Raw genomic sequence first — 55,205 nt, forward strand, 5'->3', positions numbered from 1 at the left:
GTCAGTGCTAAAACCACAACAGTCCCAGGCAAACTCAAACAGCCCAGGTCACCCTGGGTTGTGCCCTTGGACAGAGGGATTCAGAGCATTTCCTGAAGGGAATGTGCAGGGTTAAGGAGACCAGTAGGGCTGGGTCAGCTTCAGGGGGTACTCAGCCCAAGCATAACCACTCTGTCAGGAGCCAGAGAGGGCAGCTATGGGAGAGGCCACCAGACAGAACCTGAGGCCTTGGGGAGAGGATGGCTATCCTGACCGTACCCCCCACCCCAGGCCTCCTGCTCAGTTTCTCCCCCTGGCTAGAGCCAACCAGAAGTCAGAGGGCTTGGGACCCCAGATGAAGGCCAGCTTCCCAGGGCACAGAGCAGGGGGAGGGATGAAGAGTGAATCTGGTGCCTTTTTGTCTCTGAGATGCTTGCCTGAAATGATATACTGCTTGGCGTGGGTTGAGCTCTGGTAGTGCCATGCAGGCGTTACCATCACCAGCTCCTGTGTCTTGGCCAGAGAGCCTCCAAGGCCTGCACTCTGTGGGGTGGACCTGCTGCTCACCCCTCACTGCCATCCCACAGCCAATGCTTGATGCAACCTCAGATTTTTGCTCATCCCGCACAGACCCACACCCTCTCCTGGCCAAGCAGAGCAGAGACCCAGCTTTCTCTGGGTGCAATGGCACCAGAGGTACATCGGGTACAAGGCTGGCATCCCTGGTCAAATCCAGTCTTCACAGGACAATCTGAAATTCTTTCTAATCAGAATTCAAGCATCAGCTATGAAACAATTTTTGCAGTAAGGTGTTTTGCCAAAAGCCCGCTTTGGTTTCAATGTTTGTTGGATCTGCTGGCAAAATAACCACTCGTTTCACACAACTGAACAGATTTAATTAATTTTTTAATAGAAGATTATTAATTTATATAACTTCAATATACAGTCATTAGAAGGGGAAAACGTATGAGAGACATAACAGAGTATAAATCACCAGATTGGGCTGACACCTACATCCAGATTCAAACAGCAGCTGGGAAGTCCCGCGTAACAGCAATCTGGAGTCCCAACTGGGAGGGATCCTGGGCGGTGCGTCCACCCCACAGGTGAGACTTCAAATTGCAGTTCTCGGGACTTCCGTTTATAATCCCAGGTCGCAAACTGTTATCATCAGTTTGCGCGCAAAAACGCAGCTTTGATTCAATCATAACAATGCTGTTGGTTTCAACGTGTGAGTCACAAGATTTTCTAGACCTGGGGGGACTGGCCAGGTCCCCAGGGCTCAAGAAGTTCTAAGACCCACTCCCTTTCTTATCGTAAGTGCTGCTTGACTTGTTTATAACAATTGTGTGTAAGCAGGCACGCAGTCCAGGCAGGGTCACAGGTTGGTCAGAGGCCTACTTCTGCCTCTGAAGCCTGAACAAGACTACTTTACTAGTTTTCCCAACATAGGGCCATGTTGTTGTTTAAATAATGACTATATATGCAAAAAAAAAGAGCGTTTGTAGTGGGGGCAGGGGGAGGTGGCATAAAACGTTGACAGTGATCAACCCTTAAAAATTTTTTTATTCTGTATTTCCTAAAATGGATATGTATTTCTTCCAAAGAATGAAGTTATAAAGATTTATAATTAGCCCTATTTTTTAAGAAATTAACTTACAATTATAAAAGAATACACAAGTTCAGCCTTGCGGCAGACCTCCTCCTCAGTACCTGCAGGAGAGAGAAGGTGAAAAAAGTTCTCCAAGGAACTCCTCAGGAAGGTCACCTCTGTGCAGCCCCAGCCTGTGCTGAAAGGGTGGTCTTCTCTTGCCTCAGACCTGGGGTGAGGTGGGGGTGGAGTGGAACCATCTGGCAGCCAAAACTTGAGCTGCACAACCCTCCCTCTTTCCCATGCCCTAGCCAAGCTTGAGGCCTTCCTCCCCCAGGCCCTCCCTCTGTGGAAGGATTTCTGCCTCACTTTCCCACCCAGCTCACCATTTTTGGCTGTCCTTGAACCCTGGCCCTTGGCCAGTCTCTCAGACTCTCCCTAGCCATGGGCTTTTTGTACCCCACTCATCCCCCATCCACCTACCCCAGCTCCCAGGAGGGAGGGGGTGGAGGGCTGGAGGGTGGCTTCCTGCCCCACAACCAGGTCTGGTCTCATGCTTTGCTGCTCCTTGTTCTCCCCATCTCAAGTCTGAGCCGAGGCCCAGCTGTCCTGAGTCAGGGTACTCCATCTAGGTATGACATCTAAGGTCTGGCCCAGGCTCCCTGAACCTCATCTGCTGTGGGGACCACTCAAGGTGCCCTTAGAATCTTGTGCCTGCCCCCAGATGCAGTGATCCAATACAGGGCTCCCAGATGCAAGCACCAGTACCCTGCATCCCCAGCTCCCTGGACCCTCCCGAGGCTTGGGAAGCACTGTATTCCACAGCTCTGGGCAGGGCTGGGTCTCTGGACAAAAGGAGTCAATATCGAGGTCTGCCTGGCATTTCTGCTCCCAGAGGGGTACAAAGAGATAAGGAAGAACAGGTCATCATCCCAGGTTGCCCAGTGGCCACAGCCCAGCTGGGGCAGTTGGAAACGGGGGGCAAGGCCCCTGATGGGAGTCCTTGGGAGCTAGTAACAGCCCAGCCAGAACTCCTGCAGGAGTTAGAGAGTGGCCTTCACCATACCACGACCCTGTAACACTCCCTATGCCCCAGCAGAAATGTCAAAGGGAAAACAGCTGAACAGGGCTTATATCAGCCTTCAGGAGATAGCAGGCACCTTCTTTGTCTTCCAGAACAGCCATGGGACTCAGCTGTACTGTGTATGGGGTGCAGGAGAGATCTTTGGGTTGTTTGGGAGAAACTAGATCAATGAGCAAATCTTCTGACTATAAAAGTTGGCTTGAGGTTGGAAAAAATGTGCAGGTGAAGAAGCCATGTCTGTGGCTGCAGTTTGCAATCCCAGTGTGAGGTCCCACCCTGCTGGCCAGAGGGGTCAAGGTCACTCCTAACAAGTGGGGTCAGAGCTAGCCAGGGTGATCAGTCTGGGCACTAGACACCTAGCACCCACTGGGAGTAAGCTCAGAGCCCTGTTCCACCACGCCCTGTGGGCTTCTGGCTCCAGCTCCTCAGGCTCACCCTTCTGGAAGCACAGGTATGGGGCCAGGCTGGGGAAGGTGTCTATGCATGGTCCCACATCCTCCCTCCTCTGAGAGGGACCAAGCCTTGGTCTCCAGATCCAGACCAGCCCCCCACTTCCTGGCTTTGTGACTTTGGTCAGATTGCTTAATTTCATCAAACCTCAGGGGACTCCTGGGCTGCAACCAGACAGGTCCCAGACACAAGGCGAGAGCAGGAAGGGGCTCCAGCCAGCAAGACCTTATGGGCTGGGGCCACCAGCTGCCTAATTGCTCCCCTGGGCCTCAGATCCCAGTTCCGACAGGTTGAAGGAATCAGGACTCTACTTGGTTGCAAATGATAGAAGTCACTTCAGAGTGCCTCAAGTGAAGATGGTAATTTATTGAGCTCTGATACTGAGAAGCCTAGCGATAGATCCTGGCTTCAGGCCCGGGTGAACCCAGGGCTCCAAAAATGTTTATCTTTCTCCATTTTAGGGATTTGCTTTGCTCTGGATTCTTCACTCTCAGACAGCCTCTACCCACCCAACCCCAAAGGTGACAAGAAGGTCCCCGGCATCACCACTCTACCCTCTAGCCAGCTGTGCCACTGGGCAAGGGACAAGCTCATCTTTTCTGCTGATTTTCCCATGTCCATAAGCAGATTGACAAGGGCCCAGCATGGGCCACACACTAATCCCTGAACCAATGCCAGGGCCAGGGATATCTAGTGGTTATGTAGCCAGGCCCAGGCCACTGTTCTCCCAAAGGTCTCTCAGGGGCTGGTCCCCAAGGCAGGGCAGCAGTTGCAGATACCTCCACAGGGGTCCTAGCATTCATGCTCCTCTGCACCAGAGAGCTGTGAATCCCCGAGGAGGATAGGGGGCAGATGTGGACCCTGCTAGGACCTCAGGGTTCCTGCTGTCTTGGTGCTAGAAGAGGGCCTAAGAATATCATCCTATCCCCACCGCAGTTACAGAGGGTAGAGGCCCTGGGGCAGAACAGCCTGATCTCCCAACTCAAGCTCTAGCCCTCAGCCATGGGACCTTTGCACATACCAGTACCTCCCTTTTCAAGTCTGTTAACTTCCTCTGGCAACTGCCCTGACTCTATACTGACCTGCACCAGCCCCACCCTCAGGCCCAGCCAAGTTCCAGGCAGCCTGGAACCCTCCCCATCAGCCAGGTCTGTCCCTCCTCCCTATATCCCACTTGGAACCATCCGGCTCTCTGTGACACTAGACTAAGTGTCTGCTGCCCACCACTTTTTAAGTGCCACGAGGGCCCAAGCTGGATCTATTTTCACTCACCATTAGGTCCCTAGTACCAGGACAGGCATGAAGCCGGCTGCTTAGGAAAGAGGGAACGAGTGAGTGAAAGTTGACAGTGCACTGTGGAGGTTGAGAAGCAAATGCGGCAGCTCCTGAACCAGCTCTGCTGTTTCCTAGCAGGATTACTCAACCAACCCGCTCCTTACTGTCGCTGAGCCTCAGTTTTCTCAAAGGTCCAATGTGTGCAATAAACGCCTACTCCTGCCAGGGCCTGCAGAGCCTTGTGAAGCTAGAGACGGATTACATTAGGAAAAATGCTCTAGAGAAGACGTAAAAAGCTTCGTTTTTTCTCTAACACAACTGAAGAGTATCTGTTTAGAATTTCAGGACTTTTTTTTTTAAGTAAAATAAAAAACACCAGATGGCTTCGAAGTACGCAAATGTTGGGCCAGTTCTCGTGACCTTCCTCGTGAGACCCAGCCCAAAGTACAGGGGGAAGGGGAGGGGGCAGCCGGTAACCAGGCGGGGGAACGCAGGCCTCTGTGACTCACGGCGGGGCCAGATTAGGGCTCCTGAGATTAGGCCGGCGGAGCGCAGGCCAGCTGCGCGGAGAAGTCAACCAGCGCCCCTCTGGGAGGAGGCGGCTTCCTGGGTTCCCCCAGCTTTGCTCAAAACTTGGGGAATCCCGGCCTCCGACTTCCGGCTCTGCAATAAATCCCAGGTTCGAGTTCTGACACCGCCTCGGCTGCCCAATTTTGGCAAAGTCCCTTTCCATCTCTGGGCCTACCTTGTGCTGCGTCTTTGGTGCCCTGAGAGGAGTCTGGCACACAGAGGGGTGCACACCCGGAACACGTGTTATTATGCCCGACATTGTACTCTGTGACTTACACAGACTGCCTTAAACAACATTACGACCCGGGAGGTAGGTTCCATTGTTATCCCTATTCTACAGACAGGAAGGCTGAAGCGCAGAGCGATTCAGTCCCCTGCCCAAGGTCCCACGTCTACTCACTGGTTGAGTCTGGGTCTGAACTCAGGAAGCGTGCTGCCCCCACCGGCCCGTTTCCAGAATCTAACGCCGGACGCCCACGTGCTACAGCCGGGACTTGCGCCTGGGAGCCGCCCCTAGCCCGCTGCCCAGACTCCTGGGGGCCAAGTGCCCGCCGTTGTCACGACAACCGGGGGCCAATGGGAAGCGGGCAGGCGGGAGGAGGCCACGCCTCGACCCCGCCCCTGGAGGAGGGCTCTGAGCTATAAGGGCCAGAGGCCGAGCGGCGGGAGCTAGAGTCCAGGAGCGCGAGGTGCGCACGGGGCTGTGCAGTGTCAGCTGAGAGTAGAGGCCCAGAGCTGGGAAGGGTGTGAGGAGCGGCCAAGATGTGTGGTGAGTGCAGCGCCCACCTGCGGCCCCCTCCGTGGCGGCCGCGGGTTCCGGCGCCCCGGCCTCTCAGAGCCTGGGCCCAAGAGCCGGGCCCTGGGGACTGGAGACGGCGCGAGATGGGGGCGTCGATTTGCCCTGGTCCCCGACAGAGGGGCTTTCACGGACTGGGCCTGCTTCCCCTTGCCCCGGCCGCCGAGTGGGTGTCCCAAGGAGGGGTGAAGGGGAGGGTGCTCAACCCCGTTCTCGAACGCACAGAGGGGAGGGAGTTGGTCCTCTCCTAGGCCTGGACCCTCGAAACACAGAGGTGTGTCCGCACCCCATGTCCAGTGAGGAAAGCGCCCCCAAGTCGCCCACAAGGCGGCCAGGCGCAAGCTAGCGCGCATCCCGGGCGCGGGGTGCCCAACGCGGCTCTTAGCCCATCGTGAACACCGATGAGAGGCGACCACACCTGCACCGTCCCCGTGGTGTCGAGAGCAGCCCCTCGTGCGCTCGGGAAGGGCCTGTGCGTCCTCTTCGCGTCCCAAAATGAACTTCTTGTCCCTAGAAGGGTTGATTCCGGATTGCCGCCTCTTCGCTGGAAAGAGCTCTCGGCGAGGCGCGGGGAAGAAGCAGCACCTACCGCCGAGCTTCGGGCGGAATCTGGGAGAGGGAGCCCTGGACTGGGAGCGGGGTCGGGCCCCGGCGTCTCGAATACCGCGGTGACTGGGCGCGGTCCCTCAAGGCTGCGGGACGGTGGGGAGGGCGGCCCGGCCCTGCGCGCACATCTGCAATTCCTTACTCTCCTTGCTGGACCGCCTCCGCTGGCTGGGGAGAGGGCCGAGAACTTCTGCTGGGACAAAAGGTCACTGTGCATTTTTTTTTTTTTTTTTCCTTGAGTGGGATTCAGTTTCCCATTCCAGCCTCCTGTGGCTGGAGGACCTGGTGGAACTTTTGAAGCCATGAAAGGCCTCTGTCTGACCGTGCTCAGGGCTGCTGGGGTCGGGTGTGCCAGCAGTGAGCCGTGGGCCAAGGTCTGTACAGGCCTTGTTTCTGAGGCCAGGCGCTCCTGAAAAAGTGAAAAAGGACAGACTGACCAAGGAGCAGGCAGCTGACTTTTGGGGTGCAGCCTTCCCCAGGCCAAGCAGACATCAATTTAAATTCCTGAACCCTCAGCAAAAATGTCAGTACTCCTGAGTGTCATTGGTAATGTACATATAGGGCTGCCGGTAGGCATTCCTGGGGAGAGAGATAAGGCAAAGGTGGCAATTTTGCCAAGAAGCTTTGGGTTCCAAACTCCTTAGTGTGGCATTCAAGGCCCTTGGCCACCTGGTGGTCTTAGAGCCAGACTGGTGCACCAAGACCCTCCCACTGGGTCTGCCCCTCCAGCATGAGCAGCTTCCCTCCCTCCTCCTCTCAGATGCCCTCCGCCCCTACCACCACCCTAGCCATCCTGCTTCCTATGTATACCCACCTTTCTCTGTTGTCCTTCTGAGCCTGGGGGCGCTCAGACTCTCAATTCTGAGTTTGTTCCGCTTTCTTAAAGGGCTGCTGTGTTTTTGGCCCCTAGGGAAAGGATGAGCTTTGGTTTGTAACTACCTGTGTCCTCCCAACAGGGCTCCCTGCTGGCACACCCCACCCTCCAGTCCTCAGTGAAGTCTGGGAGTCTTGTGGAATTCCTGCATGGGAAAGTTATTTCCTTTTCAAGTAGCCAAGAGAAAGTCTCAGCTGGGTGCTAATGTGCCTTTAACATCTTTCTGACACTTGCTGGAGCACCCCTTGCACGGAGGAAGCTGTCCTGGGCTCAGAGCTCAGAGCAGCAGATGGCTAAAATTGAACCCATTGGTGTAGTTTGTTTGTGGGTTTTTTTTTTTTTTTTTTTGGATTATGATCTGTGTATATATGGCAAGTGATACTAGTTTTCCTTTATGTTTGTTTTCTTTTGTAATGAATTTATTTAAGTTTTAAAAACTTTGGTCAGTTTTATAGAAAAATATTAAAGAAATGATTGTGCTTTTGGTACAAGGATAGTACAAAAATTGTGAAGGTGCTCCTGGAATAAACCACTTACCTCTTCACTTTACATTTGGGGAAATTGAGGCCCAGAGAGGTCTGTGCATACCTTTGTCTGAGCAGTTGTTTTAGGTCTTTTCTCTGGACTGGCTGTAGCCCTGCTGGGCTTGAAGCCACCTCAGAGCTCAGATCTCTGGGGCTGGTTCCGCAGTGGTCAGCAGGGGTTGAGCTAAAGGCCTTTCCTTATCAGTTCCTGATGACCGGGCTCACAGTGCCTCCTGCTCTCCCTTGTCTTTGCTGCTTCTCCCACAGGAAGCTGGACCCAGTTCTAGTTGATCCTCCACACACTAAGCAGATCACCCTCAAAGTTTTAATGAACTGAGAGTTTATCTGAAGCAACACATAGGTACTCATGGGTGGTTTTGTTGACATCTGGGAATTGCTGGCATTTTGCTGACTTTCTGCTGATGAAAATGTTACTATATTCCCTCTCCCTCCCTACTTTCCCCACTCTAGAGAATAACTGCTCCTGGAGAGGCCCTGTTTTCCAGGCCCTGGGGCTCTGTGGGCATGGTCCTCCCCTCAGAGAAGGGGCAGGTAGTTGGAGGGGCAGTCCAGAGGCTGACCAGGGATAGAGTAACGCATGAGGTAAATGTTGCCATAGAGGGAAGACCTAGGGCACGAGCTGCAGCCTGGCAGCCCCATATCAAACCGGCAGCCAGACACCTTTCTGTTTGGTGCACAGAATTTAAACTTTTTTTTTTTTTTAAATTATTGTAGTTACCAAATAACACAATTGGGAGATTTCACATTAAATAGGTAGGATTTTGACTTCTCTTGAAAAAATCGAAGATGAGCAACTCTGAGTCCATGTTTCTGAATAGTTTACAGTGATCCCTGGGATGACAGGTGCAAGCTCCCCATTTCTCCCACCCTGACCCAGCTGCCCCACTCACTGATGGTACCTGATGGCCCCCATGCAGTCTGAGGTTGGGACCCCAGCACAGTGGAAGCAGAGACACTGACTTTCCCCAGAAGAGAGAGAGGGACCTGGGACAGTGTCACAGGCCTGATTTCAAGTATGAGCTCTACAGAGAGAAGAGGGTGATAGGTGTGCCAGGCTGAGGGCACAGCATATGGAAGGGCATGGCGGCATGCGTGCTTGGGGATGTGACAAAAAGGATTGCATGTCCCGTCTATGAATTCTTAAATCTTCCCTGTCCTTCATTACTACACTTAGTCATCTATGAGGTGGGAAAAAAAGACTTGAAGAAGAAAAAATTCTTAGTTTTTGTTGAAGGTAAAGCCCTTGCCTTGAATTCATCATCTTTTGTATTAGCTCCTCTGACTGCTGTAACAAATTGCCACGAACTTGCTGATTTAAAACAACATAAATCTATTTTCTCACAGTTCTGAAGACTAGTTGTCCAACAATCAGTTTTACTGGGCCAAAATGGAGGTGCCAACAGGGCCCCACTTCCTCCAGAAGCTCTAGGGGAGAATCTGTTCCTTGACTCTTCCAGCTTCTGGTGGTTGCTGGCATTCTTTGGCTTGTGGCTACTCATTCCAGTCTCCTCTTCCATGGTAACATCACTTTCTCCTCTTCCATATTAAATCTCCTTCTGCTTCCCTTTTATAAGGACACTTGTGATTTCATTTAGGGCCCATCTGTATAATTTAGAATAATCTCCCATATCAAGATCCTTAACTTAATCACATCTATAAAGACGCTTTTCCATTTACAGATAGATTCTAGGAGTTAAGACCTAATATTTTTGAGGACGATTATTCATCCTGCTACAGTTGGGTTCTTGCTTTCAGATGCCTTCTGCAAGAATAGTCCAGTGTTGCCAATCCCAGATGGCTACAAGAATGTTGACCAGAGGGCTACCAGCATCTGCACCACACACACCCAACTCCTCTGGTCCCAGTCAGAAGGTGAATGTAGGCATCAGTTAAATACCCCTTCCTTCACTGGCATCATGCCACACACCCAGATGGACCAAATAGTGTTCATACTTTCTCTAAAAGTCAGTTCCCATGTCATATAAATATCTTGCATCTTGCTTTCCATGTGTGTACATGATACCCTTCCCACTCATCTCTTCTCTGCAAGAAACAGGCATGGTTTTATTCCCCAGAATCAAGAGGGGCCAGGACACACACCCGCACCCACACACAGTGTGTTTACTGCACAGCAGTCTTTCAGGAGAACTTGTCAAATGCTTACGGGGACTCGCTTGCCTCTCGTCTTAGGTGAGGAAACAGCAATCCAGGGAGATTACTTGGCTCGGGAAAGCTCATCCTTTTGTCCCAAACTTCTTTTGGCTCTCAGAACCCTGTCATATTTGACACTCCCTTCCTCCTTATAACAGTTCAGTTCATGGATGGATGCCTCAGAAGAGACTGGACTGGAGTTGATGGGGCACAGACTCTGGGGTCAGGACGCCTAGCTTGTTGCCTCTCCAAGCCATAGGAGCCTTGAGAAACAGAGCCCCCTACACAGTAGTGTGCAGATAAATGTTTAACAACCGGCTCTTTGGTTTGCCAGTTTCTATGGTGTGAATGCTCTCACGGTGGCTAATTTCAGGTCACCAGCATGAGGTCCTTGCGCATGGAGTTGGGAAGAGATGCACACAGTTGGCTCTTCGGAGCCAGTCTTAGCAGCTCTTTAACACCCCTGCCCCTACTTATGGGACTTTTATGGCACTCTCTGGAGGGCTGCAGAGAGGCCAGCTGGGCGGCCAGCCAGGCAGGGGCTCAGCATGGCCTCCACCCTCCTCCACATCCTCCTTCTCCCCCCGCCGCATCATCATGCCATTTCCCCATCAGTCTTATTCATCAGGGGTTTCCCGAGTTCTGAGAAACCTTCTGGACATTTTGTGATATAAGATTAGTAAATAGTGCTTTTAAATTGAGGAGTTATTTTTATATTTAGCAAAATTTGCTTATAAAGGAGTAGTAACTTGAGGTTACAAACACTCTTGGGAGAAAGTTCTGAAGATTCATTAGGTGCAAAGCCAAGTAATTTAATCTAGTCATCTGCCTCTTTTTAATTTTCAAAGGAAATATTTCACTGGAAAAAAAAAGTCTGGCTTTTTCATAGCTGAATTTGGCAGTTTGAACTTCTTTTTTTTTTCTTGAAAGTTTTTTTTAAGTACAATTAAGAGTATTTGTATGTTGCTTCCCCTTTGTTTTGGTGAAGCCCTAACGGGACAGGGACACCAGGAATTTTCTATTAAAAAGAAAAATGCCTTGCCCACATTTACTGCAGGAAGCAGAGTCCCCTGTTATCTCAGGGATTAGAGTGTTGTGGTAACTTGAACCCTTGGAGTCCCAAGGAGGCCTGAAACAGGGTAAGGCTGTCCCCAGAAGAGCCAACCCCCTCCTGACCCTGAGCCAGGCCTGGGGACTCCTCTGCCTTTGTGAGAGGACCCAGCTGAGCGATCTCCACCTTTACTCTTACTTCTGTGAGGAAGCAACAGAAATTGTCCTTCCCACTTCATGAATAAAGTGGCCTTCCCCAGTCTGCACAAGGGAGGCCTGGACATCCAGAGAGGCCACAGCCTCCTTTTGCAGCCCTTGCTCCTGGCCCAGTGGCCTCCCTTTCCTCGGGGCCTCACCTGGAAGGGTATACTGCCCGCCTCCCCTGGCATGCCACACACACACTCAGGAATTTTATGAGGCATAAATCCAACTGGCCATGTCTTCCAATTTGGGACTTAGAATATTACCTAATCTCTAGTAGACTCACGGACTAAGGAGGTCAACCTCTTCAATTCTGAGAAGCATTGGATGGTGGTGGAAAGAGTGACCTTGGTCTGGAGAGGGTCCCATCCTGGCTGGGTGGTGACATAGCTCCAGTGGAGTGAGCCTTACTCTGTATGAGGTACAGGTGGTATCTCTGCCTGGGACTGTTCACCCTCAGTCACAGTGAGGACAATGTCTTTCATTGGGAAGCTGATTCTTGGAAAGATGGAGAAGTTTTCCAAAACGATAGCCACAGAATCATAATGTGGACCCTAGCCCACCCACTGTAAACTTAGACCTTCTTCCCTCATCCTCTAGGCCCCAAACAATCCCTCCCCCCATCCAATACCCCGAGCACCCCAGGGGTTGTAGAGAAGGTTCCAGGAGTTCAGTGATCCTAGTTCTGGCTGGGAATCCAGAAACATTGCCCCTCCATCTTGTCATTGTCATTATCTGTCACTTGAAGGTCGAAGCTCCCCTACCTGCATGGATGGACCTCTGTGGTGCATTTGGTCCTGAGTTCCTACATGATCTCTCAAGCCATATTTGGAGGGAACATTAGAATTCCCAGACCCCCCCAAGGTGGGCTGGGTTAAGGAGCCACAGTCCCTTCTTAAAGGGCTCGTGTCCATCCTGCATCACATCTACAGTCTCTTCTGGAGTCCCTCTGAATTTATCTGGATTTTTCTACCTTTGGAACCTTTTCTCACTCACTTTTCCCATCAGTTTTAAGAGTGGGACCCTGAAAAGCTGTTTCGAAGCTCTGGATGCTAGGATGGCAGTGTAGGCAAGGGGTATACGCTGAGCTGCAGTGGTTGGGCCAAGGCAGCCTCTGCCCCAGGGCTGGGCATCTCTCCAACCAGCTTGGAGGTATTTCGCCATCCCTCTTGGTCAAGGGAGGTGTGTAGTGGGAGCCAGCCTTGCTGTGGTTGCCTCTGCCCTGTGAGGAGGGGCCTAGATGGGAAGAGAAAGGTGGAGTTAGAAGCAGGAATGTCCCGGGGAAGGAGTGACCTCCCAGGGGTCAGGGAAGGGTGTATCAACATGGCCTGGACCTCACCAGGGGAGCTCTGAGTGTGTCCATCAGAGGCCAGATGGGCATCTCCCCACGGGCCAGGCCCCCTCTGCAAGCTATTTCTCATCCCTTGGAGTAGGATTCTAAGACAGGTCTTATGCTAATTTGGGGGGCAGCAGTGATGAGCCCCCTGCAATCAGGTGGACCTGGTTGTGATTTACTCAACTCTTTGGACCTGGAGCCAGAGATGCCCTGTCTGTCCATGGGAACCACAGCCTGGATATAGGCATTGTGAGGATTAGACAAGATGAGGTTATGAAAGTATTGGCACATGGAAAGACTTCATGAGTGGTGATAGTGGTGGTTGTGATTTACTTTGCAATCCCACCCAGTGGAGTTCCGGGATCCTTCCCCAGGACCTGGTTCATTTATCTAGAAGGCTCTCCACTCTATTCCTAGGGTCCTCACAGTGCATGATGGTTGGGGGTGGGTAATGCTGGGGCATATACGCCTTTGTGCTTGAGTGTCTTAGGGTTACCTTTAGAGCAGTGCCTCACTGCCCTGGTGAAAGGAGCTAACACTCAGGGACACCAGACTCAGCACTACCCACCTCTCTTGCCTTTCTGTCCCTCGTGCTTACACTTGGGGGTTCTCTCTGCTTGTCCGTGGTTGAGGGTGGCTGTCTCCAGCCCAGCTCAAAGGTCACCTTCTCTGATCAACGCCCCCCACCAAATCCATTCATTTATTCATGTATTCATTCATTCAAAAAGTAGTTACTGAGCACCTATAATGTACCAGGCTCTGTGCTGGGTTCTGGGAATACAGCAAGGAATAAGACAGATAAACAAGACACGTGTGGTCTCCATCCTCATGAAGGTTACAATCCAGTGGGGAGTCAGACAACAGACAAGAAGGGAAGTGCTATATAGGAAATAAACAGGGCCATGTAACTTTTTAAAAATCGGGAGAGGAGAAGGCCTGTGGGTGAGCTGTCGGCCACCTTTGCAGAGAGCCGGTCCAGGAGCCTTCTGCCCCTTTCCCACCTCTCAGCTCTCAGCCTCTCTGCCTGCAAGTCTCCTGAGGGGTCGGGTGGTCCCTGTGCATCATGTTCTCTCATGACTCGCCTTGCAAGGCCCCCTGACTGGTCTATCTTGGCACTTCGCAGCACGCAACACAGTGATGAAGCCCCTGTGGGCCAGAGAAATGTTTATGGGATGATTTACATCTTAATCAATCTGTAACCAGATCACACATTTGGTTTAATCATCATTTCCCCAAGTAGAAAGCCAAAAATAAATACCAGTAAACTGGTACTATTTTCCTTGTGGTTTTATTTAATGATAATTTCTCAAGGGCTTCCTCTGTGCTGTATACATACCTGCATTTGTGCTGCATGCTCCCCAGGAGGAGGAAGCTCTTTGCCTGCTCCATTTTCACAGATACAGACACTTACTATGCAGCAGGCACTGTTCCTCTTGCTTTACAAAGACTCCCATGAATTCTCACAACAACCCTAGGAAGTAGGTGCTGCCATCACCACGCTCCACTGGGAGTTCAGTGACTTGCTCCAGGCCACGCAGAAGCAAGGAGTGGGCTGGGATTTGAAATGGATATTTGGCGAAGGTGGTAGGCCATAGCTGCCACCCTCTGTGCTTCTTGCTGTTACAGACTAGTGAGCAGGCGAGGGAGGAGGAACCCAGGCGGGGTGACCCTGACCCTGTCTTTTTACGCACTGGACCGTGTGCTCAGACTGCTTTCTGCCTTCTCATGGCTGTTGTCCCTCCAGGTGAGCAGAGCTGGGGAGCCACGGTGAAGTTGATTGGGCTAGCTGACAATCCTGTACCCACCACTCTCTAATTCATAGAGCGGTACATGGTAACATACTACATACAGGCACATGGCAAAATATCCTGACTGTACAAAAGGGACACATGCAGTGGGAGAGGAGTTTCTGCCTTCTGTCCAGCACGCTCGTCAGTGGCAACCACTGCTCCTTGGGTCTTCCAGGAACACGCTATGTGTCTCCCTGCCCCACCTTGGGTAATTTACAGATGTTCTGCAGGCCACTTTTTTCCCTTGACACATCTTGGAGATGTAGCCTGTTTTCCAAGAGAACACACAGCTTCACCTTGTTCTCTGTATAGGGCTGCCTGCATGTGGCCCTACAGTGGCCACGTGTGGCCGTGCCACCACTTACCTGGGCCCTGCCAGGCATCAGGCTGTCCCCAGTCTTCAGCTATCACAGACAGCGCTGAGCAACTATCCTAATGCATGCACAGTTGAATCTCTGCACAAATATCTGTTGGAGACATTCCTAGAAGTGCAGAAGCTTTGTGCAACAGATGTGTACATTTTAATTTGAGAGATTGCCAAATTGCCTTCCAAAGAGAGTGTACAAATTTAAACTCTCACTTGTTGTCAAACTGGTGGATCTTTACTGATTTCATAGGTAAAAAATGGATTCTCACTGCAGCTTTTATTGCAGATGAATGGGATTCCAGAAGGGAATTCTGATATGAATAGCAAACAAAATTCCTGGGAAAGCAGCTTTATTCTATTCCATTATTTTTTTAAATAATAAGAGCACAGTATAGGTGCTGCTTTATTCACTTTCATGTGGTGGTGTGCAGGGAGAATTCAGCCAAGAGAGAGGAGAGAGACAGTGCTTAAAAGAATTTACTGAAAAGAGGTTGGTATGCAAGAGATTTCATGTTAAAAATTAGATTTATGCCTTCTTGCACAAAGACCTTGAAAACCACTTCTTGGCAGCCCCTCTCACCACAGTAATCAACCAAACGGTGCTTGAGTGGCTGCCAAGCCTCCCAGCTGGGTGTGGACACAGCTGGTGGTCCTGATGGCAAGGACCCTTTAGCCGTTCCAGCCAGTTCCAGCCCACCAGGGGCTCTGGCAGCAGCACCTCCCACCAAGGGGGCTGTTCTGGGTCTCAGAGCCAGAGATGCATAAGTGCCTGACGTGAGTTCAGAAGTGAAGTTTGTCTATGGTGTTAGGGAGTGTTCTAATCTCATACTTTTACATGTACCAGTCCAATTTTCCCAGCACCAATTATTGAAGAGGCTGTCCTTTCTCCACTGTACATTCCTGCCTCCTTTATCAAAGATAAGGTGACCATATGTGCGTGGGTTTATCTCTGGGCTTTCTATCCTGTTCCATTGATCTATATTTCTGTTTTTGTGCCAGTACCATACTATCTTGATTACTGTAGCTTTGTAGTATAGTCTGAAGTCAGGGAGCCTGATTCCTCCAGCTCCATTTTTCGTTCTCAAGGTTGCTTTGGCTATTCAGGGTCTTTTGTGTTTCCAACTATCAAACTCTTAGAGGAGAACATAGGCAGAACACTCTATGACATAAATCACAGCAAAATCCTTTTTGACCCACTTCCTAGAGAAATGGAAATAAAACAAAAATAAACAAATGGTACCTAATGAAACTTCAAAGCTTTTGCACAGCAAAGAAAACCATAAACAAGACCAAAAGACAACCCTCAGAATGGGAGAAAATATTTGCAAATGAAGCAACTGACAAAGGATTAATCGCCAAAATTTATAAGCAGCTCATGCAGCTCAATAACAAAAAAACAAACAACCCAATCCAAAAATGGGCAGAAGACCTAAATAGACATTTCTCCAAAGAAGATATACAGACTGCCAACAAACACATGAAAGAATGCTCAACATCATTAATCATCAGAGAAATGCAAATCAAAACTACAATGAGATATCATCTCACACCAGTCAGAATGGCCATCATCAAAAAATCTAGAAACAATAAATGCTGGAGAGGGTGTGGAGAAAAGGGAACACTCTTGCACTGCTGGTGGGAATGTGAATAGGTACAGCCACTATGGAGAACAGTATGGAGGTTCCTTAAAAAACTACAAATAGAACTACCATATGACCCAGCAATCCCACTACTGGGCATATACCCTGAGAAAACCATAATTCAAAAAGAGTCATGTACCAAAATGTTCATTGTAGCTTTATTTACAATAGCCTGGAGATGGAAACAACCTAAGTGCCCATCATCGGATGAATGGATAAAAAAGATGTGGCACATATATACAATGGAATATTACTCAGCCATAAAAACAAACAAAATTGAGCTATTTGTAATGAGGTGGGTAGACCTAGAGTCTGTCATACAGAGTGAAGTAAGTCAGAAGGAGAAAGACAAATACCGTATGCTAACACATATATATGGAATTTAAGAAAAAAACTGTCATGAAGAACCTAGGGGTAAGACAGGAATAAAGACACAGACCTACTGGAGAACGGACTTGAGGATATGGGGAGCGGGAAGGGTAAGCTGTGACAAAGCGAGAGAGTGGCATGGACATATATACACTACCAAACGTAATGTAGATAGCTAGTGGGAAGCAGCTGCATAGCACAGGGAGATCAGCTCAGTGCTTTGTGACCGCCTGGAGGGGTGGGATAGGGAGGGTGGGAGGGAGGGAGACGCAAGAGATATGGGAACATATGTATATGTATAACTGATTCACTTTGTTATAAAGCAGAAACTAACACACCATTGTAAAGCAATTATACTCCAATAAAGATGTAAAAAATAAATAAATAAAAAATAAAAAAATAAACATAGAAGTGAAGTTTGGCCCAGAGAACGGGGAATTGCAGGGGAGAATCGGCAAACATACCGCGCTCTTGTAAAAGAATTTCGGATTTGAAAGAGTTGGTGTTTTTCCATTCAAAACATTTAAAATAATTTATGCATATATTTGTTTGATGACCACCTCTCATTCTGACTATAAGGATCATGTATGTTTTATTTTCCTTGATATTTGTAAGACATAACAGAGTGAATGCCATGTAGGAAAAAGGCTCTAGATATTTTCAAAAGAATGAATAAGAGGATGAATTCTTGCCAAACAAATAAATAAAAAGAAGTTGAAGAACACAGTAGATTGTATATAAAACTGTGTATTATTTTTTTAAGGCATAAAGCCAACAAAGAAGACAAGGCCACTGAACAAAATAGAATAAAAAAATATATATCTTTTATTCCATGCTTATGGGAGAAAAATAGACAATAATTTGACTTTTGGAAATATACATTGTCTCCACCCAGCCCCCCCCCCCCCCCACCAAAAGAAAAACAAGAGTTGGTGTATGGGCCTTTGTGTCATCTGCAATGCCTGTTAGCTCCCCTTTGTGAGGGTGCAGGTATAATTCTAGAATAATTCCCAAGGTGCCAGGAGAGTTTTGCAGTTTAAAAGACTACAAAAATGGTTTGTGAGTTGCTCCATCCTTCATATAGCCACCTCCCATAGCTATGTGCTCTTTACATTGACTGGAATTTGACCATATCCCTCCAGGGAACTTCCTGATTTTTTGCAGAAAAATTAATGTTATAGAAAGTTTTACCTAAGCATAGATTATGGTGATGGCTACACAGCTCTGTGAATATACTCAAAAACCATTGCATTGTACACTTTAAATGGGATAATATTATGGTATGTGACTTGTATCCCAATGAAGCTGTTAAAAAATTTACATTAAAAAGTAGCTGTCTTTTTTTTTATATATATGTAAGGTGACAAAAATACATCCTCTGACCAGAAGTGTTTAGGTTTGAAGCGTAGGGTAAATTGTGAGCTCTTGAAGCACAGATGCTAAGCTGGGGAAGCGCTTCTCACCTGACCTAGAAGACAAAAATAGCTGACTGCCAAAATTATCCTTGGCCATTTTTAAAAGAAAACATCTGTAACTGCTCAGAAACCACAGTGTGCGTGTTTTTAAATATAAACCCTGACCCTTAATACTTGTGTGCAAATATATCCTGTGTACAGTAGCATACAGTACCTAAGAATGCAAAATATAATTTTTAGCACTGTATAATCTCATCGCCTATTTTTTGACTGTGTCTAGATTAATTTTAGCAAGTTAAATTTCTATGATGTGACCCTACTTACTGCTTAGGAGTATAATATTTGCTTTAATCATTTAATTTAAATCATTTAGGTTAATCATTCATTCAAAAATACTATATTGACTTGAATATAACCTAGAGTCATTACAGATATTACAGAGATATGACATGTGGTTTGCTGTATAATCACGATCATCCCTTAGTTATCTGCAGGCAGGTTGCCCTCTCCAAGGTTTATATCTGGCAAATATTTTTCCCAGTTTTATTGAGATATAATTGATGTATAACATTGTATAAATTTAAGATATACAACATAATGATTTGTATATGTATATATGTATTGGTATATGTTACATATGTATGTGTATATGTATATACATATTGCAAAATGATTACCCCAATAAGATTAGTTAACATTCATCACCTCACGTAGTTAAAAGTTTTTCACTGTGATGAGAACTTTTAAGATCTACTCTCTTAGCAACTTTCAAATATACAATAGAATATTAACTATAGCCACCGTGCTGTACATTACATCACCAGAATTTATCTTATAACTGGAAGTTTGTACCTTTTGACCACCTTCACCTAATTCGCTCACCTCTCATCCCCCATCTCTGGCAACCACCAATCTGATTTCTTTATCTATGAGTTAGTTTTTTGGTTAGATTCTATATAAAAGTGAGATCATACAGTATTTGTCTTTCTCTGTCTGACTTATTTCACTTAGCGTATTGCCCTCAAGATTCGTCCATGTTGTCACAAACATCAGGATTTCCTCCTTTTTTATGGCTGGATGATATTCCATTAATATTACATATATAGGGCTTCCCTGGTGGCTCAGTGGTTAAGAATCTGCCTGCCAATGCAGGGCACATGGGTTTGAGCCCTGGTCCAGGAAGATCCCACATGCTGTGGAGCAACTAAGCCCATGTGCCACAACTACTGAGCCTGCGCTCCAGAGCCCACGTGCTACAACTACTGAAGCCTGTGCGCCTAGAGCCCGTGCTCCACAACAAGAGAAGCCACTGCAATGAGAAGCCTGCAACCAAGAGTAGCCCGCACTCGCTACAACTAGAGAAAGCCCACGCACATCAACAAAGACCCAATGCAGCCAAAAATAAATAAATAAAATTAATTAATTAATAAAAATAATACTACATATATATTCCATGGCTACTTTATCCATTCATCCATCAGTGGACACTTAAGTTGTTTCCATGTCTTGGCTATTGTAAATAATGCTGCAATGAACATGGGAGTGCAGGTACAGGTATCTGGAAATTTTAAAATTTTGCTGACCTTTCTGTCATACCAGAAAAATGTTGAGAAAATTTAAAAATAATAAAATTTAAAAATTAAAATTGAGAAAATAAACCTTCTTTTAACCCTATTCATCCCCGAGGCAGTGCTGCCCAGAGGTTAGTATCATTTAAGTCCTAAAATCAGGTCTCTTTGGTTCCACTCCTGACTCTGGCCCAGTTCCAGAAGGTAAGGGGAGGGTAATGGCAGGTCCAACCTCTAAGACTGCTTCAAGCTTTGATTGATACCTGTGTAGCAGTGCTTAGCCCAGTGCCTGGCATATAGTGAGTTCTCAATAAGATGAGTTCCTTTTCACGATCCATATTGTTGCTTCCCTGCTTAATACAGATTCATGGTCATTCTATCCACATACATTTATTGAACAAGGACCATGTGCCAAGACGCCTGTGACCTTGTTAGGGGATGTAGATGTCTCAGGATGTAAGAGCAGGTGAACACTTCTGGCCAGGGCCTGGACAAGCCTGCCCTGGGAGGTGGGGTTGGAGCTGAACTTTGAGAAGGGAGGTTTTCCTGTGTAGGGCAAAAGGACAGAGGGGTAATGGGATGGGACACTCACAGAGCAGGATAGAGACAGACCAAGGGTCTGTAGTCTCAAGCAGGGAAGTGGAGGAGTTTGGAAAGAACCAACATGATGACTGTTTCTTCCTATTTGGGAAAATATTATTTTAATATATGAATGCAGAAAATAAAGCCAAACAAAATCTTCTAGGCTGGTGGGCCTCCCTTGAAGATAAGGATTCTCTACGAGGCCAAGAGATGATTTTATGCTTGCTGTCGTAAAAGTAGTGCTTATTGATGGTAATACTCCAAGCAGTAGGGCCAAGTGGAAAGTGGAGCAAAGGCCCCAGCCCCTGTTCCTACCTGTCACAGGAGGCTGGGGTGACCTCCTTTTGACTCTTCTCAGGTGTGTTCTGTGCAAACCAAGGAGTACACATAGCGGGGACTTCCAGATGGCCCTAGGTGGTTGTTTTGTTTTGCTGATCTTTTCTGTTATAAATGTTGCCACAATGAAAGGCGTCTTCTTCGAGTATGTCCATAGGAGAAATTCTCCACAGTGGAATGGCAAGGCCATGGTGTGTGAGTGTGTTCTTCACATGCTTTGTGAGTCCTTTTGTCACTGCAGGAGGGCTGCATACAATGTCCTTCTAGAAGCAGGAAGGGAGTTCTGCTCTTCTTCCATTATGTCTGGGGAAGGCCACACCTTCCTCTGCAGGCAGCCTGGAAGCCCTTCAGCGATGCGCCTCCACTGGTATCTGTTTCCCCAGAAGTGTTTTCTTCTAAACACGAACCAAGTGTTTTATAAACATATGGTTTTCCCTCTTTTAACAGGAATCTTCGCCTACATGAACTACAGAGTCCCCCGGACAAGGAAGGAGATTTTTGAAACCCTCATCAAGGGACTGCAGCGGCTTGAGTATAGAGGCTATGACTCAGCAGGTAGGCTTTGCAGGCTGCTGCCATATAAACATAATACTTGTTCATTAAACAAATTTGAAAATTTCTATAGAAAAGTAGAAAGAAAAAACAAAGGTAAAAAAATATCCATCACAAGCACCCCCCATCAATATCTGTGTCCCTCCTGTGGTTGTCTGGGGTCTGGGGATGGTAGAGGTGTCATGCAGATATTTATTGTTTTATCTAATTATAATTATGCAATTCTGTAATTTTGTGTTCTTCTTCTTGCACTTACATTGTTTTTTTCCATTATCCTAAACACTTCCTAACATAATCTTTCTAAGTGGCTGCACAGTCCTCCACTGGATGCCTATCTCAGAGTTTACTCCTTCATCCACATAACAGGTGGATATTTAGTCTGTTTCCCATTTTTAATTAAGCAGCCTTAGGAGAAAAAGGAGAGCCAGATAATTATATATTCCTATAAATTCTTAATAGAAAGCAAGTCAGATGAAAGATTGCAGGAACACTAGTGCAATGGAAACGCCAGCTAAAGTAGCAGAATGCAAAGTGCACAAATGTCCTTAAATGAGCCCACTGCCTTTGGTGGCAGACGTGGTGGCACCTCTCCTGCAGGCAAACTCCGAGAATTACCCTGGTTAGAAGCCGGGGTGAGGCAGCCACAGCCTGGGTTCTAGGCACATGTTCCCTGATTGCTGGTTAGCACTGTCACAGTCACAGCCTCCTCTTTCCAAGTCAATATCCTAACACTGTCTAGTTCTCTTCTGGGTAGCAAGCCTGGGGAATAAGAACTAATAAATCCACAGTTCTGTATAGCCCTCACCCAGGGTCATTCCCTGTAATGAAGCATGGGAGACAAAACTTAAATTCCAGTACAAAAAATCATGTTTATGTTACAGGTGTGGCAATCGATGGAAATAATAACGAAGTCAAAGAAAGACATATCCAGCTAGTCAAGAAAAGAGGAAATGTCAAGGCTCTTGATGAAGAACTTTACAGTATGTGAAAGACATTCCAAGTCAGAGTAATAATCGCAGCCTGGATCACTTTAAAATCTTTAATTCCAACAGCATTGGAGACTAAAAATATTAACCTACCCAAGCATGGAAAAATAGGAGGGTTAAGTCCATGTTGCAAAACTGTTTCCCAGAATGTGGGATGGTTTATTTCAGGTGATGGTGCGCTGAGAGTTTTTTTTCCAATATTTAGTACTTATGTATTTTAATGTTTCTGGCAAATGATACTGCTTTTCCATTTATGGTAGGGACCTGTAATTTTCTTTTTAAAGTAAGTTTATTTCAGTTAAGTGAGTTAGATTACTGATAAGTACTAACTAAAGCAAGGGTCTGGCAGAATTCTCCAGAATGGGGCCTTTGTGGTTGATGGTGGGATGTACTTTTGGTGTAGCTGATGTGTCTTCATGTAATGAAGTCACCTCATGTAACAGTACCATGTCAATGCTTAAAGTGCGGCAAACTTATTTTTCCTTCATCTAGAACAGGACAGCATGGACTTAAAAGTGGAGTTTGAGACCCACTTTGGCATTGCCCACACACGCTGGGCCACCCACGGGGTTCCCAATGCTGTCAACAGCCACCCACAGCGCTCAGACAAAGGCAACGGTATGTAGTATAGCCTTGCTCCCCTGTCCTAGTGGTTGTGCCTGGCCCTGACCTGTGCCAGGGTTGATCCACACCCACCACCAACTGGCTTCTCAGCATCCCTGTCTTCCCCGAGTATCCAAACTGTTGGCACTGGGCCCTAGAAAGGAGGCAAATTCAACCTGGACCCTGGTAGTGCTGACCCTGCAGGCATCCACAGGAAAACAGTGGCACTTCCCATGAATGCCTTTGGCTCTGGGGACCCAGCCTGAGTGGGACTTGGTGGTGTAAAGGGTTGAAGGCCTGGGCACTGCTCCTCAGTTAGGGACCAGAGTGTTCCAGAGGGCTGGGCACTTGAGGAAAGATTGGGGTTCCTTCCTCGTCCAGCTATACCCATCCCTGCCCCTGAAGAGAGTGGTCCTGAGCCAGGGCAGGTGGCAGTGCTGATCTTGTTTAACATCTGAGGTGCCTGCTCCAATCCTGGTCCCTGTAACGACGGCCACCCAGTTCTCCCAATTCCCCCCCTCACCATGTCAGCCCCAGCTCATGGGTCCACATCACTTGCCTGAGCCCCCAGGACAATTCTTTATGTGGTGGTTCTCTTAAATGATGTCCCAGTCTCCTCTCATGGGGGAAGGACTGGTAGGTCTGGAGCTCCCACTGGTAGCTCTCAGGGACTCTGTGGTCAGCACCCAGGGGTGTCAGGCCTCTGGCAGTAGGACACATGGGCATATGAGATGGAGACTGGGCCTTCTAGTGGGTCTCCACTCTGGGTTGGGCCTGGTCAGGTCAGAAGCACCCATGACCCACACCTGGGCATGATGCGAGAGGGTGTCTGGTGGAGAGAGTGATTTCTGGAGTCAGCTGGGATCCTTCACCCCAAGCCGACTCCAGAATGTGGCATAATGCAGGTTCTTGCCAAGCCTCATATTAGAGTAAGAGTAGCTGTAGGGTATTTACTATTAGCTAAACACTTGACACGCCTCACTGCCATTAATTGTCTTGGAAGTCAGGCCACAGGAGAGAGCAGCACCTCCCTGGTCAGTGTCCTTTGCCCCTGTGGACACTGCAGTGCCTGGAGGCAGCTCACCCTGCCCAATTTGGAAAGGAAAGCCTCCCGGAGAGAACAGGAGGGCCCCATGCACCTCTCTCATCAGAGCAGCCAGAGATAGCACAGGGACCAGGCTATACATACACCTACATGGTCAGAGACTTGGGTAGTGAGGTTTCTTTGCTGGGGACCATTCCTTGCATCTGGTCCATGCCCTGAGCCATGAGACGCCCCACTACAGGATCAGGCACCCTGCACCCAGGAGGGGGACAATAGACCCCACGGTGCTGAGGACCTACGATATACATCCAGCCAAACCCCAAGCCAGATGCAGAGGCTGGTCCCTGGAGCAACAGTGTTGGCTGAGGTAACACACTGTACCGAGACCATGTGCCCTGAAATGTCGCCACCTCAACCTCAGCCTCCTGCCCACTGAGATGATAGGGTGAACCCCCGCTTCACTGCAGACAATGATTCTGTGTCCCCAAAGCAGCTAGGCTCCAAGGAGATTGCCCCCACACCCAAATTTGGAAATGCCTGCCGTGACTCAGGATGAGTAATTGAAAATAAAACATGGGAAATAAGAAAAGATTTGTAAAATTTCTCCAACGACTTATCAGTGATATCTGAAGAGCATACTTTTTTTTTTTGCGGCACGCGGGCCTCTCACTGTTGTAGCCCCTCCCGCTGTGGAGCACAGGCTCCGGACCCGCAGGCCCAGCAGCCATGGCCCACAGGCCCAGCTGCTCCGCGGCATGTGGGATCTTCCCGGACCAGGGCACGAACCCGCATCCCCTGCATCGGCAGGCGGACTCTCAACCACTGTGCCACCAGGGAAGCCCAGAGCATACTTTTAAGGAAGACTTATACCCAGCAACTACACTGCATATGAAAATTACACAAAGAAGTTTTCACAAAGAAAACACAGATTCTAGGAAACAAATTAATGATGAGAAGTTAAGACAATAGGCTGAGATGAAAGAAAATGTGACAGGGTTAAGAAAATAATGTGAAGAAATAAAGTCACAATAGATATGAAAACAATGGAGAACGGGATGGTTGTGAAGACAGTTAATAGATAATGAAGGGTTAATCATCCCTTTTGACATAAATACCAAAGCCTATTTCATGCTACTGTAGGCCACAAGTCAGAGCTCAGTGCGTGGCCAGGTTGGTGGATGCTTTTTATCAAAAGAGAAATGTGTTATTTCCTTGGGTTTAAATTGCAGTCATGGCAGATGTCAGCTCTAATCCCTGTAAATGCAGTTTGCTTAACACAAATGTCTGTATGAGCAGAGTTTGTAGGTTTCAAGCTGTCAAATTGTCTTTCTTCACATCTGACTTGAACTTCATTTCTTCATAGCATTTCTCTCTTGACTAAACTTTTCTTCCAGAATTCGTGGTCATCCATAATGGGATCATTACAAATTACAAAGACCTGAGGAAATTTCTGGTAAGATACTTCCCCTGGGTAACATCTAAGTCAAGTGGTATTGGTCTTTCCCAGAAACTTTCCAACCAGCTCATTTCCCTCCAGAAAAAAAGGCAGAAGCTGATTGAGGTCCACTCTTGGCCACGTCACCACATTAGACCCAAAACTCATCCCCAGCTCAGGCTCCTCCCCAGATCTTGCTGGAGGAGAGAGCAGGGCATTCTCATTTACCTCAAAGACCGTTGCAGAGTCAGAGCAGAATCAAAAGAACATGAACTTCTTTTTATTAAAGTATCTGCACGGAATAACATACCAACTCATACACCAAATGGAATGTGGGGTGGGAATGCAGGCGGCGAGAGTTTCAGGTATGAAGAGGTTGTGGTATTGGTTGGGAGGTGGGTGGATTTGACTCAATGTATTTGATCATTCTGATTGCTGTTATTTTGCAATGTCCAGATTAATGGCAAGGACAAGCTTCTGAGGCGGGATGATCTCAGGGAAGACTACAATGACTCAGCTGTGTTAGGCTGTGGGATTCAGGCAAACATTTCTCATCCCTTCCCCGTTTTCCTTGTTCTTGCCTTAAGTCACTCCAAGGACAAATCATAAGGGAGGAGAGGGAGCTGGCCAGGCCAGCATTGCACAACAACCATTATCTGACACTCTGTCCAACCAAATATTCCAGGAAAGCAAAGGCTATGAGTTTGAGTCAGAAACAGATACAGAGACCATCGCCAAGCTGATTAAATATGTGTTCGACAACAGAGAAACTGAGGACATTACATTTTCAACACTGGTTGAGAGAGTCATTCAGCAGTTGGTGAGTTACAAGTCTCACTTATCTAAATCATCCCTTCATTCCTTCAGTTTTTATAAACATTTATTAGGCAAACTTGCACCAAGTACCTGAGGATTAAAGATGGCTCATCTACAGTGCCTGGCCTTAAAATGTTACATCCTTGTAGAATTGGGAGAAGTTCTGAGGTTTTGGTAGTAAACATCAAATAGAAACTGCTTTGCTTTGTTTTAACATCTCTGAAATGGTGATAGGCCTTCTGATCTGTGGCTTTTACCAATGGTGTGTTGCACAAGGGACCTTGATTGTGGCAGTTCATGTTGTCATCTTATCAGTTGACTTGTGTGCATTGTTGACTTGTGTGCATACATACCCAAGATGAATTTAACTGATGTTGGAGACTTAGAATTGTAGTCTTTCCTCCTGTTTCAGTAAAGCAGTTATTCGTCATGTGGGAGAAATGCCCACAAGTCCTTACTGAGTGGAGTTAGAAGGAAGGAAGAGGCAATAAAGACAGCAGGTGTGGACTTTTGAGAAGTTTGGTTGTAGAAGAAGAAGGGTGCAAAGAAATGGCCCAGTGAAGGGAGAGGGTTGCAGTTCTGAGGCAGGATTGTATTTTTGTGGTAGGAGATATCAGATCATGTCTGTGTGCTGAAATGAATGATCCAGGTGGGAGAAAGAGATTGGTGATGTCCCGGAGGGCTGGATCCATGGAACAAGGTCCCTGCAAAGAGGCATATTGTGGAGGGATTGTCCAAGAGAGACACCTCGTTGGAGGAGGAGGTAGAGCAGACCCAGGCCCGCCATGGGACGGTGGAGGGAGGAGGAGAGGGCTCCAGACTTACTAGAATCCATCCTTCTGAGCATCAAAGCTGTCCAATAGCTCCCCTGAGATGGAGACAGCTTGGAGACTGTTCAGGGCCGAGAATCTAGAACATCTGGGGTCAGAGGCTGCTTTGGGTACAACACTGTGGTTTAAAATATATGACCCTTTGGTGTTTTCAGTCTTTTTTTAAAAGTAAGTCAAACCCTTTGCCCTATGACTCCCATTTTGGGGGACCTTAATTTAGAGGACATATTTATAAATAAAAGCCTGTCCCATAACTAATATACAGTAAACCAATATAGTTTTGCAGCATAGTACTTTCTCTTTTCCATTTGTAATTTTAAATTTTGGGAATGTCTCTCAGTGATGGCACTTTTAAACTTCAGTGATTTATCTGAAGCAACACAGGGCTCTTTTTGGCAGAGAACGGGAAGAGTTTTTCTATTTAGTCCTACTTCATTGCTGACAAAACCAGCAGGGTGAATGTCAGGCTCCTCAGGTTCTGTCTAAAGCCCCTTCATTTTGGGCAGTTTGAAAGGCCCTTAGGGACCTGGAGATGCTGGCCCTGGGGTCTCTCTGGTTGTGTTACTGAGTTGGCAAACTGGCCATAGCATGAGGCCATGAGGTCTGCCAAGTTTTCCAAACCTTGTAAATCCAGATTTATAGCTGGCTGTACATAAAGTCAAGTAGGGTCATGATTAGTACAGGATGGTCAGAATGTAGGAGAGAATTTTGCATTGAACTTTTAAATAGGAAGAGCGTTTGGAGTCTTGAGTTAGGAGAACTATATTGTAACTCTGGTTTGCACAAACCAACAAGCTGAGGCACAGAGCACAAATGGCAGTCGTTGCCATAGGAATAATTGTAACAACTCATACTTCTGATGTGTCTCTATATGTCAGGCACTGTTCTAAGCATTTAAAATGCATTAGCTCACAGAAGCCATACAAGGTAGGACTATTCTCATTTCCATTCACCATGAGACACAAAGAAGGCTGCAGTGATTGCCCAGTTAAGGGGTGGAGCCATGATTTGAACCCGGACACTAACGTGTGTTGAGCTAAACTTAGGTCGTGGATTAGCCCCTTTAATCCTCACAATTGCTCCCTGAGTAGGCACCATCCCTGAGGCCCAGGGCAGGACCCCTGACTATGGTTCTCATTTCCTGAGGTTCTAACTGCAGCAGTCCACCCAGGTCATCACAGAGCTGGGAACTGTTCCTTGTGGGCCTGGACAGGGAGGTTTATATTGCTTACAATGAAATCCACAAGTTCTGGTCTTTGATACTTGACTGTGGTACCGCCTGTTTCACTTTCCCCTCCTGACATCACCCTGCGCAAGCTGTCCTACATTCAGCACCCTGAGTGAGTGACCCCAGGACTGCCCGCAGTGAAGAGGCTTCCAGGGAGAGCTGTCTGGGGTAGTGGGCTGAGCTGCAGCAACCTAGCTTAGCCAGAGTAAGTTGTTCCTCACTCTCCTTTCCCGTCTTTTCAGGAAGGCGCATTTGCATTGGTTTTCAAGAGCATCCACTACCCCGGAGAAGCCGTGGCCACAAGGTGAGGCAGAACTCATTGACATTTCCAGTAACAAATAAAATAAAATCACTTAGCTTGAGGCACAAGGGCCTCTGGCAAAACAGAAGGTGCTCACTCTATCTAAGGGACAACTGTGGCTTAGCCACAGAGAATGTACCCCACCAGCTCTGTGGCTGGAGCTTCTGATTTTTTTAAAGAGAAACTAGAAAGTTGGATTTTTATTTGAAATCTCTAGACTTTTTTTTAGAAATTGACAACAAATTCAAACTAAAAATAAAGTTGTATAGCAAGGGCAGGTCCAGGTTTCAGGTCAACTTCAGAGATTCCCTTTAGAAAAAGCATGCAAAATTATGAACATGAAATTAGGAACAAAAATGAATGTTGATTTGAATCCAGTAAAGAAGAGGCCTTGAAGGCCAAGAGCTCAGGCTTCATCACCTTCATGCCAGGTGTGATCCAGGAATCAGCTGAGAGGGCCTGGGTCAGCCCACATGTCCTTCTGTTAGAGCCCTGTGGCCCCCAGCAATGTGTGGATTCACATAAGTGGGCATGTGAGCGCCATCCTATAATTTTATATTCAGATGGGTGGATTATCCACCCATCTGTCCGTCTGTCCATCCACTCATTTGTCTATCTACCCATTTATCTGTCCATCTATCTATCCATCTGTCTATCCATCCATCAATCAATCTGACCATCTATCTACCCATCTATCTATCCATCCATCCAACTAATATTTGTTGAGTATTTACTGTGTGCTGAGCCCTGGGGACCTAGTGACACCCAACCTGGTCCTACCCTTAAGGTAGCAGTCCCCAACATTTTTGGCACCAGGGACCAGTTTCATGGAAGACAGTTTTTCCACGGACCAGTGGCAGGGGGGATGGTTTCGGGATGACTCAAGCACATTACATTTATTGTGCATTTTATTTCTATTATTATTACATTGTAATATATAATGAAATAATTATACAACTCACCATAATGCAGAATCAGTGGGAGCCCTGAGCTTGTTTTCGCTTGCCAGTCACCAATAGGGTTTTTTTGTTTTGTTTTGTTTTTTTAAATTTATTTGTTTATTTATGGCTGTGTTGGGTCTTCGTTTCTGTGTGACCAATAGGATTTTGATATGAGTCTCTAGCAGTTGGTTTATTACAGTCTCTGTGCAGTCAAACCTCTCTGCTAATGATGATCTGTATTTGCAGCCACTCCCCAGTGCTAGCATCACTGCCTCAGCTCCACCTCAGATCATCAGGCATTAGATTCTCATAAGGAGCAGGCAACCTAGATCCCTCGCATGTGCAGTTCATAGTAGGGTTTGTGCTCCTATGAGAATCTAATGCCACTGCTGATCTGACAGGAGGCAGAGCTCAGGCAGTAATGCAAGCAATGGGGAGCGGCTGTAAATATAGATGAAGCTTCGCTCACTTGCCCACCCACCACTCACCTCCTGCTCTGTGGCCTGGTTCCTAATAGGCCACGGATCGATACTGTGGCCCAGGGGTTGGGGACCCCTGACTTAAGGACTGGACAGTTGTGCAGGAGGACAGAGCAGGGCAGAAGATGGTGATGCTCTGTGATGGGGGTTGGGAGGCAGTGCACGGGGGGCCTAAGGGGAAGCAGGTGTCAGCCTGGGGAAGGCAGGCAGAGAAACCAGCGTGAGCAAAGACAAGGAGCCCAGAGTGATTGTGGCGCTTTAGGGATCTGCAGTTAGGCCAGGATGGTGATGGGGAGGGGCACTGGTGGGACTTGAGGCTCTTCTAGTCTCAGTGTGTGCTTACTGACACCTTTTGTGTACCAGGCATGGGTGACAAGAGCAAACAAGATTGTAGGGACACTGCCCTATGATACTTGAGAGCTGGTGGGGAGTGGGGAGGTGGGCAGAGGCCCAGCTCTGCAGGATCTAGGTTGCCCTGTGGTTGCAGGCTTTATTGTGAAGACACTGGGGAGCCATTGAGAATGCACCTGTGGACCAGACTGTCATAGTATCTAGGCAGGAAATTATGTGAATATATTATGATTTTATTTTTTTCTGGGACAGGAACTAATTTACCATTTGGAATTTAAGTCTTTCAAATCAGAGAATTATAAAATGCCAGTTGGTCCCTATCAAATTTTGAAACTCCTTTTAAAATCTATTACCATGTTATTACTAGTTTGCAGAAGAAGATAGTGTGAAGAAGCAGTAAAGCTTTACTTTTCTAAAATGTCTATAATTAGTGGCTCTATAAATTCTGGGACAAACTTTGGCATGTCTTGGGAGCACTTTGCACTGGGGAGAGGGCTAGATGAGGGGACCCTCTCTTCAGTGCTCAGAGGACATCCAGCCAGGCCCAGGGTGTCAAGGCAATGGGTAACTCGATTCCCTCTTGTCCCTACAGGAGAGGCAGCCCCCTGCTCATTGGAGTGAGGAGCAAATATAAACTCTCCACAGAACAGATCCCCATCTTATACAGGACACGTAAGTTTCTTGAGAAGGACTTGAACAGCGCAGCACTGTTCTGGTGCCAGCAGCTCCCCTCAGAGGCAGGATGCCTTCCTTCACTCTGCTAGGGCCAGGTCCAAAAGGTTTTCCTGCAACTGGGACTTGGCTCCATTTTTTCAAAAGCTTTTTCTTGTGGATATTTTCAAGCACATACCCAAGTTGAGGGAGCTGCTGCTATGGTTCTGTTATATAAAGGCACCTGTGCCCTGATTGGAGTGTTGATTTGGTTTGTTTTGTTCATAGCTGATTCAGTGCTCTTACTATTTGGGGATCTTTTACACAATTTGGCTGATGCAGCCAAAGCTAAAAATTGCCCATTTCTCCCACACATATTCAAAGGGGAAATTGGCTTCTTCGTGTTGTTCCAAGAAAATAGTCTAATGGGATTTGTGATCCTTTCCTTCATTTGCTAGGCAATATTGAGAATGTGAAGAATATCTGTAAAACAAGGATGAAGAGGCTGGACAGCTCGACCTGCCTTCATGCTGTAGGCGATAAAGCAGTGGAATTCTTCTTTGCTTCTGATGCAAGGTAGCTACACCTTGTTTCCTGTCTTTCCTAGGATGATGTAATCAATAATGACTGGCTAAACACCCCCATTTCTTACTTACTCCCCCGTTTGAGCTGTTTTCTCAAGGGTCAGCAAGGCGAAGCGGTGATGGTAGATTTCAGCTCTCGGTGGCCCTCCTGAGGGAATCCTTGCCCACTGAGCACTTTTTACTTGGCTGTCATCAGCAGCCCTGGTGGCCAAAGGCAAGGTCTACTGATCTACACAATGTTTTGGGCCTGTACAGAATAAAGGAATTCGTTGCCAACATTTTAAAACTGGGAAATTTCCCATAAAAATCTGAATTTCTAGCTTTTCTAAAAAACCAGCAGATCTGAGCACACCAGACTGCTCCCCCAACCCTCTTTGGGGCCATTCAAAGTCTGCTCCCTTTAGATGGGGCAAGTGTCTCCAGACCTTTGGTCCTTCCTGAACATTGCCTGCCTTTGCCAGAGTCTGACCATTCATAAAAGACAGAGCCAAGATTGAGGGTTTTGGTCCAAAGTCCATGTTCTCATCAATACACCAAACAGTAATTCTGAAATTTGAGAAAGTAGGCTTCATGCCCATTTTAGTACAAAAGATGTATACACACACATACACTTAGAAAAGACCAAAACACTTTCCTGCTAGTTGAAATAGAAAACCACCATAAACACCACCATTACTACCTCCTTTATCCAAACCTTTATTATGCCTCTTTCCCACCAGCCTCTGGTAAGGCCTTGCTGTGAAGCAGGGAGGACACCAGGTGAGGTCTCCTGGGACACGTGAAGTAACAGGAACCTACAGCCCAGGCTGCCTGTTTCAGCCCACAGCCAGCATTGTACTTAATGCTGATACGAAAGGTCAGCATTTCCCAAACTGTGTTCCTTAGGGCACCATTTCAATGAGAAGCTAATATTATTTCAATGATTCTAGGACATGCAATTATTCTATAGATTTTAGCATCTGTAAGTGGCATCTGGGAATTATAATTTGCTACAGTTTTTATATACTTCTTAGAAGTATATAAAATAATCATGATCTTAAGATCAATGTTACCACTCTATGACATAAATCACAGCAAGATCCTTTTTGACCCACCTCCTAGAGAAATGGAAATAAAAACAAAAATAAACAAATGGGACCTAATGAAACTTAAAAGCTTTTTCACAGCAAAGGAAACCATAAACAAGACCAAAAGACAACCCTCAGAATGGGAGAAAATATTTGCAAATGAAGCAACTGACAAAGGATTAATCGCCAAAATTTACAAGCAGCTCATGCAGCTCAATAACAAAAAAACAAACAACCCAATCCAAAAATGGGCAGAAGACCTAAACAGACATTTCTCCAAAGAAGATATACAGATTGCCAACAAACACATGAAAGAATGCTCAACATCATTAATCATTAGAGAAATGCAAATCAAAACTACAATGAGATATCATCTCACACCAGTCAGAATGGCCATCATCAAAAAATCTAGAAGCAATAAATGCTGGAGAGGGTGTGACGAAAAGGGAACACTCTTGCACTGTTGGTGGGAATGTAAATTGATACAGCCACTATGGAGAACAGTATGGAGGTTCCTTAAAAAACTATAAATAGAATTACCATATGACCCAGCAATCCCACTACTGGGCATATACCCTGAGAAAACCATAATTCAAAAAGAGTTATGTACCAAAATGTTCATTGCAGCTCTATTTACAATAGCCAGGACATGGAAGCAACCTAAGTGTCCATCAACAGATGAATGGATAAAGAAGATGTGGCACATATATACAATGGAATATTACTCAGCCATAAAAAGGAACGAAACTGAGTTATTTGTAGTGAGGTGGATGGACCTAGAGTCTGTCATACAGAGTGAAGTAAGTCAGAAAGAGAAAAACAAATACCATATGCTAACACATATATATGGAATCTAAGAAAAAAAAAAAGGTCATGAAGAACCTAGGGGTAAGATGGGAATAAAGACACAGACCTACTAGAGAATGGACTTGAGGATATGGGGAGGGGGAAGGGTGAGCTGTGACAAAGTGAGAGAGTGGCATGGACTACCAAACGTAAAATAGATAGCTAGTGGGAAGTAGCCGCATAGCACAGGGAGATCAGCTCAGTGGTTTGTGACCACCTAGAGGGGTGAGATAGGGAGGGTGGGAGGGAGGGAGACGCAAGAAGGAAGAGATATGGGAACATATGTATATGTATAACTGATTCACTTTGTTTAAAGCAGAAACTAACACACCATTATAAAGCAATTATACTCCAATAAAGACGTTAAAAAAAAAATTTAGAGGAGAAGTCACAGAGAAACTTGTCTTTGACCTGAACTTGAGTTTCCATTAAGATTGCAATGCAGGGATATTACAGATGAAGGTAACCACATAAACTTACTATACTGAAATTTGCAGAGGTTATGAGTGTTGTTCAAGATCCCAAAGCAAGTGCATTGTGGAATCAGAATTTTAAGTGAGGCCTAATGAACTAAAAACAAGCCCTTTCTGTGATACCATGTTGCCTTTGAAGTAGTTTTTTTGGTGGGCTGGTAGAAACTGGTTCCAGTGTTTCTTACAAGAATGACTAGTTCTGTCCCCCCGTGGCCCCCCACCCCCGAGTTGATCCTCAAAGTTTCCTTTAGAATGGACTTGGTAAAATGCAGACATACAAGTATTCATGACGCCTGTGTCCAATCATTTCTCCTGCCATAGACTACTTCACTTCTAGGATTATATGAATTGAATTATGCTTTTCCCTCCTCCAAGAATTCCTTTCTCCCTATGGGGCATCTGGGAAACCCACTTCATTTTTCAAAACTCAGTTTACATATTATGTCTTTTGTGCAGACTTCTTTTTAGTGTTGTGATCACATGCTTCTTTTTGCTACCCTTGCACTTCTGCATGCCTGATTGTTGCACTCGCTACACTGTATTGTATTTTTTACATATCTCTGTCTTCTCCTGGGCAACATTCCTTGGGGCCAGGGACTACCTTTTTTCATCTATTGATGTTGCCTTAGCATGTTAACTTGTTGTGAAGTAGTTACTTATAAAAATGAGATTTGATTAAATTGAAAAATTGTTATGTAAAAAAAAAAAATCAATGTTACCTTATATTCAATGAAGTATGGTAGATGTTTCTCAAAAAAAAAAAAGACAAATGCTTGAAAGGAGATTAAAGAATTATTTGTAGGCAATACAATTATATACTTTGAAAATCCAGGGCTTCCCTGGTGGCGCTGTGGTTGAGAGTCCGCCTGCAGATGCAGAGGACACAGGTTCGTGCCCCGGTCCGGGAAGATCCCACATGCCGTGGAGCGGCTAGGCCCGTGGGCCATGGATGCTGAGCCTGCGCGTCTGGAGCCTGTGCTCCGCAATGGGAGAGACCGCAGCAGTGAGAGGCCCGCGTACTGCAAAAAAAAAAAAAAAAAAATAAGCTAAGCATTCTTTGGTTGAGAGTCCGCCTGCCGATGCAGGGGGCACGGGTTCGTGCCCCGGTCCGGGAAGACCCCACATGCTCGGAGCGGCTGGGCCCATGAGCCATGGCCGCTGAGCCTGCGCGTCTGGAGCCTGTGCTCCGCAACGGGAGAGGCCACAACAGTGAGAGGCCCGCGTACCGCCAAAAAAAAAAAAAAAAAAATCCACTTGAAAGGCTGTTAGAAGTTATACTTGTGGCTGGTCAGAGTATAAAGGTATAGAAATTCGACATTCCAGCAGTTGTCACTTTGCTGTCAGCTCAGTGAGGTGGGTGGTAGGGGACCATATCTACCCTGTTCCCCCTCATGTCTCCACAAGTGACTGGCACAGTAGGCTCTCAGCAAACTTTTGTTGAACTAAAAAAGTAATCTATTTACCAGAGCTGAAAAAAAAGTTTTAATCCCTTAAAATAAATTTAAATAAAAATAGTCCAAGAACCTGTTTGGGGAAGACTACAGAAATTTACCATGAGAAATAAGAAGAGATTTGAATAAAGGGAGAGATTCCACATTCCTTGGTAGGAAGCCTTAATATTATTCTGAAAACGTTAATTGGTTTAAAGTTAATTTAATAATTAAAAATTATTTTTAAAGATATTGACTTCTTAATCTGTAAATTCGATGCTATAATTAAAATTCTTGACATTATTTTGTTTGTTTAGGTTTTTGGAACTTAATAAAGTGATTCTATAATGTATTGTGTGTAGATGAAAAAGCATATATTGAAAAATAAGAGTGACCAAGGTGACCGTTTCAGGTACGAAGGCACATAGAGCTCTCGTGACAACAGTGGCCAGCATTGCTGTGCACTTATGGCTGGGCACTGTGCTGAGGGCTTCACCAAGACTATCCCATTTAATAATCACAACAAACCTCTAGTGAAGGCACAGGGGTCATCTCCCAGTTTAAAGCAGAGGAACCCGAGATGGGCTCAGAGGGGTCATGTCTGTGTTGCCCGAGGGCACAGGCTGGTAAGAGACAGGGATGAGGATTCCACCTCAGGTCTAATTCCTGGGCCAGTAATTTTGATGACTGCCATCCATTCTGTAAATTAAAACAGTAATTATATTTAAACATGCAGATGTACACACACAGGTGAATACAAACACACGTATTAAGCACTGTCTGAAGGACAATACTTGTAAGTAGCATTTATCTACTGGAGATTGAATCGGGCCGTTTTTACTTCTTCCTCTTGTTGCCTGTGTTTTCTGCTTTTTATTCAAAGAATGTATATTGTTTAAAATATTTTTTCCAGTGCAGTGGCTTTCCATCCTTCTTTGTCTTTCTTCCCTAGGATCTGGAGACACCTCTCTTAGAACCATAGAACTTGATTATTTCTCTTTTTAACTCTGCATCAGGAGTTTTAAATGCTCCTTTTTCTGCACAGGGCACATGTCGGTGTAGCACTTGGTAGAATGAGGGTTTTTTTCTCCCATGGTCCTTCAGGTACCACCTTCATGGTTTTTACCATATCTATGTACCACCTGTACTATTGATTACCTAACTTTCTTTTTCATTTACCAACTTTTCTAACAATTTTATTTTTAAAAGAAACTTTCTGTTTCCATCTCAAGGGAAAAATTCTTTTTTCCACACAGAGAAAGTTACTATAAAAATAAACACAATGACTGCACATTTCATTAGTGAATAGATCTTATAGTTTGCTTTTAAGTCCCCCCGCTTTTTCTTGCTGTCTGTGTGTGTGTGTGTGTGTGTGTGTGTGTGTGTGTGTGTAAGAAAAGGAGTCATCTGTCCTAATGAGTTTCCCACTATATGGATTTTGTTGAGTGCCTCCTCCATGTTCTTCTGTTCACCGTATTTCCTGCAAACAGAAGTTTATAGGTGTCTAGAAGCTTGATCTTCAGGTTTGCTTTTTTTTTTTTTTGGCAAGACTATTTAATAGGTAGTGTGTCCTTCCATCAGGAGGCACTATGTCTCATTGTCTTTTTGTAGTACTGTTAAAATTGATCAGGGGGTTCAAAGATCAGAAGCCTTATCCATCCATTATAAAGCTGCTCTTAGCTTTTCATTTCTTCATTTCAGTAGCCACTGATGGACCTTGATTAGGGCTATTAATGATTAGGAATTCGTAAGTTGATTATTATAATTCTATCATTCCTTCTTTATTAGCTATATTTCTCCTATAAAGAGAAACTTGCCTTCATAAACTGTGGTTATTCTGAAAGGTCATTTGGAAAGGCAAGATAAATGTTTCATTCTTTCCCTTTATTATTCAGAATGTGTTGGTTCCTGAGCATTCTCCAAAGGTGACATTGTTTGGATCCTGATTCGAGGAAAGCAATTATAAAAGGACATCTATGAGATTACTGGGGAAAATTGAACATACTGGATACTTGATGATATGAAGGAAAAACTATTGCTCTTAGATGTGATAATGGTATTGTAGTAGGGTGAAAATAATCCTTGTCTTTTAGAGCTATAAGCTAAAATGTTTACACATGATTTGATGTCTGGACTGGCTTCAAAATAATTCTGGGTGGAGGGGAGGGGCGGGAGGGATGAATCAATGTTTATATGCCATATCCTAAAATGCTATTCAGTGTTACTGATATGGACCCACATCTTGTAACTGTCAAGGACAGGCCCCATCTCTGACACCCATATTTTCCTTGCTCCAGCGCTATCATAGAACACACCAACCGGGTCATCTTCCTTGAGGATGATGACATTGCTGCAGTGGCTGATGGGAAACTCTCTATTCACCGGGTCAAGCGTTCGGCTAGTGATGACCCATCTCGAGCCATACAGACCTTGCAGATGGAATTGCAGCAAATCATGAAAGGCAGGTGTCCTCTGAGGGTCCCTGTGCAGCAGCCTCATGGGGCAGGTGCTCTGTGGGGGAGCTCCTGAGACTCTCTGCCCTGTCATGGGTGGGCACTACAGCCTTCCTGCCTGCTGTGAGCACCGGAGTGGGGCTGCAGGTGGTCTGTGGTTCATACATCTCAGGGGATGTGGGGCACCTGGCCTGGCTACTCCAAAGGGGCTTCTGACCATGCCCCGGCACCAGGTCTCCCTGCTTGAACTGACCCCAGTCCATCAACTACCTCCCTTTACAGATTCTCTGGGACACATTCCTACACCCCAGGCATCATTTCTTCTCTGGATGAGAGGCCTGCAGTAACGGGGGACTGTGGACTACTTTCTCCTTGTGAGGGGAGTCTATCTTCCTGCACCCACACTTGTCTCCCTACACCCTCCTCTCCACAGGGCAGCCTGGGTAAACGTTTAAGAACGTGAATCATACCCTCTTATCATGCTGTGTAAAGCCCTCCAATGGCTTCCCACTGTTCTCAGCATAAAACCCACACTCCCTGCCACAGCCCACAGCCATCCACACACAGCCTGGCCCCACCTTGCACAACCCTTCTCCACTGTGCCCCTCCCTGCCCGCCCTGGCTGCCTCACTGTTACTCAGACAGGCGGAGTGCTTACTCCCCTGGGGGTCATCGCACTCACTCAGTTTCGCACAGGACCAGCTCCTTTTGATCATCTCTCCTGAAACGTCACCCCCTCAGAGAGGCCTTCCCTGATCCATATCTGCAATGGCCCGACCCCTCTTCACTTGCTCTGTTTGCTTCGTGGCACTCTTTCTACAAGTTCTCTGCCGAGGGCAGCAGACAGGGACACTGTGATGCTTGGCATCATGTGTGTGTGTATCCCAGAGGACACTCCCGCCTTGTCTGTGGACACCTGTCGACAGGCATCAGGCACAGCACCCGTCGGGGGTCTTAGATGTCATCCGGTTTCATTCACATCAGAGCCCTAGAAATATGTGGCTGAAAAGATTTTTGGTTTTTTGTTTTAATACAGTGTATAGGAGGGAATTTGGTTTAAAAAAATTGCCTATTTCCTTAGGCTCGCTTAATTTGTACTTCCCTAAGTAGGTGGGTGTTAGGAAGTAAAACATTTTACTTTCCTCTGGCCTTGTTAAGAGGAGCGTGGCCCAGGAAGGCCAGCCATGCATTTGTTACTTACATCCCTCCCTCCCTCAAGTTGCAGGGTCTGATACGCACATTGAAGATAATAATCATACCTTATCTGGCTTGTCACCATGAGTATCAGGTGGGACAATACCTGGAGACACCTTTTGTAATCTGCAGTAGCCTTTACATGTGTCACTGTGACTAACTGCATAACAACTGTTCTTCTTGATTAAAAGCTAAGCAGTGAAAGTGTAACAACATTAAAATTGACATCCTGTTGATGTTTGTTTGACCAGGTAACTTCAGTGCATTTATGCAGAAGGAGATATTTGAACAGCCAGAATCAGTTTTCAATACCATGAGAGGTCGGGTGAATTTTGAGACCAACACAGGTAATCCCTCGTCCGAGCCCTGGGCCAATGCACAATCCCTGTGTCATGTCAGCATTAACACACTGCATGTGTCCTGCAGTGCTTCTGGGCGGCTTGAAGGACCACTTGAAGGAGATCAGACGATGTCGCCGGCTCATTGTGATTGGCTGTGGAACTAGCTACCATGCTGCTGTGGCCGTAAGTGCAACATGCTGGGCCCTTGATAGTGCCTGGGAGGCAGTGTTGGCTAGGACAAGATGAGTCTTAAATGCTGTCATGCATTTGGCCATCCAAATTTGGTGCCATGAGCCAGTACGAGAACTGGCATGGAGCCATTTCTCCAGCAGTTTGGCCTGTGAATGCCTGAAGTTCCCTGCTCACCTGGACGCAGAGGTTCCATTTCATCAACTGTCTTAGAAGCCCAGCCACCTTTGTCCCTGTACTGTTCATGACTGACTTTAGTCCCCATTCTTGTTGGCTTCAGACGCGGCAAGTTTTGGAGGAACTGACCGAGCTCCCGGTGATGGTTGAACTTGCTAGTGATTTTCTGGACAGGAACACACCTGTGTTCAGGGATGACGTTTGCTTTTTCATAAGCCAGTCAGGTAAGGGTTACAGGTTTTCACTAGTTCATCTCAGGGCTCTGTCCTCTCAGTGACACACCATGCAGCTCCCTCCCTCCTTCATCCCATGAAGTTCTCTGCACATAGACCATGTGCCACACTCTCTCATGCCCAGGGTCATTCAACCCTCAGAGCCATCAGCTACTGTCCCATTTTATGGGGAGGGCCATGCAGCCAGGTTCTCCCTCCTCCTGCTGTTCCAAGTCCAGGACTTAAGGGACCACTCACCGAGATACTCAGAAATGTGTGCTGGGTTTAAATTAGAGGAAAGTTTAATTCTGCTAGTTGAGAGTCACCTCAAGAACTGTGTGGGCACCATACAGTGCTCACGCAACCCAACAGTGCGAGGCATGGAGAGACACTACTCAGGTGTAGAGAGCCCAGGCTGCCCTCAGCTCAGGAAACTCTGCCTGGGTGGCATTCTAACACTAGGCTTGGGTGTTTGCTCCAGCTCAAGGCAGGACGGAGGGTCAGGGAGATGATCCATGGCCATATGCTTGGAGTCCCCATGAGCTCTAGGAGGATTTTTATATACTGAATTATGGAAAATCCCAAACTTTTATAAAAGAGAGACTTGCATAAAGAAGCACCTAGGCTCAGCAGTTATGTTATGGAATAACTCACCCATCTTGTGTCATCATATCTACTTTAACCCCTCCCCTTCACTGTGTTATTTTAAAGTCAGTCTCAGACATCATGTTATTTCATCCATAAATATTGCAGAACGTATCTCTAAATGATAAAAGAAAAAATATAACACCAATGTCATTATCGCAATTGAAGCATTAACAGCAATACCCTAATATCTTTTTATACTGCTTTCATTATGAAGTTTCAATACCATTTCCATTTCAGTAACAAGCTAAGAAAAACTAACACAGACACAGCCACCATCTAGCTGACCACCTCGTACCCAGGTGCTGCCCTCTGACTTCAGTTGCCACTGTTACCTTTGGGTTTACAATCCCATCAGAGCCTAAAAATGTTTCATGAATTGGTGGAAGCCACTAACCAAAGAACAGAAGTGGTTTTAATGTGAAAATAATGCAGTGGCACCTCCTGAGTGACTTCATAGAAGGGGTTTAAAGTTTCACTTTGTTCACCCCTTTACATTAAATTTTTTTAACTGTATCAAAAATGGGGATGTTGCCGATGAAGATAGAGCACCCCATGAAGATAGAGCTCCCTTGCTCCCATAGGCGCTAAGGGAAGGCCTTGTAGCACCCCAGTTCACTAGACGCAAGTCTGAGCAGAAACAGGAGAGGAGAATTGGGCCATAGTAGCACCAGCCTGCACTGCAGAGAAGTTAGGACAGCACAGCCAAGAGTGGTGGCTCTGTGAACATTGAATGTTTGGTTTTATGTTCTGGATCATATTTAATTTAGCTTGAGTTCTTTAGGACTTACAAACATAGGAAGTTTGTGCTGGTTTGTGCATGAACCTATTTAAGCTTTTTTATAAAAATAATTTGAGTACACACTAGGACAAGAAATGTTTTCCTTTAAAACAAGATCTGTTTGAGAAACACCATTTAGGGGCATTCTTGCTTTTTAACTTAAATCTCAGCCCATTCTGAATAAGGCAGTTTAGAGTCCGAGAAAGGGCACTGGGAGCCAGGCCCACACTATCACCCACAGCTACTTGGCCTTGAGTGAGTGAGGCATTGATTTGCTCCATCTCTGAGTACCTCATCCTCAAGGGAAAATGGGGATGATGCCCCCTACAGAGTTGTCATGAGAGTTCAGTGAGACAGTGGATGAGCAAGCACTCGCCACATAAATAGTAGCAAAATCGTGAATCTGAGAATCAACCAGGGCACAAGGCCAGGCTGTAGTGTGTTGAATAGGAAATGGGAAGTGAGAAAGTGGAGAAGTATTTATAAACCACTCTGTCTTAATATTCAAGAGAAATTAGATTAGAGAAGAGCTGGGACAAGAGAATCTTGAACCATTTTTAGAAAAAATAATCTCACATATTTTTCATGAAAACATCAATTGTAGAACTTAAATGTTCTATTCAACACTTAATCATGAACAAACTTTTAATAAATTCCTTCCAAATTAGTTCCACTTACTAATCAGCTTTCATCTTCTAGTTACATAAATGATCACAATGAACCACATTAATTGCATTACTAAACACCCAAGTGATCGAGTGACTCCCATATGTCTGTGCTGTCAGGGTCCCCACATGGAGGCCCCATCCAGTTGAACAGTTTACCAACTTTCATGAGAAAGGTCTTAACATCCCCTAGAACATGCACTTCATGCTGAGTGGTAAAATGAGAAGTGATAAATTAATTTCAACCTTCAAATTCAAATCCCTATGAATGTTTTATTTTCCTATTTACTTTTAAACCTAAAGAACTCTCCTTTTTCAAGATCTAAGTGCTAACTGTGTTTTTGGTATTCATAGCCCTTGAATAAAGAGCATCTTACATTAAAAAAAAAAAAAAGAATCAACCAGAAAAATTGTTGAGCATGCATTTTCCTTTCTGAGCACACACCAACTGTGTCTGGACATCAATTTCTGCCTAAGGGCCAGAAGTAAATGAGTTGGGGGCTGGGGGTTAAGGCTGGCAGAGCCCACATACCTGTGAGCTGAAAAGAAGGACCTGTGTGGCAGGTGAGACCGCAGACACCCTCCTGGCACTGCGCTACTGTAAGGACCGCCGGGCCCTGACCGTGGGTGTCACCAACACTGTGGGCAGCTCCATCTCCCGAGAGACTGACTGCGGAGTCCACATCAATGCAGGACCGGAGATCGGCGTGGCCAGCACCAAGGTAGAAGGAGCCATGTGGGCACCCGCAGGAGGGCCTCTGCTGGGTGGGTGGACAGGGGGCCAAGAGGGGAGCCCAGGAATCTGTCTCGTCTTGAGTGGTCACCACATGTACATCACCCCGGCTCTGCTAGCACCACTGTTTTGTCCTCAGGCTTACACCAGTCAGTTCATCTCCCTGGTGATGTTTGGTTTGATGATGTCCGAAGACCGCATTTCACTACAAAACAGAAGGCGAGAGATCATCCATGGCCTGAGATCTTTACCTGGTATGTTCCAGAGCTAAACTGCTCATTATCAAATCCTGTGGACTGTTCCTGGCTGCTCTCTTACTTGACTCTCTCCCATAAACAATGCTGTTAATCATTCCCTTCTCCTCAAAACTTTTACTTACCACTGAATCCCTGAAGCAGCCCCCACTGGGCCAAGATTAAAGTCCGCACTTGTCACCAGGCCACGGAGCCCTGCACTCTGGGCCCCTGTGCCTCTGACCTCATCGAGCTCCCTCCCCCTCCCTGAGCTGCCTCACTGACCTTCTGATCCTCAGCAATGCCAAGCTCTTTCCACCACAGGGCTTTTGCACTGGCTCTTTCCTCTACCAAAACCCTCTTCCTCCAGCTCTTCATATGACTGACGCCTCCCATTACCCAAGTCTCAGCTCAAATGTCACCTCCGGGACCCTCCCTGGCCACCCTAATAGGGGCACTAATCCCCTGCCCATCTCTCTAAAAAACATTAGCCCATTTCTTTTCTTTATAGCACATACCATGATCTGAAATTACGTGTCCTCCTGTGAAATTGGCTTGTCTTCCCCAACCGTGTCTGCTCAGTGAGCACACAACTGTGTCTGTCAGAGTCACTGCTGGATGCCAGGTGTCCAGCTAGGGCAGACATTCAGTAGTTGCTCAGGAAATACATAAGAAGGAGTGAATGGCCTCACACCTCTTCCTGGCCCAAACTGCTCCTTCACAGTCTCACCAGACTTTATTCTGGAACCAAGGGCAAACCTCAGAGAAGGCAGTGAGGGAAAGCCACCATGTAACCATACAAGCTCTAGGGGTCTGAATCTGACCAAGACAACATGCTGAAAATTTATTGACAAGAAAAACTTTCTTAACTTTAAGCCAGATAATAATCCTGCAAAAACAGGACTCTGTTCTGCTAGGCAGTTACCAAGATGTAAACCCAAAGGTCCTGGGGTCCCTTTCAGTCAAAACTATTTTCTTAGTAATATGTTATTTATAGTGAATAAGATGCTTTTGCCTTTCTCTCTGTGTGAACATCTGCAAAGGCAATGATGGCCGCCGCTGGCACTTTAGCACATTTCAAGGCAGAGGCATCACACTATTCCCATGACAGAAATGCACATAGCTTCACTTAGGAATGTCTTTGATGATATGGTAAAATGCATTAGTCTTATTAAACTGCAACACTTTTTAATATTCTATGTGACAAATGGAAGGTATGCAGCACCCTGAGGTTGTTCCAGAGAAAAACGCCCTATGATTGATTAACAAGCTGAGTTGGTACTTGGCAGACATTTTCTCAAAAGTGAACCAAGTTATCCTGACACTTTGAGAAAAACAACTGATAACAGTTTTTTGGGGGTTTTTTTTGTTTTTTTATTCGTTGCGGAGCACAGGCTCCGGACGCGCAGGCTCAGCGGCCATGGTTCACAGGCCCAGCTGCTCCGCGGCATGTGGGATCTTCCCAGACCGGGGCACAAACCTGTGTCCCCTGCATCGGCAGGCGGACTCTCAACCACTGCGCCACCAGGGAAGCCCCTGATAACAGTTTTTGTTGCTAATGATAACCTTCGAGCTTTCAACCGAAACATGATCTGGAATACTTGTAGCTGTCAGCTCGAGTTTGACCTCCTCCCAATACTCAGAAACATCTCTGATGAGATCACAGTGATTTTAACAAATATGACTTTTTAAAAAAATATTTTATAATGAAATGTGTCCATTTTTAGAAGATTTGGGTAACTCAGTGAACCAATATTTTGCAAATGGCCAATGCAGTGTTATAAAATTATGCACATGTAAAAGACCCATTTAGGTAAAGTGCAAGATAGACAACTACATTTTAATGTAACAAGGTAGGAAAAGTTTGTTGATATGATCTCAGATTCCACATTTGCACCTATCCTTTTAAGAAATTGTCACTTCTTAAGTTTGGTGTACTATCAAAGAACATTCACAATTATTTGGTGTACTATCAAAGAACATTCACAATTATTTGAATGTTTGAAAAAGTTGTTTAAATATGCCTTCTTTCTCCAACTACAAATCTCTGTGAGGCCAGATTTTCTTCCTGTACTTCAACCAAAAAACATATCACAACAGATTGAATGGGGAAGCAGATAGGAGAATCTGTCTTTTATGAAAAAGTCAGGCATTAAAGATTTGCAAAAATGTAAAATAGTGCCACTCTTCTCACTGATTTTTTTCATTTCATGGGTTTATTATTATTTTTAAATGAATGAATAAGTATCTTTAATTTTCTCAGCTTCTATTCTGGTAAATATTGATAGCTATAACCCACAAAAATAAAGGTTTTTAGAAATTCACAGTAAATGTTAAGAGCGTAAGGGAGTCCTGAGACCAAAAAATTTGAGAAGTGCTGGTCCAACCTACACTGGCTTTGTTTCCAGACATGGCATGTGGCCCAGATGAGGGGCATTAGTATGGAGTGTCAGCTGTGTGGCTGGTCAGCTGGGGATTTAGCCTCTCTGAACCTCTGTTGCCTTGCCTGTAAAATGGAGCTAGAAATAACACTTCCCTACTTACTTATGTGCTCAGGAAAGTATAAACACAAATACGAATCACCATCACAATAAAATCCTGGCCGATAACACAAGCTATTTCCCATAATCTACATTTAAAGTCCTTTGAAACTAATACAAGGAAGGCAAGTGTGTAAGTGATGTGAGTTCTAAAACCTTGTCTTATACACCATGACTTTTCTTTGTGAATCTTGTTTTATAATTGGTGTGACTGGCTCTCCCCCTCTGCTATGTGCTTCACTTAGAGCTGATCAAGGAAGTGTTGTCACTGGATGAGAAGATCCACGACCTGGCCCTGGAGCTCTACACACAGAGGTCGCTCCTGGTCATGGGGCGGGGCTATAACTATGCCACGTGCCTGGAAGGAGCCTTGGTGAGCCCCCTCTGACCAACCCCCACCTCCACTGGCCCCTGCATGATGGCAGGCATGGGAGACACCCCAAGAAACCAGCAGGAAGGAGGGCAGGGCATTGTGCTAGGGGAGGGGAGGGTTTCGCTCACTGACCAGGTATTCTAGCTCTGGCCACACGGAGATGAGGGCTCCTGATCTCCTGAAGACAAAGGGGGCAGGGCAACCTTATGAGAGCCCCTGAGGTGTCAACCTGCACCAGGCTCCATCTGGAATAGCTCATTCTTACCTCATGAGTATCTTCTGAGAGGCTGGCAGTTATTGTTTACATTTTACCCAGGAGCAAACTGAGCCTCCAAAAAATTCATCTTGCTCAAAATTACATAGTGGAAGTGATCAGCCTAAGATTCGAAATCAGGTCCATTTGGACTTTGCTTTTTTCCACTGCCACAAGCAGTCTGCATGGGAGGATTTGGGCAGACCAGAGTTGCAGGGTTGGGTCTCTGTAGAGTGTCCCTCTTACTCCTCAAACTTCCAAGGGGAGCTGGGATCCTTCAGGAATGAGCATTGAAATTCCTGTATTTTTTATATCAGTGATTGGCTGTTTTGCCCACTGCAGCTATAAAGATCCATACCGGCTTGAGAGAAAGCCGTTGGAGTAGGGGTAAGATGCCAGGACCACAGGGCTACTGAGAGGGTGGGAAGTGATGTCCAGGGACCCGAGCCTAGTGCTTGCCCTTTACTCACTATCCACCTGCTGTTTATGGATCAACAAGCAAGGTAAATGGGAGACTGTCACAGGAGACACCCCGAGAAACCAGCAGGAAGGAGGGCAGGGCATTGTGCTAGGGGAGGGGAGGGTGAGGCAGCATTTGGTACCCACACATGGGTATCATCTATAACTCAGCTTGGCTGCCCTTCTCTCCCCGTGGGAACAAGTGGCTGCTCCCCACCACCACCCCCATTTGGAAGAACGATGCCAGTTGTGGGAAACATTCACAGTATTACAGGAAGTGGGGAGTGGGTGTGGGGTACAAGCCATGAATTGCCTGACTGCAGTGAGATTCAACTCCCATATCCTTCCAGTGGATATTCTGACCCCTGTCAAAGGAAGTGAGAGGCCAGGCACACTGCTTCTCAGGGGTAATAGAGGCAATGCCTCGGTGGGGCACACTTTTGGCGCCCCAGCCCCGTGCCTCTGCCATCTGGTGTGGGGTGCTCAGCTGCAGCTCCTGAGTGTGCTGGTGAAAGATGAGTATTCAGCCGTGTCTCCAAGTTAGTCTTGGGGGAAAGAAAGAAGCTTTTACGCTGCTGCTGCCACAAGTCAGTGGCCCCTCTGTGGTGACTTGGGTACCAGCACTTCAGCCGTCTGCGGCATCCAGGATGGAGCCACACTCCTGACAATGTTTCCCTGACCCAAATAAATAGTTCTAGGGAGTTGAGAAATGTTTTCTTCAACACTCTCACCAGTTCAATGACATGGGTTTAATGGTAACTGAAAAAAAATGTGTCTCTCTAAACATAGGGGGAAAACTCCATTAACACCCCAGTGTGTGTGTGATTTTGCTTGATAGTTAAGTTGGAGCAACCCTTTGGAAGTTATTAATGATCTAGAATTGGGGGAGTGATTAATCAGATAATTGAATGAAGGTGTAGAATAAAATGCCATCATTACAAATTATAACTGTTAGGGAGGCCATGTGGCTGGCTACAGAGGGGAAGGGGGAAAGCTAGATTGACACTGACTTGTCCATCCAAGGCGGGTGACTGTGTCCCAGAGCTTGTCTGGGTTCACAGGCTGTGTGCTGGGCTTTGTGCATGCTCTGGACAGCAGCCAGCCCTCTCCCCTGGCCCTGGCCTTTTCGGCTGCCCTCAGTGCTGTTGACCGCTCCATGTGTCCATCTGCCTCTTGGCCCTCAGCTCCCTGCTTCCTGGAATCATTCCTTCCCGCCTCCCCTTTCTCCCCTCTGGCTGATCTGCTCCCTGTCTTCCCAGTGTGACAATGATCCCACCTCGTGTTTCCCCAGAAAATTAAAGAGATAACCTACATGCACTCAGAAGGCATCCTAGCTGGGGAGCTGAAGCACGGACCCCTGGCGCTGATTGACAAGCAGATGCCCGTCATCATGGTCATCATGAAGGATCCTTGCTTTGCCAAATGCCAGAATGCCCTGCAACAGGTCACAGCCCGCCAGGTGAGGGCTCTCTGCCACACATGCCTCCTGTTCTCTTCCACACATGCCCGCCTCACCCACCGTCTGCCGGCACCAGCTATGGGTGTTCCTGCTGGGGAGTAGGCGTGAGCACACACTCTCTCCTGGGGCCCCTCATGTGTGGTGCACATTCAGAAAGGGACTGGCCAGCCTGCGGCCATGCCCACAGAAGCTCTTAGGTGAGGTCCAGTGATCCAGATTGCCCAGAGGGGTCCTGGATCCCAGGCATGGAGACCAGAGGAGGTCTGGTGGAGAGCCCTGGGGATAGTTCTGATATTGGCCACCCAGAGTTAGTCAGATTTCACAGGTGAAGGGCACTGTCCTCCACAAGACCGCCCTCACTTCAGCCACTAGCTACAATCTTTGGGTTTCCTAGGCCACCCACACTTCTGACCAACTGGATCCAAATTCAGGAGTTCCCACCACCCCCTCAGTTTCAATAATTCGCTAGAACTTGTAGAACACAGGCTGCTCTCTCTGCCCCGAACATTCTTCCCACACTTCTTCGGGGAGTTGGCCTCTCATCATTCAGGTCTCAATACAAATGTCTCCTTTTTAGAGAGTTCCTCGGACCTCACCACTGTCTCCCAAGCATGTTACGGGGTTTTACCGCCCAGGTGGCTTTTATCTGAAATTCATTGTTATTTATCGGTTTGCTTATTTACATTTTTGTTTTCTTACCACTTGACTATGAGCCCCTGGAGTAAGGGGTAAGAGCTCCTGCTCTTTGCAAAGCACATTGGAGCCACTCACAAATGGGTGCTGCATGAACGCAGCAGGAGGTGACCCCCTACCAGGGAAGAATACGAACCTCACCAAAAAAGCCTCCAAACTCTTTGTCCTTTACACAAATCGGATACATCACCTCATCCATAACTCCAGCAAAAGCAAAAGATCACTGTTATGATTGCAATATGTTTATCTCAGAAACTCTGCTGTGTGTGAGGGATTGCTTCTTTCAGAGATGATCTGCATCTTGTGATCACATTTCTCTGTCTTAGGGTCGCCCAATCATACTGTGCTCCAAGGACGACACTGAAAGTTCCAAGTTTGCATATAAAACAATCGAGCTGCCCCACACCGTGGACTGCCTCCAGGGCATCCTGAGTGTGATTCCACTACAGCTCCTCTCCTTCCACCTGGCTGTACTCCGAGGATATGACGTACGTCTAAAAATTGCACATCACCCAGCAAAGGGGAGAGACATAACCCAGAGTTCCATTTGGTTCTTAAATACTTATTTGGCATAAAAATTCATAAGAGAAATATTTACATTTAAAATAACTGTTTTTAAAGTAACTTATACCCCCTGAAAACAAGATGGGAACTGCAAGATGTATGAAGGCCATATTAAACCATAAGCTTCTCACCCAGAGGCAATGTTAATTAGCAAATTTAATATTTTATTCCAGTCTTTTCCTTGTGCCTGTGCATTTTTAAAGATTTTTTTGAGATAATATCAAGGATGAACTTTTATAACTTCCTTTTTAACATATTACAAATATTTTCTCACATCTTGAACTTGTAAGCAACACTTGATCATTGCACAATATTCCACTGCAGTCTTACAACACAGATTTTAACAATTACTTAACCGGTCTTCTATTATTTAAACTGTTTCTAATTTTTTGGAATATCTGCATAAATAACAATTGCAGTGAATTATCTTTGTATATACATCTTCCTCCCACATTAGAAGATTTATCCTCAGTCTAGCAAATCATTCAACATTTTGGAACTCCTATATTGTCGATTTCTGTTCCAGAAAAGAACCAGTTTATGATCTCACCAGAAAGTATGTGTGCAAAGAAATAGTTTTACTACAATTTTGAGAAGCTTTAAAAAATATATATCAATACCAAAAACAATATAACAAACATCTGATGGTATATATACCATCCAGCATTGACATTTGCCAACATTTTGTCATTTTTGTTTCTTCTCTTTTTTAATGTTATTGTAAATGAAATAAGACCCTGTAGATAAAGTTGAAGGCTACTTTATCAACCATCCTCAGTCACATTTCCTTCCCAGTCCCCACCCTTAACCAATAATTTAGTGCATCTACTTCCAAGAAAAGTGAATTTTTAACAGTACAAATTGAGCTAGCTGTTTTTAATAGCATGAATCATATCCTTTTAATAGTGTTAACACTGCGTGACACAGGTGCCCCATAAATATTTATTGCATAAACTAAACATTGTACAGTTCAGTGAAGTTTCTGGAATAAGGAACTGCTTCCAAGATGCAGGTCTCAAGGAGCTTATGGTTGGAGGTGCCCAGGAACACCTGTCTCCTTGTCGTCAAGTACTCTGAGAGTAGGCTTTATAAACACAGTGTGTTGCTGAGACTTGTGGGGTCCTGAGCAGCTACTTTCTGTCATTTTAGGTTGACTTCCCCAGAAATCTGGCCAAGTCTGTAACCGTGGAATGAGAACAAGAGTGTGAGAAGACCATCACCACCTTTAATCTGATTTAAGACCTTTCCCAGTGACATCAAGTGGGAAGAAAAGCTGGCATTCTGCGTGTTCTGAGTAGATTCCAGTAGAGCTTGACAGCTTTGACGTGCCTTGTACCCAAGTGCTTTGCTTACAGCAGATAGTGTTTCTCTGTGTCCTGAAGTTGCCAGAGGAGAAGGGAATCATTGTTTACACATGGGATCTGAGTGGACTTTTCCAACACCGTGCAATAGAGATACAGCTCTCTTCAGAGTAACTGTGAACCTTTTTTAACCAACACTAGTTAGTTTTAAAGACAAAATATTTATAATGACAATTGTATAGCTTTTAAGTTATTTTTCTAGTATGTGGCTTTCTGTAGCCAAGGTAACGCCCAGACCATACCCTCAGGCTACCCAGTGCACCCAGTGTCCTGGCAGGGAGCATTCATCTCAGATTTGAGCACCAGGCATTGCCCCTCTGGACTCCTTTCTCCTTTCCCATCCTCTCTTGGCTGCTCCTGAGTCCTGTCCCCTGACTTCAGGGAAGCCCCCTCCCACCATCTTCCTATGCCTCTTATAAGTCCTGTCAAATCTCAACTCCCTTCATCAGTGTCTTCTCATCTAAATCTCTCCGACAACTTCTCTCTGATCATGGTTCTTTTTAAGATCAGGCAGTATTTTGGTCCCTGCTCCTGCCCATAGTAAAACAGCCTGAAAAATCCCATGCAAGAGAGTAGTTTCAAGAGGGCTAACTTGCCCTCTATTTAAAAGCATGCACAATCAAAGTACTATGCAATTTTAAGACAATAAATACAGTACAATTTTTTTGTCTTGTGCGTGTGGAGTTTTGTTATTCTCATTCTTTTCGTATGCTTTTGAGGGCTCCTCAAAACAAACTCGGCAGTGTCTCGTGGGGGCAGCCCTGTTTGTTGGTAGCCACACCCGTGACCTATGTGCTTCTAGGATGAAAATGAGCACTATTTTAACAGAATGGAACAAAATGCAGGAGATTTGGGACTTTGGAATGAGAATCCACTGAATAGCTGTTGGAGGGGGTTGCCCAGAGCCTGAATGAAGCATACAGAGGTGAAACTCAAATTTGTACTTTTTTCCCCCAGTAAGCCTATAAAGTCACCAATTTTATTAATAGAATCAGGCAGGAAGATAGAAAGCCAGAGACAGAATTCTTGTGGAGTTGGAGTTTGGCTCCCTATGAAAGTGCTATCCCAGACAGCTCGAGTGGTGTCTTCATGGCAACTAATTGGTATGTGTAGCTCTAGAATCCCATCAGATCTTTGTTCTGGATTACCTGTAGGCTATTCAGTGACCTTTTTCATCCTATTCTATGCTCTACTCTGTATCACAGGGGTTGGAAACCTGGGAACTACATTTCCAGGTTAAATTCCACCAGTGAGAGACACTTCTGGGAGATTTGAAGGACAGTTTAGAAATTATATTATTCAATGAGAAATTCATATCACTCATTCATATAACTTATTTCTGTGCTGGCAGAGGCAGACAGGAGGTCCTGTTGTGGCCCTTGGCCCCAAAATATCCTCTATGGTGGGGCTCCCTACAACTCACCCATCACTCAGTGCTCCAGGCTGTGGTGGCCACCAGCAGAGCTTTCCTGTGGCTCCTCCAAAATCCTAATTCTGGAGAGTTGGCAGGAACCCAAGGGGCTGTGATGGCATTCTCTGACCTTCCTCCTGCCCTTCTCACAAATTAACAAGTGTGTAAGTCTTGTTGGAAATGCCTGCTCTGGTTTCTGTCTTCCTGACCAAACAATGACCAATACAACTTCAGGTTAGGAGACTACAAACTAGCCAGAACATTTTTATCTGAACAAGGACCAGAAAAATGTATTTCATCCTTAACACCTGAGAGGTGATGACCATCCTGACTTCTGTGCTCATTGTTCCCTTGCTTTTCTTTATAGTTCTACCTGTGTATCTACCCCATACAATAATACTCAAACAATAATACTGCCTAGTCTTGAAATCGGAGGGCAAGCGCACACCATTCATGCAAGGAGTGGGCAGCACTGTCCCCGCTGGGCAGAGGCTCCAGGAGGAGGTGAGTGGAGCAGTCTTCGGTCATGGTCTGACCTCCGCTTCTCTGGGAGGTGACAAGGCCCTTTCTGGGGAACTCACGAGCAAGGTCACAAGTGAGTCTTGGAAAACACTGGGCTCTCCACAGTCAGGTGCCTGGCAAGACTGAGTGTAGACCAGGAGCTGGACATGCAGCAGAAGTTCGGTCAGTGAGAGTGGGCTGCTCTGTCCTTTCTATATCTGAGCCCATCGTGGTCTACCTCCCACTCTCAGGGAAAAGCTGGAAACTTCTGTGAGTTATATGCGTGCCCTCATCAGAGCCTGAGGGGAGAGACCCTCATCAGCACATGGTCAAGACAAGCCAAGTACTGATGAGAATCTGGGCCAGGTTCTCCTGGGCTTTCTGTCCTCAGGTTAAGAAGATGGACTGATGGAAGGGGGGTCTTGGTGATGACAGTCTATGTGCCAGGTCACACTGCTGCAGTGTGGCTCAGTTGCCCTCCACAGCTGCTGCAGAGCTGTCACCTTGGGATCACCTTTCACCATCCTCCAGGGGATTCTCTCCTCATCTCTCATGTCTCTTGCTTCCTGTCTCTGTGTCTTCCTTCTTCTGAGTCCTTTTTTGTTTTGGTGGAGCACATACTTCTTGAGTAAAGATGCTGGGAGATAAATGTTTTGAGACCTTGCATGTCTGGAAATGACTTTATGACTCACACTTGATTGAGGGTTTGGCTAATTATAGAATTCTAGGTCAGATAAAAATGTTTCTTTCAGAATCATAAAGGTAATGCTCCCTTACCTTGTTCCCAGTATTGCAGTTGAGGAGTCCAAAGTCACTCTGGTGTGCCTTTGTCAGTGACCTCTTTATTTCCTTCTTTTTGTTCCCTGTGTTCTGAAATATCACAACAAAGGTGCCTTGGATCTCTTTTCATTTAGTGTTGATTTCAGTCTGGTTACTCATGATCTTCAAGTCTGGGATGTTTTCTTGAGTTACTTTTTTATGGATTTCTTTTTGTTTCTCTAGCCTCTCCGTTATTCAGAGGTGAAGCTGCTGAGGGTTATAGCTCAGGGGTAGAGCATTGGACTGCAGAGGTGAAGCTGCTGGAATGGCCTGTAATTTCTTATCCTTTCTATTGTCCATCTTATCTTTTTTCTCTACTCATTGGGAGATTTCTTCAATTTTCTCTCCCAACCTGTCTACTACCAAGATTTTCCATTTCTGCCAAATGATTTAATTTCCAAGAACTCTTTTTTTGGCTCTGAATATATATATATATATATATATATATATATATATATATATATATATATATAAATATATATATATATATATAATATTTTAAATTAACTAAAGCCCATAATTTATTCATATCTTCTTAATTTGTATCTAATTCCCCTTTCCTATTCAAGGACATCACATGTCTCCTTGGGCTCCTTTTGGCTGTGCCAGTTTCTCAGACTTTCCTTGTTTTTGATTACCTTGACAGTTTTTTTTTTTTTTTTTTTTTTGCGGTACGTGGGCCTCTCACTGTTGTGGCCTCTCCCGTTGCGGAGCACAGGCTCCGGATGCGCAGGCTCAGCGGCCATGGCTCACGGGCCCAGCCGCTCCGCGGCATGTGGGATCTTCCCGAACCGGGGCACGAACCCGTGTCCCCTGCATCGGCAGGCGGACTCTCAACAACTGCGCCACCAGGGAAGCCCACCTTGACAGTTTTGAGGACTGTTGCTGGGTATTTTGTATTGATAGAATGTCCTACATTTGGATTTGCCTGGTGCTATTCTTGTGGTTAGACTGGCGCTCTGTGTTTTGGGGAGGAAGACCCCAGAAGTAAAATGCCATTCTCATCACTTCATATCAAGGGTACATACTATCAACATGTTTTATCACTGTTATGTCAGGTGACCCTTGACTGAGGTAGTGTTTGTCGGGTACTCTATTTTTCCCCCCTTTCCATACTGAATTTTTTGGAAGGAAGCCATCATGCCTATCCCACACTTAAAGAGTAGGGAGTTATGCTTCACCTCCGTGAGGGGAGTATCCACATAAATTATTTGGAACTCAGTACAGATTTGTCTGTTCGCCATCTTTTTGTTAAATCATTTATTTCTGTTACTATGAAACTCATGGATATTTATTTTACACTTTGAGTCATAACCCAGTGCTATGTTACTTATTTTGTTGTTTGAATTGTTCCAGCTATGGCTATTGGGAGCTCTTTCAGTTGGCTCTTGCGACATGACCCCTCGTTTGTGTGTGTACTTTGTAAGCACTTCCCTTTCTTGCACTACAACTTGTGCTAGGCTCATCTTGTATATTCCCTGCCCCTGCCCTAGAATCAGCCATTGCTCCAAGGACCCCTGGTGTCCTTTATTTGTGAATGGCATTAGAAAACAAGACCTGGGCTCTGGCTGTGTTTTCACTCCTGGGATGTCATTGCTTCTAGGCCATCTCAGCTGAGAGAGCAAGACATAACTTGTGTGCTGAATTTTTTAATGGTGGTTCTTGTTACTAGGATGCAATATTTTTTCATACTCTTTGAAGCCTGCAATGATTTTTTTTTTCCTTTGGAATTTTCTTCTCTACATAGTCTCTGTTTCTTTCAAGATGCAGTTTTCTGTTTGATTGTCTTAATTTTCTTTGCCATGTGACCTTGGGCTGTCCAGTCAGATTCAAGGTAGGTGGAAAGTCCTGAGCACACAGTGGGGCTTATTTTGATGCCAAGATTCACTGCCGGTCAATCTGGAAGGGGGCTTGTGGGGGGATGGAGGTCAAGCCTTTGCTTTAGGCTTCAGGGCT

The 55,205-nt window shown here is 46.0% G+C and overlaps 1 protein-coding gene across 1 annotated transcript; it reads left to right on the forward strand.

Moving 5' to 3' along the window:
• The first annotated feature begins 5,591 nt into the window (after window positions 1-5,591).
• On the forward strand, window positions 5,592-51,193 carry GFPT2 (glutamine-fructose-6-phosphate transaminase 2). The gene is made up of 19 exons (XM_019937449.3): window positions 5,592-5,718; window positions 21,023-21,130; window positions 22,009-22,107; window positions 22,606-22,731; window positions 25,156-25,214; window positions 25,882-26,016; window positions 28,313-28,374; window positions 30,735-30,814; window positions 31,252-31,369; window positions 37,491-37,654; window positions 39,092-39,187; window positions 39,267-39,364; window positions 39,651-39,771; window positions 42,415-42,572; window positions 42,723-42,837; window positions 45,602-45,729; window positions 47,733-47,900; window positions 48,920-49,081; window positions 50,307-51,193. The coding sequence occupies exons 1-19, from the start codon at window positions 5,712-5,714 to the stop codon at window positions 50,349-50,351; spliced, it is 2,049 nt and encodes a 682-aa protein (XP_019793008.1). The 5' UTR covers window positions 5,592-5,711; the 3' UTR covers window positions 50,352-51,193.
• Window positions 51,194-55,205: the final 4,012 nt, after the last annotated feature.

The sequence above is a fragment of the Tursiops truncatus genome, chromosome 3 (genome assembly GCF_011762595.2).
Source record: "Tursiops truncatus isolate mTurTru1 chromosome 3, mTurTru1.mat.Y, whole genome shotgun sequence".
NCBI lineage: Eukaryota > Metazoa > Chordata > Mammalia > Artiodactyla > Delphinidae > Tursiops > Tursiops truncatus.

Coding starts and splice junctions, on each gene's coding strand:
- GFPT2 (XM_019937449.3), top strand. Junction 26,017..28,312: donor AGAGAGTCATTCAGCAGTTG/GTGAGTTACAAG, acceptor CCGTCTTTTCAG/GAAGGCGCATTTGCATTGGT. Junction 37,655..39,091: donor ATTGCAGCAAATCATGAAAG/GCAGGTGTCCTC, acceptor TTGTTTGACCAG/GTAACTTCAGTGCATTTATG.